This window comes from Glycine max, chromosome 11, assembly GCF_000004515.6.
Source record: "Glycine max cultivar Williams 82 chromosome 11, Glycine_max_v4.0, whole genome shotgun sequence".
In the NCBI taxonomy this organism is placed as follows: domain Eukaryota; kingdom Viridiplantae; phylum Streptophyta; class Magnoliopsida; order Fabales; family Fabaceae; genus Glycine; species Glycine max.
In genome coordinates this window covers 31478665-31539612 of record NC_038247.2, presented here as the reverse complement: position 1 = coordinate 31539612, position 60948 = coordinate 31478665, and the positions used below count along the sequence as shown (strand labels likewise).

At 39.6% G+C, this 60948-nt stretch overlaps 1 non-coding gene across 1 annotated transcript; it reads right to left on the bottom strand.

Annotated features, from left to right (window-relative positions):
• Nucleotides 1–21971: 21971 nt before the first annotated feature.
• LOC113000939 (small nucleolar RNA R71) lies at nucleotides 21972–22078 on the bottom strand. The gene has a single exon (XR_003266236.1). It is a non-coding gene; the product is annotated as a small nucleolar RNA R71 (small nucleolar RNA).
• Nucleotides 22079–60948: the final 38870 nt, after the last annotated feature.

The window sequence follows — 60948 nt, the reverse complement described above, 5'->3', positions numbered from 1 at the left end:
GCTAGAGCTTAGCTACACACCCCCTATAATAGCTAAGCTCACCCCCATGACAAAAAACATGAAAATACAAAAAAAAGTCCTTACTACAAAGACTACTCAAAATGCCCTGAAATACAAGGCTAAAACCCTATACTACTAGAATGGCCAAAATACAAGGCCCAAACGAAGGAAAAACCTATTCTAATATTTACAAAGATAAGCGGGCTCATACTTAGCCCATGGGCTCGAAATCTACCTTAAGGCTCATGAGAACCCTAGGGCCTTCTGATGCAAGCTCCATTGGAGCTTGTAGGCCTAGGATCTTCTTCATCAATGGATTCCTTTGCTTCTTGGAAGATAAATGGCAGCGGAATGGAGAAGGAAGAGAGAGAGGAGACGCCACTTCAAGGAGAAGATGAGTCTAGAAGAAGCTCACCACCATAGGAGGCCATGGATAAGAGCTTGGAGGAAGAAGGAGATGAATGAAGGGAGAGGGAGAGAAGAGCACGAAATTTTGTGCTCAAAAGGAGCTCTGAAATCTGAAGTTAATATTCAAATGATCAAAGTTGAAAAAAATGCACACACATGACCTCTATTTATAGCCTAAGTGTCACACAAAATTGGAGGGAAATTCAAATTTCACTTGAATTTGAAATTGAATTTGTGGAGCCAAACTTTGGAGCCAAAATTTCACTAATTATGATTAGTGAATTTTAGTTATGGTTCAGCCCACTAATCCAAGATCAATTCCAAGATTCTCCACTAAGTGTGCTTAGGTGTCATGAGGCATGAAAAGCATGAAGGACATGCACAAAGTGTGACTATATGATGTGGCAATGGGGTGTAGTAAGCAAATGCTCACCTCCCCCTCTAAAATTTAATTGGATTGGGCTTCAACCAATTCAATTAAATTTATTTCCAACCACACACATCAAATATCCACTTAGTGCATGTGAAATTACAAAACTACCCCTAATACAAAAACTAGTCTAGGTGCCCTAAAATACAAGGGCTGAAAAATCCTATATTTCTAGGGTACCCTACCTACATTATGGAGCCCTAAATACAAGGCCCAAAAATAATGAAACCTTAATCTAATATTTACAAAGATAAGCGGGCTCGTACTTAGCCCATGGGCCCGAAATCTACCCTAAGGCTCATAAGAACCCTAGGGCCTTCTCTTGCATCTCTAGCCCAATCTACTTGGAGTTTTTCTATCCAATGCCCTTGCGGAGTAGGATTGCATCACCTTCCCTTGGATCTCTAGCCCAATCTACTTGGAGTCTTCTACCCAATGCCCTTGCGGGATAGGATTGCATCAAAAGTCTCCACCAAAAATGACTACTATACCCCCAAAAAGAGAATTTCCATTATTTGAATAACTCGTAATGTCTCTAAGACTCTTGTGTAATGTTTCAAAACAAAAATTTTGTGTGTCATTGGTGGTGTTTCATCCCATATTATTAGTTTTGCGAAAATTCTTTGAGCTTTGTTTCACTATCATTGTTTGGACCATTTTGTAGACACATATTTCTTGTGAGCCTTAACACATGACAATATTGCCCCAAAGGTATGATGAATTGACTTTTGCATTGATTATGTCTGAACGACATCCTCTTGGGATAACCAGAAGAATTTGTCTAAAGTCTCCACCAAAAATGACTACTATACCCCCAAAAAGAGAATTTCCATTATTTGAATAACTCGTAATGTCTCTAAGACTCTTGTGTAATGTTTCAAAACAACAATTTTGTGTGTCATTGGTGGTGTTTCATCCCATATTATTAGTTTTGCTACTTAACAACTCGGCAAGTTCACTACCTTGATGGATATTACAAGTTGAGTTCTCAAATGTAGGAACAGGGATAGCAAACTTTGAGTGTGTTGTTATCCCTCTGAGCAACAACAAAGATGCTAGTCACTTGATGTTGCGGTTAAGACAATATCACCATGTGAACACGATGCCGAAGCTAATGTCTTCTTCTATATAAAAGTCTTTCCAACACCAACATAACCATAGATGAAAAACATGCCATCGCAAGCATTATTCACTGCTGTCATAATTGTCTCAAAGATTTTTTTTGCTCATCTGTCACAATATAAAGTAACAAAAAGTTATGTTGATTGTCATCAAAACAAACTTGTAAATAAATAATACAATTTTAATTTTATTATAAGTAATTAATCAATTCACCTATAAGAGATTGAAATAAATTTTCAAATTCATCACACGAATTAGCTTTGTCATAATTGTGTTATGCATATATAAGCTTGTTTGTTATTATGCTTGTTAAGATCCCTTGTGGATATGGCATGGATGGATAAGCTCTAATACTTTTATTTTCAATTACTATAACTCCTTAATTTGCAACAGAGTTAAATTCTAAGAGAGAATAGATCCTAGACTCACCCAATTTATTTCTTTTCAATTTATGTAGCTCACTCACTTGCCTTGCATTTGGCCTTATTACAACAACACACACTCTCTTTATTTTCATTTTACTCTTTTTTTTAACACGTAACTTATTTGTTGTGTGTGTTGATGTGTCTTACTTTTTCACTTAACATCCCAACTAACTCCCCCAAATTTGGGGCAAATTGCCTTGAACCATATGCTCCCCTAGCACCTAAGCAAGGTAGATGGAGATATTCATTCAAGCTCAGGGTTCAATTTGAAAATTTAATTCAGCTCACAAAGGGTGCAAAGGATACAATTATAATTCAAGGTAAGCTTTCTGGTCAAGTAGTTTAAAAATAAAATAATGGCCTTCATTACTTTCAAACTTATGCTTTTCATTCTAGAATTCAGAGACTGATACAAAGACTATTGCTCAATGCTAGTCGTTCACTTACAATCTAAGATCACACTTTCACTGGGTTATGGTTCAAGCTTTTCAGTCTCAATCAATCTGTCTACTAACTAACATTTCTAATTGCAAGCTTACATTCTTGTTCTTTCTTTGTCTAGCATACACACTTGCTCAAACTCATGATAAAACACAAGCTTCATTTCAATCATGCATTCAATCCAAAATCACCATTTCAAAACTATATTAAAACTGCATTTTCAAGGAGTCAAGTTAAACTGTTCTATCTGCATAAGGACTTTCAAAATCTTTCCAAAACAAAAAGTATATTGTAAACCATATTAACATACCATAAAACCATAATAGTTCATATGTACTAAAAACCGTACAACCAATATACCACACAAACATAATAATTAAAATGTACTAAGAACAAGATAATTATAATAATAATAATAGGAGGATAGGTAATCAGATCCTGTCATTCATCCTGATCCTGCTCCTCATCATCCAAATGTAGCACTGGAGTCCCCGAAGGAGTAGTAGTCCGTCCCTCCTCCTCATCTAAAAAATGGAGAATGGGGGTAGCAAGAGGAGTAGTGGCTAATCTAGGTACTGGAACTGTGGGGTCTTCAGAGATAATAAGAGGTGTAAATGGGAGAGCTGCTTTTGGTGCGGGAGAAGATGGATCCACCACTGGAGATGGTGGATCAACTGGTACTAGAATTGGCTTAGGAGAAGCAGCCTCATCGGGTCTCATCTCTAATCCTCCACCTGAAAAATCAAAAGCTCCAGGGATGGTGGCTTCAGAAGATGCATCTTGTACCTGCTGAGGTACCTGAGCACTAGGATCCCCACCTTCTCTTACAATAGAAGGCAGGATTTTGGGCCAGGATACCTTCTCCCTGAACTGTTCCACTGACAGAATGGATCCTGAAGGAGCTACCACCTGCAAGATCTGCATTAACAAAATTTGTCCTTGATGAAGACTCTAAAGCATGGCTTCAAAGCGCTGAGAGTCCTGGGAAGATGGGCTTGGAGGAGATGGTGTAGGAGTAGCAGAAGTGGAAGGAGCTGGTGGAGTAGAAGAAGAGGGAACATCAGCTGGTCGAGCCCTTTCCTTCCTTGCCCCTCTGAAGTTAACTATCAGATCATCCACATTCCAACAATTTTTCTAAATGTAGGCCAAGTTAATGTCCGGGCTCAGGCTCTCATAGGTCAGACTGTTAGAGGTAAATCCTCTAGCTTTGCAAAGGGCAGTGATTAAGGCTGGAAATTCAAGCCTAGAGGAGTTACTCTAAGCAATGGAAGAAATCTGACCTGAGATAAGGGCTCCGATGTTCATGTCCATGTTAGACACCAAGCCATAGACCAACCTAGCTCTGTCCATGTTCAAATCTGAGGTGTTGGATGTGGGAGCTAGGTTGGAGTAAGAGAAGACATTCCATGTCTGGGCCAGTGTCTTCAGATCTTTTCTAAGAAGTTTCCATGGCTGGCCCTCAACATTCAAAACAAACCCCTTGTGGGGAATACAAAGCTTGGCTTCAATCTCCTAGTGGTTCATCCTCAACCTGCAAAACTTAGAGTAGGTGGGTAAAGATTCCCCCTCCTCTAACACCACTGGAATCTGAAGAAATTCATTTAGGTTGTCTGCATCGATCTTAATCAGATGTCCTCTTACTCTAGCTTGTTTAGGGGCTGGTTCCTCTGGGCTGTATAGATTAGCATAAAATTCCTTCACCACTGCCATGTCTATGCTTCCATCTTGGAGTTTGGTGAGGCGTTTGTGGAGATTACGCCTCTCCAACAACACTTTAAACTTGTCGAACTCAGTATGATAAATTTTAACATTTCTCTTCGGAATGATGTTCCGACCAAGAATGTTGTCCGTATATCTATTCCAAGCTTCCAGAGATTGGAAACACCTGGTATCATTGTGGCGTCCCTAAATAATGACTGGTTTAATAGTAATGATTTAAATAACAAAAACCATGGGAATTTTTTTTTTCTTTTTATTTTTATTTTTCATTTCTTTCTCTTTTTCGCAGTAATTAAGTTCAGAAGGAAAATCATCACTATAGAGTCCTGAATGGCCAGTTTACAACTCTATTCAGAGTCATTTCTTTCTGATCACACATAACCTTTAAAATATGTTGCTCTTTCAAAAATAAAAGTATGCCAGTCATTACTTTAGGTTGTCACATGAAAATAATAAAATAAAATACGGTCGATGAACTCTTTTTCAAATAAAGTTTGCTAATGCTTTCTTTTCAAATAAAGGATTAAACATAAATACATTCATCATCTAAAGCTGTCCAAAATATGGGAGTTTTGCAAAATACATAGTGTCATCCAGAGCAAAGGTGTCCAATGTGGTGGCTCCAACCACATGTATACATTCATCAAATTCTTATACAATAGGTCTACCCATACAAAAAAAAAGAGTAAACCTAACAGTCAGTACTAGATACACCCACCCTCAAAAAGTATATAAAACTAGTCTAAGGAGTTGTCTACTATGATGGAGAGCCTCCACTAGTCGTCATCTCTCCAGGGTCGCTCTCCTCCATAGAGTCTGCCTCAGATGCCGACATGACGTCCTTGGGAGAATCCACCTCAGGGAATGGGTCCTCATCACCCTCTAGAAAGTCAAGAGCATCCACAACAGGCTCAGGAGGTAGCTCCTCTGGATCCTCCTCAGGGTCTTCCTCAGATGACGTCACCTCGATCACTTGGATTAGCTCCACTAGACGATATGGAGTAGGCGTAGGTAATATCCATTCCACAGTGTGCTGAAGCGTGCGTGCTGGTTCCTCTGGATGTACCAACGAAGTAGCTGTGAGTCGGATCGGGCCACGAAATCGGCACCTCGCATTGCCTTCGAGGGTCTCCCAAACTCCCTCTAGGCACTCCATCTCCACTCGGTCATGGATGAACTGCGCTGCCATCACGATCTACAAGAAATAAAAGAAAGGGGTAGACTCTTTCACGAGAGATCTAACTACGATAGCAACACAAAGCGTCCCATAACCACTACATGCAATTAAAAGGTATGCCTCAAGGCTTTTCATCTCTGGTAATCGATTACACAGCCTTGGTAATCGATTACCAGAGGCCAAACTCGAATTACACAGCTTCAGAACATGAAAACCTACAAAATGCACTGTGTAATTGATTACATATAACTGGTAATCGATTACCAGTGGCCTGTTACTCTGTGTAATCGATTACACAACATTGGTAATCGATTACCAGAGGCCCCCTCAATATTCCAGTTCCAATTCTAAGCCTGGTAATCGATTACACCCCTTTGGTAATCGATTACCAGAAGCCATCTCAACTTCCTGGTCCCATTTTTAGGCCTGGTAATGGATTACACCTCCTTTGTAATCGATTACCAGAGACCATCTTAACTTCCTGTCTTCACTTTTAAGCCTTGTAATCGATTACCCACCCTTGGTAATCGATTACTAGAGGCCATATCCCAAATATCACTCAAGATCCATACCTGGCCAACCACCACACAAGCCTCCTTGCTTTGTAGTCTTTGTTCTTTTATCGGTTGACTGCCAGAAGCTCGCCTGTTTAGGTACATCACAGGTTCTCACTGACTGACTATGCCCGGGTTGGGTCGGGATTGGTCAAGCTTGGTTTTGGGCAATAGCACCCCACCTGACGCCCCCAAGGTCTCCTGACCCCCGCGACATATCTCCAGGTACCACTCTGTGGTCAACGAATAAAAGTAGGAAGTCTCACCCTTCCACACTTCCTCACTTCAAGCTTGTAGGATTATGGGGTACCCGTCACATGTGGTACTAGGTGGCGATCGGGCGATGGTGCAAAACAACTCTCCACATCCACAAATCACGCATAAACCCACCATCCCCAGTTGCCCACCTTCAACTGAGCTCACGTACTCCCATGTAGCCCTTATCCTCATTCCTCTCAACACCGGGTCCCCATCAATCTCTCCAAGCTTCCGCAACATCCAAGCAATACAACATCCAACCATCATGAACCATCAAAACCAAGAAAACAGCGCAAAGGAAGAAAACTCTGCCCAAAAAACACAAACCAATACCGCAACTTTCCTTACTCAAATACCCCAGTAACATTCTCTTCGTTCCAATTTGTTAACCGTTGGATCGACTCGAAAATTTTACTGGAGGTCCCTAGTACATAAATCTACATTTTGACCGTTGGGATCTGCTAGGAACCGTCCAGAACCCAATATGTACAACCCTTTCCACAACCAGCCATGCATAAGCATTTTCTGCACAAACACAAAATTCTGCTGCTCACCTTAACAGCAAAATTCTGCATATAAGTGCAGATTTTCGAAATCACCCTTGCCCTCATCCAAAATTGCCCAAATTGGATCCTACAAGTCCTAAATCAAGTATAAATCATATCTAAACCGAAGACAAGCTTCAGACCAAAGCAACTCAAAATCTAGGTATCTAAAACCCCTCAATTTAGTGGATTTTCAAGGTTTGAGGGTGAAAATGAGAATGGGGTAACTTTGGAGCAAACTCTCATCTCACACAAGTCTATAACATTAATCTAAACTCGCTCAAACTGGTTTTTACGATGAAAACTCTATCGAATCAAAATTTGACTCCTCAACACCCAATTTACCCTAGAAATGGCTCTTGCCCTCACTTTGGTCATTCATTTTCCTCCTTTGTACAGCCCAAGCTTTCCCACAATCCTAAATGACATTTCAAACTAGGATTAACTCACTCTAACCTCCAATTACCACTAAATCCAGATTTGGCTTTTCAAATCCTCAAAGCATCACACCTTTCCACTCATATCACTACATTCTCACTTTTTAACCCTAGGTTAACTCTACCCTTCATCTCTATCAGTTTTCCATCAGCCATTTCAGCACACAAGCATCACAAGCATCATCATAAAAACCCTAAAACAGAATGGGTAAGCTTGATTCATACCAAACGTGACAAGTTTAACATGCTTTTATCAAATTTCTTCACAAATAACTATCATGAGGCATAAACCTAGTAAAACTACCCATCATAACTCCCAAAACCCAATACCCACGAAAATTTATGTGAGAAGAAGTCTACCCAAACCTGAAATTTTGAAGTCCCACACGTAGAGGTGCGCTTCACGACTCCGAAAATGGCTTCCTTTCGCGATTTGGAGCAGAAAAGGTGTGTAAAGGTTGGAGCTTTGATGGAGCTTCAATGGTGGAGGAAGAAGAGAGAATAGTAACGAGAGAGAGAGGGAGAAAAGCTTCTAAATTTTCTGAGTGAGGAGAGAGAACATAACTTTTTATGAGAAAATGCTTTCCTTTTCCATTATTTTATTATTATTTTTAAAGCACTTGCCACTTGTCCCATTTTGAGTGGAACAAAAAGGGCCCACCTTTTTCTCTTGATGTGACTCCTGCACAGCCACAAGAAGAGAAAAATCTGACCTTTTGAAATGTTAAAATCCTGCCTCGGTTTGCGTGTTGTTTCTCTGGTTCCCGTCCCTCGCGTTTCTCTGCACCTGTCGGGACCAGTTTTCGAAAGTAAGCAATGTGTATATCAAAACGCTCAGAATGAAACCCCGAGCGTGGTTCAGAGGTTGGTTTTGTTAAATTTTAAGTTGCACGCAAAACGATAATTTTAGACTAATTAGTCGAGAATTAACCTATAACTATCCAGTTATGGATTTCTCTTCGTTAATCAGCCTAACCTGCGTATCTTTCCCCCAATGTACCTACTTCTACCAGGAGTATACATACATATACACTGAATAATACTTATATGTAATCATTCAAAACACATCGTTCACAAAATTCCGGGTAGAAATTTCCAGGATGTCACAATCATACTGAGCTGTGAGTTTAGAAGCCCTGCTCTTTCTCTTCCTGGATGTTATCTACAATAAAAAGGAACCCAAAAAGTTTATTAGACCACAAGTTATTCAAGTTAGAAAAATAGAAAAATAAAACTGAAATAAGCATTAGCCGCTAAGCGCAAACACTCTCGCTTAGCGCGCCTTATAAAAATAAACACATTGGCTAAGCGCAATAGGGTGCGCTTAGCTGATTATTGCAGAAAATTTTGTTTTGTAGAATTGACTTAGCGAGTGTCTTCTCGCTAAGCCTTATTGATGCCGCAACGAATTGTACTAAGCTCAGCAGGACTGGCTTAGCGCTTTTCAAAACTTCAAAATTTGTCTATGTGATATGGCTTAGCGAATCAGACTCGCTTAGCCAATCACTTGCCGCAAGGAATTGCGCTTAGCTCAAATCAGCTAGGTTTAGCACTACGCGATCTTCTCATATTTTTCTAAGTTTCTTGGGCTTAGCGGGATAACACTCGCTTAGCCCTAGTGTTGTCTCATTAAGGGCTTTGTGGCTTAGCGCACACAGCTATCGCTAAGCCATGTTCATATCAGCTGATGAACATTCATTTGAAAAGATGAACTCGCTTAGCATACGTAGCTTTCGCTTAGCGAGTGTGTCTGGAAATCCATAAATTTAAGCATTTTTTATGAACTCGCTTAGCGAGTTTATCGCGTTTTCTAGAAAAAAAAAACACAAAAGAAGTTTTTCAACTTCTTCTTAAGGCCTCTAATAGGCCTTCAAAGCCCTATAATTAAACATGCAAACTGATTTAAACTACCTACACTGCAAAAACCTTAACAAAGTTACAATTTTTACCTATTCTACTAACATTCTAACCCTAAAAATTCAAATTGCTAACCCAAGGTTTTCTATCCTAAAGTATCAACAAGAAAACACAAAGCTAAAGTCAGATAACTTACTTGACGTGAAGAGATTATGTGAATATAGTCCAAAGATGCAGATTTTGAGCTGAAAAACACGAAAGCAGGAAATATGATAAAAGAGAGAGAACACAAAATTTCGGAGAATAGATGCAGTATAATTGTTGTGAGCAGTTACACTGAACTTAAGAAAATTTTGACGCACTCGCTGAGCGAGAGAAAGACGTTGGTTTCTCTTGATGATCTCGCTTAGCGGCCGAATGGGCTCAGCCCAACTTAAAATTCAAAAATATTTTTTTTAGAGTTAGGCTTAGCGCAAAGTAGTGCGCTCAGCGAGTTCTGCAGATAAGAAATCCTGTAACTCTCGCTAAGCTGAGCTCAAGGCCGACTTAGTGAATATAATGCATCCTAGATACAGAAGGGGCACGCGCTTAGCGAGTGGTTGATGGCTTAGCACTATTCAGTCTGCAAGAAAATTGGGCTTAGCGCAGGTACACCCCGCTTAGCCAACAAACACAATGCGCTTAGCAAGCGAGCTTTTGCTTAGCCCAATTCAGATCGAATTGAATTAGGCTTAGCTCACCCATGGCTAGCTTAGTGAACCAAATAGCTTGAGATGCAGGGGTTTGAGCGCTTAGCACAGGCTATCGTCGCTTAGCGCAAGGAGAAGATGCGCTCAGCGAGGTGGCATGCGCTTAGCGAGTGGACTGTTTTCATGAAAATGTTTTTAAGTGATTTTCAGTCCATTTCCTCAAAACATTTAAAACAACCCCCGGTATCTATGACTCAGTATAAGTTGATATCCCTTTTTTTAATGATCATCAAGCAAATTCCAACTTATGCAATGCATGAAAAACAAAATGGAAGAATTCAGAACTGGGTTGCCTCCCAGGAAGTGCTCTTTTAACGTCATTAGCTTGATGCATATACCTCAATGGGTGATATCAAATTTAAGATGTTGTGTGCCTTTTCAAACTCTCCACCATGGTACAATTTCAACCTTTGGCCATTTACCACCCATGTTCGGTCAGGGTCCTGAGATTGTGGGTCATATAGCTCTATTGCACCATAAGGTCGAACTTTCTTGATGACAAAGGGTCCAAACCATTTTGGATTTCAGCTTACCAGGAAATAATTTCAATCTTGAATTAAAAAGTAGTACCTGTTGTCCTGGTTTGAAGTCTCTCTTCAACAACTTTTTATTGTGATAGGCCTTGACACTTTCTTTGTAGAGTTTTGAAGATTCATAAGTTGTCAGTCACAGTTCTTCTAACTCCAACTGTTGAATCTTCCTGTGCTCCCTGAATGCCTTCTCATCAAAATTCAGAAATTTCAGAGCCTAATATGGTTCGTGTTCCATTTCAACTGGTAAATGACATGATTTTCCATACACCAGTTGAAAAGGAGACAAGCCAATTGGGGTCTTGTATGCAGTTCTATAAGCCCACAGTGCATCTTCCAATTTGGTTGACCAATCTTTTTTGGTTGACACCACTGTTTTCTATAATATCTTCTTTAATTCTCTGTTGGATACTTCGGCTTGCCCATTAGTTTGAGGGTGATAGGGGGAGGCCACCTTATGATTCACATGATATTGACTCAACACCTTTTGAAGCTGAGCATTACAAAAATGCAAACCACCATCACTAATCAAGGTCCGAGGCACCCCAAATCGAGCAAAAATATTCTTCTTTATAAACTTTACCACAGTCTTAGCATCATTTCTTGGAGTGGCCACAGCTTCCACCCATTTAGACACGTAATCAACAGCCACCAAAATGTACTCATTACCTGCAGATGAAGGGAAGGGACCCATGAAGTCAATACCCCAGCAATCAAAAACTTCAACTTCCATAATGTTTTGAAGAGGCATCTCATTCCTTTGGGAAATTCCCCCCATTCTTTGACATTGATCACACTTCAAGGCATGGTGATGGGCATCTTAGAAATGTGTTGGCCAGAAAAATCCTGACTGTAAGACCTTAGCCGCTGTTTTATCTCCACCATAATGCCCTCCACATGGTGAATTATGATAGTGCCACAATATACCCTTGGCCTCCTCACTTGTCACACATCTTCTAAGGAGATTATCTACACCTACCTTGAACAAGTGTGGATCATCCCATATATAGAATCGAGCGTCATGGAAAAATTTCTTTTGCTGCTGCCAAGTGAGGTCTTTGGGAATGATACCAGCCGCCTTAAAATTGGCCATGTTAGCAAACCATGGTCTCTCTGCAATCAGAAACAAAGATTCATCAGGAAATTCATCTTTCATTTCAGCCTCCTTTAAAGTGACCTCTTCATTGACTAGTCTGGATAGGTGATCTGCTACCACATTTTCAGATCCCTTCTTGTCCTTGATGATTAAATCAAATTCTTAGAGTAACATTATCCATCTGATCAATCGTGGTTTGGAATCAGCTTTGTGCAACAAATATTTAATTGTTGCATGATCAGTGTAAATTACTATCTTTGACCCCACCAAATAAGATCGAAATTTCTCAAGTGCATAAACGATTGCCAACAATTCTTTCTTAGTGGTGGCATAATTGATCTGAGCATCATTCAACACTTTGCTGGCATAGTAGATGGTATGAAAAATTCTGCCCTTTTGTTGTCCCAGCACAGCACCTACTGCATAATAACTTGCATCACACATTAATTCAAACTCTTGTCCCTAGTCTGGTGCTATAATCATAGGAGTAGAGACCAACTTGGCTTTGAGTGTATTAAATGATTCTAAACATTCATCATTAAACACAAACACAACATCCTTGTTCATCAGATTACTCAGTGGTTTAGCAATTTTGGAAAAGTCTTTAATGAATCGTCGATAAAATCCAGCATGACCCAAAAAACTCTGTATACCTTTAACATTAACTGGAGGGGGAAGTTTATCAATAACATCAATCTTTTCTTTATCCACCTTAATTCCTCTTCTAGAAATCTTGTGTCCCAGCACGATGGCTTCTTGAACCATAAAGTGGCATTTTTCCCAGTTGAGCACCAAATTTGATTCTTCACACTATTGTAACACTTTCACTAGATTTGCTAGGCAATTTTCAAAAGATGCACCAAAGATAGAGAAATCATCCATAAAGACTTCAATACATTTCTCTACCATGTTAGCAAAACTTGCCATCATACATCTCTAGAAAGTAGTTGGGGCATTACATAAACCGAACAACATGCGGCGATAAGCAAATACACCAAAGGGGCATGTGAAAGTTGTCTTTTCTTGGTCCTGAGGATCCACTGCAATTTGATTGTAGCCTGAGTATCCATCTAAGAAATAGTAGAAAGATTGCCCTGCAAGTCTCTCAAGCATTTGGTTCATGAAGGGAAGCGAGTAATGGTCTTTCCTGGTGGCTTCATTTAGCTTCCTGTAATTAATACACATCCGCCACCCAATGACTATTCTTGTAGGAATTAGCTCATCTTTATCATTCTTTATCACTGTCATACTTCCCTTTTTCGGAACAACCTGAACAGGAGTAACCCATGAACTGTCTGAGATTAGGTAGATGAGCCCTGCCTCTAGCAACTTGAGCACTTCCTTCCATACTTCTTTCATTATTGGATTCAACCTTCTTTGAGGTTGTCTCACAGGCTTGTAATCAGCTTCCATATTAATTTTTTGCATACAATATGATGGCCTGATCCCTTTTAAATTAGAGATATGCCAACCAATAGTGGCTTTGTGACTTTTCAGAATCTGTACCGGTTGATCCTCTTCTTTCTTCTGCAAGGAGCTGCTAATTATTACAAGTTTAGTCTCATTGTCCTCCAAAAATACATACTTTAGATGCGCTGGAAGGGTCTTCAATTCTACTTTGGGCTTTTCTTTTGGTCTATTATTTTCAACTTCTTCAAACATCACATGATCAATAGACTCATCATCTGGATCATCCAGCTTTTTAATACAAGCCAGCATTTCTTGTCCATCTTTACTGACTAAGCATTTTGTCACATAGTCAAACTCTTTCTCCACATGAGTCTATAATACCATGGTTGAGGCTGTTAATTCTATCTCCTGCTCCAACATTTCTTCTTCAAAACAGGCCTCACTATCATCAGGGTGTTTCATTGCTTCAAACAAGTCAAAGGAGATCTTCTGATCCTCTACACTTAGTTCCAATTTACCTTTACCTATGTCTAATACACAACTAGCAATTGACAGATAAGGTTGTCCCAGAATGATTGGAACCTCATGGTCTTCATGCCTTTCTTCTTTGGTAATTGGTTGATGAGGAAATGTGTTAATTTGGAGATTATTTTCTTGTTGAGTGTGTACTTGTGAGCACTGCTCCCATTGTTGCGCTTTCTCCTCATCTTTTTCTTCTAAATCATGCTTATTTACAGGGCTTCCTTCTTAATCTTCAACCTCTACACATTCTTCTTCTCTTCTACCCATAACTTGAGTCACTTCTTTTACCAGCTTACCAACCTGAATTTCTGCACTTTTAAATGCTCGTTGAATAGATTCAATTGTATCCTTGAATTGCATTAACAAAGTATCCAGATTGGAACCTTTTTCTGCTTCATTTTGATAGTAGTGCTGTAACTCTGGTTCCCCTTGATAATTTTCTAAAGAATAGCTCTTGCCAAATTGAATCTCCTGATTTTGTATTGAATTATGATTAGCTTTAGAGCTAGCATGATATGCCATGAATTCTGCAAACACACTTTCAAGATCAGGGGCTCTTTCCTTTTCATATTGATTGTAAGGATTTAACTCCTGTCCCCACCCATAATTATTCATGGAATACATATAACAATTGTCCTTGTAATGCTCCCTTTGACAAAAGTCACAATTTATTTGTGGAATAAAAATAATAATCTCCATGATGTTGAATTAGAAGATCGAACTTCTTCGTCTAAAACGGAAGCTACTGTCCTGTCTTGCAACAATTTCCTTCTCCTTTCGGCTCAGTTCCTTCTTAAAGTGGCTTCAATTTCCAAGTCCAGAGGAACTAAATGACCTATAGGAGATCTATGCATACAAAACACTGACAGAAACATCGAATATCCAATTCAAGAAGAAAACAAATATAAACAAAACAAGTATTCACAAGTAATAAAAGAATAACAAATAGACAATTAATGAACTGAACTAAACTTTCCAAATAGAAAGAAGTTCCCCGGCAACGGCACCAAAAACTTGTTCGACGACCGGCAAGTGCATCGGATCGCGCAAGTAGTATAAAACGGTAAGTGAATACCGAGTATCAAACTCTTGGGGAACTTGTTTACATGGTAAAGTTGTGGTTTAGTAAATAAGTGTCTTGGAATGAAAGTTTGGTGTGTGGTATGGACAATTAAGTAAACTAAACTATTCAAAAGAAAATCACGTGAGTAGTGGTGTGTGAAGATAGATAGACAACGTGTTGGTCTTCCTACTGGGTGACTGATGTTATTAAGGATGTTCTCTACCTCACAATGTTCATGTGTTCTATGTTGTCTCCTAGACTGCTAAACCCCGATGTCTTATGCATGTTTAGCCTAATCGTAATCAAGTGTCGCCTTCAGATCCCTCTTGTTGGACTAAACTTAACCAAGACCGCATTAAGACATAACATATCAAACACTAGGTTATCGTACCCTGATGTCTCATGAAAATACGATAAGCTAGCTCTGTCCTATCAGGTTCTAAGGATCAAACCATTTCCCAATGTTGAGTGACCCTAACTACGGTTGCAGTTATGTGATCAAGGCAAAGGCACATTAGAATTAAGTACTGATAACACAGTGAACACATGAAACATCATTAAATAGATATGAAAGTATTTACATCAAGTACCCCATAGGAAGAACCAACTGAGGATTTAGCTCTCCATAGCTGGGAAGCTTCCTTTACAACAATGAAAAGAGAAGATGAAAGATAGAAGCAATATAAGTAATGGGGATGTCTACTCCACCTTTAGAAACCTCACGAACTCTGAAAATCTCATTCAAAGCTCTGCAGGATGGCTTCCTCTTCAAGCTCAGTTCTCCCTCAGTGGAAGATGAGCTCGCTTAACACGCGTTAGTGACTTCTGGCTTAGTGCCAGTTACACTCGCTCAGCTTGGAGGTGAAGATGGTGCACTTAGCGATTTGTGCTCGCTCAACGCCTCTATACAGCTCATCCTTCTTCCAGAATTGTCCTTGCGCTTAGCCATCAGATGGTGCGCTTAGCGAATGACATGCTTAGCCAGATGATGAGTGGCTTAGCGAGTTCATGAAATCTGCACTTCACCAATCTTGCCTATTTTACCTAAAATTAAAGTGGAATGATCATTAAATACACAAAATTGGGATACAAAGTACCTATTACCTAAATTATCAAAAAGTAATTACAATACTACCAAAAAAAACTATACATGGGAGGAGTTGTATACAATTTACAACAGTTTTTTTACACAAAAGTTAGTCGTATTGACCGACTAACAGGTACCTTGAGAAGTTTTGGATTGTAGGGAACAACATAACAATTATCAAGAATTATACCATTTTTCTCAGCAGTAATTTCTTCTTTTGTATATTTGATAACCACCTTGATCCATAATAGTTGAGCATTGAAAATTTTGGGAAAATACTTTAAACATTTTTCATCTTTCATGCATGATGCTGATTTGTTAGTTGAATCACAAGGGCCATACTTCATATGAGTTTTAACTAACTCATAAATCTTTTTGCTTGTGTGGGTTTGGTATTTCAGCAATAATTTTGTCAATATCTTTAGCAATTGAATACTTGTTGGATGGATGTAAGAAAAAAAGCATGTGTGGATGTGATAATCCTTTTTTTTTTTCTTCTGAAATTCAATTGTGTATATATCTGTACAAAAAAATAGTAAATACATAATGGTTAAGAATCATATGAAAGCATTAAGTATAAATAATTGATTAAAGAAAAAATAATGAAAATGGGGCACCAATTTTCCCAAAGATTTGATTATTCTTCAAATCTTTTATCAATTGATTAAACTTTATCTTGAATATTCTTGACACTATACCAGGATGATCTTGAGGCTTTAAATGTATTGGCTTAAGTAATCTTTGAATTTCTGGCCAATTTGGATTACATGTGAATGTTAAGAACATATTAGGGAATCTCACTGAACCACAAATTGCCATTACTTCATAATATAATTGATCCATGTATCTACGACCTCCTACAAATGTGGAAGGAAGTACTTTCCTCTATTTGATCCTCTTATTTGGCTTTGATCATAGGATTGATATAAATTGTTGTATTTCTTCACTCCTAATATAAAATAATCTTTCAAATTCCATTGTTGTAAATTGTTGTATTTCTTCACTCTTAATTGTTTATCCAGACAATTCTAATTAAACATCTAAGGTTCTGTTAAAGGCATTTTCTCAAAAGGGGTATTTAGAACAATTTAGAAGACAATGAACAAAAAAATAGTAAATAAAAAGAAATTGTAAGAAAAATAGTAATGTGAAATGAAATAGCAGAATTGATCACAATGCTGTGAGAATTGAGAGGTTTAAACAATTAGGGTTGAACTTGTTTTCCCTTATTCCAATGTAATAACCACAATTAATCTAATCATTCATGCGACTTATCCCCAATTCACAAATATATTCTAAACCTAATGTCTTAGGTGAAAGAGCCTAAATTATTTAGATTAATTCCCAATGTCTTGGCAAATTAATCTAAATAATCAACATTATCGATTAAGAATTATCAGAGTCTAATTGGTATTGACCTGTCTAGCGACAATCTCAATTAAGTACTCTTCTTAGTTTCAGGAATCAAAAGAGTGTTTGTCAACTAAACTAACAGTTCCTATGATCAAGCAATAGGTGATCAATCAAGAATAGACATTGAGAATAGAAGAAGAATAATAAATGCATAAAAAATTGTATTAAAATGGAGAATTACATGAAATTAGGTCAGTTGTTCCAATCCCAACAAATGAGGAGATTAGCTTCTCATAACTTGATTATAGTCCTTGAAAGAATTCATACAAACTGTAATGAATATCAAGCTAAAAGGCTAGAAATGATCTATCTCTCTCACAAAATAGCTGCTTCAATTCGTACCGAGATCCTTCTTCATTCGCGCACCATGTTTAGAAATTACTATAGGCTTAGGTCTGATTTGACTTCCTCGCTTAAGCTAGACCCTCTGAATTGGAATAACACAACTACTATATCTCCTCACTTAAGCATGAATAATTCCATGATTAAGTGAGACCTTCTAATTCCTTTCAAGACATCTTCTAACTCTCATCGCTTAAGCATGAATAGTGTCTAACTTAAGCATGAACAATGCCTTGCTTAAGCTAGGCCTTAAAAAATTTCAGCTTCTGTCTTTACTCACTTAAGCACACAACAAGCAACACTTAAGTGAGCAGATCTCTATTTGTGATTTCTTACTTAATTTCCTACAAAAACTCCACAAAAACATCAAGAAATCCTATAAACTAACAAAACAATGATCCTAGATGATAAAAACATGTGTTTGGGTAGGAGTGGGTAGCAAAGGATAAGTTATTGTTTGGGATGAAGATACACGACCAAGTGTCATCTCAAGTCTTGATTGGAGACTTATAGTTTGGATTTCGGGATAGAACCCCTGATAAACACCCTCCTGATTGTTTTCTTTTATTCCTTCTTTCTTTACTTTTTCTTATTCTTTTTCTATATATCGACCCTAACTTTTGCCTAGGCTTCCCTTTCGGATTTTCAACCTACTGAGTGAGAATTTCTTATTTTCCCTTAGGTTCGCTTGAAGCTCTTACATGGTGTCTATCATTGCCCTAGTGTAGGGTTTGGTGGTATCCACTGCCATTGTCTGTCACATCTTTGTAGCAAGAAGAAGTACTAAAAAAGAAGAAATGAAAGAAACTGTGTAGGTTCTCAAAAGAGAATTCTCAAGGACCAGAAAATATCTAAAAATTTTCAATTGACTGATTAAACCAAATGACTTACTTCTTGATCGAGGCCATACCCAAATCAAATAAACATTAAAATACAGTAACTAGGAAGTGATCCTAGGTCGTTTTCCAACGAGCAATGATAAACTAAATGTTCATAATATACTTGCAGTAATAGTAACGATTGGGGGGGGGGTTGTTTGTTTTGTGAAATAAAGAACAAGCGAACTAGAATGCAAAATTAATAGTATTAAAAATGGGTTGTTTCCTCTGATTCAGAAGCCACTCTCTTGTCCTAGGTTATGGAGAATTCATCCCTAACAATTAACCACTTAATCCAACCCTATTTTAATTTACTAAGTGAAAACCAACTTAGGGTTATCAATACGTGATTAGGCAACACATACACCAATTAACCCTTCATCCATTAAGCATGAACTCAAGTTAGTCTCAGAGGCAATTAATCGAACATGAAGCATGCACAGATTAATATTAACGAATGTGGGTTAATTGGTGAAGGGAAAACTGCCAGGAAGCTACATTATAAACAGAACCTCGAAGAGAGTTAAGCTTCATTCTCAGAAGGAAACAACACCAGAAAATTAGCCTTCCATAATTTCAACGAAAACAGAGAACATAAGTGAAACTAGGAGTAGAAACGTAAATAAAGATAAGAGCATAAAACGTAAATGAAACTAAGAACAGAAAACATAAATGAAACTAAAGGCAGAAGAAGAAACAAGAACGAAATTGTAATTAGAAGCAGAAAATGGAAAATTGCATTACGTGATCAGTAGCATTAGAACAGAAAAACGTAAAACCTCCAACCCTATGCTCTGAATAATGGTCTAACAGAATAGCCTTGCATGAATCCCAAGGATACTATTTAAAAGAGTCACTCAAAGTCACTGGGCCCTATTACATTATTCTGGCCCAAAACGAAATAAACACTGAGCCACATAAAATAAAATTGCAATCTCCTAATTAGAAATTAACTAAGGTAAGTGCTGCTTTATTTGCCCTCTTCAAGTCCACAACCAAAATCCGGATTAAGCCCAATGTTTCATTAATTCCTGAAATTAGATTAAAAACATCAAATTATCTAAATGAGCCCAAATAATAAAACTGCCTAATTAATTTGACAATTAAGACTAACCAGTAATTAAAATGGTGCAAAAAGGGTTTAAGAAATAGAAGAAAATGATGGCACATCACTTCTCACAAAACTTTTTAAGATATGATGAGTTGCATGCATGTTTTTATTTAGTATTTATTAATTTGAAGCACAGTCAATTAGATCTTTATTCAATTTTATGCATCACTTACTGATGTGTCATTATTTTCTCCTATTTCTTAACCCTTTTTATCATCATTTTAATTACTGATTAGCCTTAATTGTCAAATTAATTATGCAGTTTTATCATTTGGGCCTACTTGACTAATTTTGTGTTTATAATTTAATTTCAGGAGAATTATAAGCAATTGGGCTTGAATCCGGAATTGGGCTTGGACTGAAAATATATTTGTAAGCTTTGGGGCTGAGAACCTATATAACAACACTAGGGTTTTAGTTTTGGAGTTTTTTTGGAGAGAAGAATAATTTTAGGGTTTGCAATTCCAGTTTTCACTGTTCATGCGCACTGTTCACGTAGCAATAAAATTTGTTTTCTGCAATTTCGTTTTCTGCTTCAATCTGCAATTTCGTTTTCTGCTTCCAATTGCAATTTGGTTTTCTGCTAATTAATGGAAGGCTAAGTCTCCAGCGTTGTTTTCTCTTGAGGATCAAGCACAACTCTCTTTGAGGTTTTGTTATTACTATTGAATTCTGATCAGATTTCCTCTTCACCAATTGCTCTGTATTTGTTGCTACTAATCCATGCATGCTTAGTGCTTGATTAATTGTCTCTGCGCTTAATTTACGTTCATGCTTAATGATCAGTTTCATTCATGATTAATTGGTGTATGTGTTGCTTAATCACATAATGACAACCTTATGCTAAATTTCGCTTAGTAATTTAATTTAGGGTTGGATTAAGTGGTTGAACTGATTAGGGATAAATCCTTGTAACCTAGGATAAGAGACTTGCTTGTGAATCAAGAGGGAACAACATGTTTTAATTATGTTATTTTCTAATTAAAATTTGCTTGCTGTTTAATTTTCAAAAACAAACAACCCGCCCCCCAATTCGTTACTGTTTTGTCACTATCTGTTATGAACATTTGGTTGACCACTGCTCATTGGGAGACGACCTAGGATCACTTCCTAGATACTGTATTTTTAATGTTTATTTGATTCGGGTATGACCTCGATCAAATTTGGCGCCGTTGCCGGGGAGTAGTGGGCCAAATTTTCATAATAGTGTTTAGTTATTTTGTTTTGTGTAGCGTTCTGTTTTGCATTTCAGTCGCGTCCCCTATTTAGCGACTGTTTCTAGCGACTGTTTAGCGACTGATTCAGTTGGTTTTTTTGCTGTGAACAGTGATTAGCGACTGGGAATTAGCGACTGATTTTGCAATTTAATTAACGATTTTTGTTATGATAGTTAGAGTTGTTATTTTCGGCTGATTTTTTTTGTGGTAGTTTCTTTTAATCCATATTTTGTGCGAAAAATACCAGGAGCACTTTTGCTTCGGGTATCAGAATGACTATTATTATATATGCATTTGGGGTGGAAAAAAATTTCCTATACTGTGGCAACCCGCTTTAGCCGGTTGGGGTCTCCCAAACTCAAAAAATCAGCTGTTTACTAAGTTTTTTTTTCAAGTATTATTGTCCTATTTTTCTAAACTTTGCTTAAGTAGTTTTCATAGTTAGAATTTTAATTTTTGTTTGAAATTTTTTGTGTTATCTTTTCATGATTTTAGGGTGTTGCTCACAAAATTTCAGCTTATTTGGATATCATTTGACTATAGTTGTAGTTTTAACCCTCCCTTGGTGCTTGTTTGAGAACACATTATTTGCTGCATATAGTGCATGACTAGGGGCAATCCAGGTGATTTACAACCCTTTGATCTTGAAATAGATAAAACCTTTCATAGATTAGTTAGGCATAGTGTGTATCCTGATCATTCTGGGCATTTCGAGCATTTTGAGCATTCTGAGTATTCTGTTGCTGGTGATTCTGAATATTCTGATTTTGAGCATTCAACTACTAATTTTCATACTGAGAACATGACTCAACCTCCACCTCGCGAGAGGACTCTTAGGGAGATGCCTGCACCTGATTTCACTTATGAAAGCTTGCGCATTCAATATCCTGATGAGGGTGTTCCATATGTTCTCAAGACTGGACTAATACATTTGCTGCCAAAGTTTCATGGTTTTGCAGGTGAAGATCCTCATAAGCATCTTAAGGAGTTCCATATTGTTTTTTCCACCATGAAGCCCCCTGATGTCCATGAAGATCATATCTTTCTAAAGGCTTTTCCTCATTCTCTGGAGGGAGTGGCAAAAGATTGGCTATACTACCTTGCTCTCAGGTCCATTTTCAGCTGGGATGACCTTAAGAGGGTGTTCTTGGAGAAATTCTTCCCTGCATCTAGGACCACTGCCATCAGAAAAGACATTTCAGGCATCAGGCAACTTAGTGGAGAGAGCTTGTATGAGTATTGGGAAAGATTCAAGAAATTGTGTGCAAGCTGCCCTCACCACCAGATTTATGAGCAACTCCTTCTTCAATATTTCTATGAGGGACTTAGCAACATGGCGAGGAGTATGATTGATGCTGCCAATGGTGGAGCTCTTGGTGATATGACCCCTGCTGAGGCTAGGAATTTGATTGAGAAGATGGCTTCCAACTCCCAACAATTCAGTGCAAGAAATGATGCTATTGTCCTTAGAGGAGTCCATGAGGTGGCCACGGATTCATGTTCATCTACTAAAAATAAAATGCTTGAGGGAAAACTTGATGCCTTGGTCAACCTAGTAACTCAGCTTGCCATGAATCAGAAATCTACACATGTTGTAAGAGTCTGTGGTCTATGTTCTTCTGCAAATAACCATACAAATCTTTGTCCTTCTTTGCAACAATATGGAGTTAATGAGCAACCTGAAGCTTATGCTGCAAACATTTATAATAGACCCCCTCAGCAACAAAACCAACAACAACAGAATAATTATGATCTTTCAAGCAACAGATACAATCTAGGTTGGAGAACTCATCCAAATCTGAGATGGGCAAGTCCTCCACAACAACAACAGCTTGTCCCTCCTTTCCAGAATGTTGCTGGTCCAAGCAAGCCGTATGTTCCTCCTCCAATGCAGCAACAACAGCAACTGTCACAACAAAGACAACAAGTAACTGAGGCTCCTCCTCAACCTTCCTTAGAAGAGTTAGTGAGGCAAATGACCATCCAGAATATGCAATTTCAGCACGAGATAAATGCCTTCATTCAGAGTCTAACAAATCAGATGGGGCAAATGGCTACTCAGTTGAACCAAGCTCAGTCCCAAAATTCCGACAAATTGCCTTCACAAACTGTGCAGAATTCGAAAAATGTGAGTGCCATCACCCTGAGGTCTGGCAACCAAATTCAAGTGCCTCCACCAGTAGCAGCACCTGCACCTAAACCTGTCAAGCTTCAATCTACACATGAAAAAAAGGATGAAATAGTTGCACAAAAGAGAAAGTTTCCTAACAAAAATTTTCATGCAGGTGGACCTTCTTCTAGTAATTCTGACTTACCGCAGCCTCTTATCCCTTTTCCATTCCCACCTAGAGCAATTCCAAACAAAAAAATGGAAGAAGCAGAAAAGGAGATCTTGGAGTCCTTCAGGAAAGTAGAGGTGAACATACCTCTGCTAGATGCCATCAAGCAGATTCCAAGATATGCCAAGTTTCTAAAGGAGTTGTGCACCCACAAAAGGAAGCTCAAAGGCAGTGAAAGGATTAGCATGAGCAGAAATGTGTCAGCATTAATAGGTAAATCTGTTCATCACATTCCTGAGAAATGTAAGGACCCAGGTACTTTCTATATACCTTGCATTATTGGGAACAGTAAATTTGAAAAGGCCATGCTAGATCTAGGAGCATCAGTTAGCGTCATGCCTCTATCCATTTTCAATTCTTTATCTCTTGGACCTTTGCAATCTACAGATGTGGTGATTCATTTGGCAAATAAAAGTGTTGCTTACCCCACAGGTTTCATAGAGGATGTGCTGGTTCGGGTTGGTGAACTTATTTTTCCTGTTGATTTTTATGTTCTTAATATGGAAGAGGGATTTTCCCATGGTTCAGTTCCAATTATTTTAGGCAGGCCATTTATGAAAATAGCCCGAACCAAGATAGATGTTTATGTTGCACATTGTCTATGGAATTTGGTGATATTGTTGTTCATTTTAACATTCTTGATGCCATGAAACATCCATCTAAGGATCATTCTGTTTTTCGTGCTGAGATAATTGATCAGATTGTTGATGATTATATATTTGATTTTGATTTTGTTCTTTATGGTAGGAAACATCCATTTTTATCTGATCTGCATACTTGTCATTCCTTATGCATTGAATCTGAATTTGAGTTTGAATTTGATCCTGTATTTGATTTTTATGCTGAGAATGAATCTGAATTTGAGTCTGGTTCTGATTTCTGGGTGTTGTACCTCTTGATGTTGATTTTTTAGAGTCAAAATGCACTAACCATGTTGCAGGAAGTATATACACTTCTGACTTGCTTTATGAGGTACAGGATGAGGAACCTCCCTCTTTTCCTACCCTGGTTCCTCCCACTATTCAGCCACCACCCACACCAGAGTTGAAGCCCTTACCAGCAAACCTCAAATATGCTTACTTGGAGGACAAGGAAAAATTTCCTGTGATCATCTCTGCCTCCCTTGCTGCTGAGCAAGAGGAGAAGTTGTTACTAGTTCTCAAGAAGCACAAGAAGGCCATTAGATGGACTTTAGCAGACATTCCTGGTATTAGCCCATCTACCTGCATGCATAGGATACTTTTAGAGGATGGAGTTAAGCCAGTGAGGCAACCACAGCGGTGACTCAACCCCGTCACTCTAGATGTGGTGAAAAAGGAAGTGACCAAGCTCTTACAAGCTGGAATCATCTACCCCATTTCTTATAGCCAGTGGGTGAGTCCATTCCAAGTGGTTTCTAAGAAGACAAGCCTCACAGTGATTAAGAATGAAAGGGATGAGCTTATCCCCACAAGAGTGCAGAACAGCTGGCGAGTCTGCATTGATTATAGGAGGCTAAACCAGGTAACCAGAAAAGATCATTTTCCCCTGCCTTTCATTGATCAAATGCTTGAGCACTTGGCAGGTAAGTCCCATTACTGTTTTCTTGATGGCTTTTCTGGTTATTTACAAATTCATATTGCTCCTGAGGATCAAGAAAAGAACACATTCACATGTCCCTTTGGCACTTTTTAGAGAGTTGCATAGAGGTGTTTATGGATGATTTTACTGTTTATGGATCCTCTTTTGATGCATGTTTGGATAGTCTGGATAGAGTTTTCAATAGATGCATTGAAACTAACCTTGTACTGAATTTTGAAAAATGTCACTTCATGGTAGAACAAGGTATAGTTTTAAGGCATATCATTTCCAGTAGGGGCATAGAGGTAGACCTTGCAAAAATAGATGTTATTTCACAATTGCCTTACCCCTCTTGCATGCGAGAGGTTCGTTCTTTTCTTGGTCATGCAGGGTTTTATAGGCGCTTTATCAAGGATTTTAGCAAAGTGGCCCTTCGACTATCCAATCTAATGCAAAAGAAAGTGGAGTTTGATTTTGATGACCGATGCAAAGAGGCTTTTGATTGCCTCAAGCGTGCGGTGACTGCCACCCCTATCATTTAGGCACCTGATTGGACAACCCCATTTGAGCTAATGTGCGATGCATCCAATTACGCATTGGGGGCTGTCCTTGCTCAAAAGATTGATAAGCTGCCTCGAGTGATCTACTACTCTTCCAGAACTTCGGATGCTGGTCAAGAAAATTACACTACTACAGAGAAGGAGCTATTAGCGATAGTTTTTGCTCTTGAGAAATTTCGTTCATATTTACTTGGTACTCATGTTATTGTTTATACTGATTATGCAGCTCTAAAGTACCTGTTGAAGAAGGCTAAATCAAAGCCTAGATTGATCAGGTGGATGCTTTGGCTCCAAGAGTTTGATTTGGAAATCCGTGATCGGAGTGGTGCACAGAACCTCATGGCTAACCATCTGAGTAGGATTGAGCGCATGTCTGAGGACTCACCCATTCGGGATGATTTTCTGGATGACCATTTGTACATTCTGTATAGTATTTCTAATTCCTTTCCCACTCCCTGGTTTGCTAATATTGTGAATTATTTGGTTGCTTCTATTTTTCCTCCCTTAGCATCTAAAGCTCAAAATGATAATATTAAGAGCGATGCTAAGCATTATATTTAGGATGACCCCTATTTGTGGAAGTTGTGCAGTGACCAGGTTATTAGGAGATGCATTCCAGACCATGAGATTGACTCAGTCCTGCAATTCTGTCATTCTTCCACACCAGGTGGCCATCTTGGCATACAGAGGACAGCTCGCAAGGTGCTTGACTGCGGTTTCTATTGGCCCACCATCTTCAAGGATGCGTGGAGAATCTATAGCACTTGTGAGCCTTGTCCGAGAGCAGGCAGCTCACTTTCATGGAGACAGCTTATGCCTCAACAACCCATGTTATTATGTGAGGTGTTTGATGTCTGGGGTATAGATTTTATGGGGCATTTCCCTGTCTCTTTTGGTTTTGTTTATATTCTCCTTGCTGTTGATTATGTTTCAAAATGGGTGGAAGCCAAACCCACCAGAACTAACGATGATAAAGTTGTTGAGGATTTTGTTAGATCTAATCTGTTTTGCAGGTTTGGAGTCCTTGTAGAAGCAAGCTTCATGATGATGAATCAAGTATGAATCAAGTAGTTTTGATGATGACAAAAAGCCCAAAAGAATGATTTCAAGATTGACTCAACAAGTTCAAGATCAAGATTAATTTCAAGATTCAAGAAAAGACATCAAGAAGAATCAAGATTCAAGAGAAGAAATCAAGAAGCAACAAGTCAAGACTTCACAAGGGAAGTATTGAAAAGGATTTTTCAAAAACCAAACATAGCACAGTTTTGTTTTACAAATGAGTTTTCTCAAATTTTTCTAAGTTACGAGAGTATTTACTCTATGGTAATCGATTACTAGTTTCATGTAATCAATTACCAGTGATAAAATTTGATTTAAAAAAGTTTTAACAGAATTTGCAACATTCCAAATGATTTTTAAATGGTGTAATCAATTACCAGTGTATCTGAATGTTGAAATTCAAATTCAATTGTGAAGAGTCACATCTTTTCATAAAATGCATTGTGTAATCGATTACATGATTATGGTAATCGATTACATGATTATGGTAATCGATTACCAGTGACAAATTTTGAATAAAAGGTCAAGATATGTAACTCTTGACATGATTTTCTCAAGGTTATAACTCTTCCAATGGTTTTCTTGACTAGACATGAAGAGCTATAAAAGCAAGACCTTGACTTGCATTAAAAAAAAAGAACTTCTTGAACAACATTTGAGAAACCTTTAAACCTTTACAACCTTTACGATTCTTTAAGAATTCTTTCCTACTCATCTTTCTTATTCTTCCTTTGCTAAAAAGCATTCTAAGTTTTCTGTTTTCCAAACCTTGTTCTTCTGCAAGTGAAATCTCTACAGAAAACAAAAGTGTGCTATAACTTTTTCATTCTCTTCTCCCTTTGCCAAAAAGAATTCAACAAGGACTAATCACTTGAATTCTTTTTGTGTCTCTCTTCTCCCTTTTCCAAAAGAATGAAGGACTAACCGCCTGAGAATTCTTTTGATTCTTCCCTTTCCCATAAACAAAAGATTTCAAAGGACTAACCGCCTGAGATATCTTTTGTTTCCCCTTACAAAGATTCAAAGGACTAACCGCCTGAGAATCCTTTGTCTTAACACATTGGAGGGTACATCCTTTGTGGTACAAGTAGAGGGTACATCTACTTGGGTTGTTGTAACTGAGAACAAGAGATGGTACATCTCTTGTGGATCAGTTCAAGTGGAGGGTACATCCACTTGGTTGTTCAAAGAGAACAAGGAAGGGTACATCCCTTGTGAATCTTTGCTTGTAAAGGATATTACAAGGTTGAAAGAAATCTCAAGAACCGGTGGTTGCTTGGGGACTGGATGTAGACACAGGTTGTTGCCGAACCAATATAAAATTCTTGTGTTTGTCTTCTTCTTCCCTATACTTTTTAATTTCCGCTGTGTACTTTACTTTTACGCTTTACTTTTGTTTAAGTTACATAACTTAGTAGTAAAGCCTAATTGAATCTAGTAACATTAAGAAGGATAGATTTTTAATTATTCAAGATACATTAATAATTAATTCAACCCCCCCTTCTTAATTATTCCAAGGCCACTTGATCCAACAAGTGGTATCAGAGCAGGTATCTTGAGAAAAGTTTCACAACTTCAAGATTCATGGCCTCCTCAAATTTTATGTTTCCGGAAGGAAACTCCATCCATAGGCCACCTATCTTTAATGGTGAGGGTTACCACTATTGGAAAACCCGAATGCAAATTTTTATTGAAGCCATAGATTTAAACATTTGGGAAGCAATAGAAATAGGACCTTACATACCCACCGTAGTAGATGTAAGCACTAGCACCACAACACAAAAACCTAGAGATAAGTGGACTGAAGAGGATAGAAGAAAAGTCCAATATAATCTTAAAGCCAAAAACATTATCACTTCAACCCTAGGAATAGATGAGTATTTTAGAGTGTCAAACTGCACAAAAGCAAAGGAGATGTGGGATACTCTCCAACTTACACATGAAGGCACCACTAATGTGAAAAGATCTAGAGTCAAAACCCTTACACATGAATATGAATTGTTTAGGATGAACCCTAATGAGAACATCCAAAGTATGCAAAAAAGATTCACACATATAGTCAATCATCTTGCCTCCTTAGGAAAAGCCTTTCCTATTGAAGATTTAATTAATAAAGTTTTGAGATGCTTAAGTAGGGAATGACAGCCCAAGGTAACTGCCATTTCTGAAAGTAAAGATCTTTCTTCTATGTCTCTTGCCACTTTGTTTGGCAAATTGCAGGAACATGAAATGGAACTTCAATGACTTAATCAAAATGAAGAAACCAACAAAAAGAAAAGAGGCATAGTACTTGAAGCCTCCTCATCAATGCAAGAGGAAAATGAAGATGAAGAATCAGAAAATGAAAAAGACTTCTCACTCTTTGTGAAGAAGTTTCAAAATTTGTCAAGAAGAGAAGAATCGAGAGGCGTCAAAACTTCCACAATGGAAAAAGATCTCAAGAAGACTCTCAAACTCTTAGATGCTACAAATGCAACCAACTTGGTCACATCAAAGCAAATTGTCCCTCAAATGAGGAATGGCCTGAGAAGAGTGATAAGAAAAGGTATGAAGAAAGAAGGACCAAGAAGGCTTACATTGCATGGGATGACAATGACTCATCCGATGGTTCAGAGAAGGAGATCAACCTTCTAACCAAGGACTATGTGAGCGATGAGAACATCTCTCAAGAAGATTAAGGAAAAACCAAAAGTATGACTTCCATCTATGAAGATCTAGGCACTTAAATCATGAAAAAGGTAACATCAAAACCATTCTTTTTTAAAATTAATTTGGTTGAAACTTTCCTTTCAATTAACTTGTTATATGATGACTAAAAAAATTGTATTTGTTTGTCTTGATTGATTGAAATTGTGAGTATATGTTTATATGTCTTGATTGAGTTAATTTTCTTTCTCAAAGCATGAAGTTTCTTTTTAAATACTTGATAAAGTCTGATGCAATCCTACCCCGCAAGGGCATTGGATAGAAGACTCCAAGTAGATTAGGCCAGAGATCCAAGGGAAGGCCCTAGGGTTCTCATGAGCCTTATGGTAGATTTTGAGCCCATGGACTAAGTATGAGCCCGCTTATCTTTGTAAATATTAGAATAGGTTTTTCCTTCATTAGGGCCTTGTATTTTGGCCATTCTAGTAGTATAGGGTTTTAGCCTTGAATTTCGAGGCATTTTGAGTAGTCTTTGTAGTAGGGACTTTTTTGTATTTTCATGTATTTTGTCATGGGGTGAGCTTAGATATTATAGGGGGTGTGTAGCTAAGCTCTAGCTTCTCATCTCAAGGAGGTGAGCTTAGCTATTAGAGAGGTGTGTGTAGCTAAGCTCTAGCTTCTTTAAGAATCTTCTGAAGGAAGCTTCTCAAGGAGGTGAGCTTAGTTATTAGAGGGGTGTGTGTAGCTAAGCTCTAGCTTCTCAAGGAAGTTTTCTCAAAGAAGCTTCTCAAGGAAGTTTTCTCAAGAAAGCTTCTCAAGGAAGCTACCTAGTCTATAAATAGAAACATGTGTAACACTTGTTGTAACTTTGATGGATGAGAGTCTTGTGAAACACAACTCAAAGTTCAACTTCTCTCCCTTTTTCTTCCTTCAATTTCGTGCTCCTCACTCTCTCTTTCTCTCCCTCTTTCTTTTCCTCCATTGAAGCATCATCTCCAAGCTTCTTATCCAATGCTCATCTTGGTGGCGAAGCTCCTTCTTCCTTGGCTTATTCCCTTGTGGATGGTGCCTCCTCTCTCCTCTTCTCCTTTGCCTTCTGCTACATCTCCATGGTCGAAAATCACCATTGAAGGACCTCATTGAAGCTCAAAGATCCAGCCTCCATAGAAGCCCCACAAGCAAGCTTCCATCAAAGTCTATGATCTTTATTCTTCAATACTTGTGTTGATTATTTTGATATAATTGAATATATACATGACTATTTTTTTTAAAAAAAAGGATTATGCATGATTTTGAATGTGATATGTGAATTACTTGCTTAAGGTTCTTTCATAAAGTGTTTTCAAAAATTTAACGTTATATATATTTTTTTGAAAAGTATTTTGATTTTCATTCAAATCCAATTTTCCCTTAAGAGTCATTCAACATTTAGTTTGGCTAAAATGCTCTCTGGTAATCGATTATTACAATAGTGTAATCGATTACAGGCAGTTAGGAAGAGTGTAATCGATTACCAAATGCTGTAATCGATTACAACGCATCCCTGCCCCTATAAATTCAGATTTCAAAATAAGAAATCTACAACTCTTCATTCTTCTCGTGAACCCTCGTTCCCAATTCATATTTTTGCCATATCTTGCTCATTTCTTGTCCAAATCAAGTCCCACAAAGCCCAAAATTATTATTTTTTCATTCTCTTTCACTTCAACCGATTGAAATTTCAAATAACTCCCTCAAATGGCGGAACCATAAAAAAGTGCAAGGGTTCTTCGAGTCGAAGCCAACAACATTTCGAGGCTCAAGAAACACAGATTTCCTCCTCCATTTCCTATTCCTTGCTATTCTCAACAAAAGAACAACGAATACGGTACACAAACCTTTTCTCCTCTCGTTCCATTATCGATCCTAAATTCATAGACATGGATTTTATTTCCAATGAGAGTTTTGAATGCATTCAGGCATTTCAGAACTCAAATCTCATTCCTTTTATGTCTTTGAAATTGCCTGTGTATTCTGAATTAGTTAAAGCTTTTTATTCTAACCTCAAAATTCAATAAAGCACTTTGATTTCTGAGGTTTTTGGGATAAAAATGGTCATTGACCAATCCCTATTCTATGACTTGACCCAATTATCTAGTGAAGGTGTACCATTTGAAGGTACACTGAATGATGATTGGAAATTTGATTTCTCTGTGCATGATGCCCACCAGTTGGTTTGCACCAACCAAGCGGATATGACCGGAAGACTGCTTGTTGGTTCATTGGCTTTTGAAAGCCACATCCTTCACTATCTTATTGTTTGTATTTTACTTCCAAGATCTTCAAACCTAGCACAGGTTTCTGAAGAAGATCTTATAGTTATGTGGGCTATTCATACTGGTCGACAAAACGATTGGGCACACCTAGTCCGGTATCGGATGCATAAGGCATTGCGATTAAATGCTCATTTTTCCCTATTCTCATCTAGTCACTCTTTTCCTTCAACACTTTAACATCCCTCTTGATTCTGAACCTTATGTTCCAATCAAGAGATCCTTCTTGATCGGGGCTGCTGTGATTGCATCTTTTGGTTACCGCAAAGAGCGTGATGGCTCTTGGGTAAAAAAGGGTGCTCAACCCAATGATGATGAAGGACACTTACTAGTAAGAGAGGATTCCTCTCTCCTTCAAAGTATTTTGGAAAGTTTGATGGACTTCAAACCTATGTTGGTGAAAGGTTTGATGCTTTGGAACAACAAGTGGACATGCGATTCGATGAGATGGGCTCAAGAATCACCAAGGTGGAAGGAGATGTGACTTTCATCCGCACATGCTTTGATCTACCACCACCACCATCATCTTAGATTTTATTATTTTTTAGTATTATTAGTATTTTGATTTCAAGCCGTGTATTTGGCTATGTCTTAAAAACACTTACTAGTATTTTTCTTCCAGCATTAGTAGTTTTATTTGGTTATTATGAATGACTTTCTGGATTATATGACTTTCTATGAAGTATTATCTGTCTAGTTTGATGAATGGTTAAGTTATCTTTTTTGATTGTTGTCATACCCTAATTTCATCCGGGGACCATTTTTTGTCGGCATGAAACCTTCGTTTGACCACCTCAAAATGCTTAACACCCATCGTTGTGGAATTCGTAAAGTTTCGAGATGTTTCGGGAAGAAACCGGCCAAGAACATGAAAATGGGAGTGTATTTAGCAAAGTGGGGTGTGTGTAAATAAACTGTTACACTCTAATTTCATCCGAGGACCATTGATGATCGCTTCGGAAGGCTTAAAACTCATCACGGTGGAATCCGTAAAGTTTCGTGAGATTTCAGAAAGAAAATGGCCAAAAACACAAAAATGAGTGGGTGAACTTATCAAGATAGGGGTGTAAATAGCAATTCGAATGTAGGCCTTTCTGGAACATTTTGGAAGTTGGGTTGCTTATGGAGGAAGCAACTGGGTGGCAAGCTCCTCCGCATTGTTGAAAAATGATTTCCGGGGCTTCCGAAATGCTTCCGTAAAATTTCTGAAAACCTTGGGAAAACATATTTCACTTAACATTGGTGAAAGGGAAGAGAAAAAAAAGATGAAAATCAAATGCAAAACACTTTCGTAAGGCTTCCGTAACTTTTCCGTAAAATACAAAAAGGGGGGTGAACTTAGTAATTCGGGTGCGCTTAGAAATCTTCTTCATTAAGTCTCTGGGCGGCAAGCACCTCCCTTTTTCCTATAAATAGGGGAGGGGGGGCTATTTCAAAATATTCATGACCCCTAAGCTATGCATTTTGGCTATTTTGGGCAAAAAACACGTTTTCGTGAAGAAAATCCAAGCCGAGGTGCTTCTGTAACGCTTCCGTAAGCGATTCTGTGGAAATTCTTCATTGTTCTTCACCGTTCTTCAGTCTTCAACCGATAAGTTCCCGAAATCGAATCTTTCAATTCATTCTGTGCACCCTTAGTGGTCCCTACTTGTTTTGTGTACTTTCACTTTAATTTTGTTTACTTTAAGTTTTCTTTTCTTCCATTTTTAACGTGCTCTAACCGTTTATTTAAGCCGTTATCTCGCCTAATAAATGATAAAATGAATTTCAACCGATTATTTGTGTTGTAATCTCGTTTAATCACTGTTAAAACAAAATCTAACCGATCGTTCACGCTATAACCTCGGTTAAACAAAAAAAAGCAAAATAATAATAAAATAATCAAAATATCTTGAAAAAATAATAATAAAATAATCAAAATATCTTTGAATAAAATAAATCAATCGAACGTTTTTCTTTGGAAGTTTTCTTGAATGAATTGACTAATAACCAAAGTGAAACTAAGGCTAAAATCAACTCACAAATCAAGCTTTGTCCGCAAAAATCATTAAAAACCGTTTTAAGGTCCAACGCATTAAACAGTCCTCTTTGCTTTTATCGGTTAACATGGACCATTCAAAAGCATAAAATCAACACATAACTTTACCGCTTTTGCAAGAACTATGTAGGTCTGATTTCCTCATTGCAATTGAGGATACGAAGGAGCAAAAGCCCCGTTTTTGTCGACCACCCCAAGAGATCGTTAATGGTCCAATGCCTTAACGTTTCTCTTCTTTCATAAACAAAGAGATCGTTAATGGTCCAACGCCTTAACGTTTCTATCCTTTCAAAATCAAAAGATCGTTTAAATGGTCCAACGCCCTAAACGACTTTTGTTCAGTTAAAATATATCTTGCGAAAAAAGATAAAAACAACTTAACCAACGTTTAGTTCTTAAAGAACTACGTAGGTCTGATTTCCTCATCGCAATTGACGATACGTAGGAGCGAGGGAAACACCCTTGTCGACCACAAAAAGATAAAAAATACAAAAAAATAAAAAGCATAAAAACACAAAAAGACATAAAAAAGGGAAAATAAAACATTTTGGAGTCATATTTGCACACTTGATTAAAGGTTGTTGTCCCTTGTGACGGACTCGTGGGGTGCTATTACTTTCCCCGTGCGTAAAAACAACTCCCGAATCTTTCACACTTAAAGTTCATAGACCACACCTTTCCGATTTTTCCGACGTTTCCCTCAAATAAACGTTGGTGGCGACTCTGCACATTTTCCTCCCTTGGAAGACGCACCGGTGAGCCCTCGCATCGCCCTCCCGCCGAAGGATAGGTTACGACAGTTGGGGACTCCACTGGGGACTGTTTTTAGAGAGTTAGGCCTTCTAATCTCGTGCAATATCATGACTTCCTCTTTTGTCGGTTTCCTTTTATTTCTCTTATGTTCTTGTATATAACTCTTTCATGCTTTTAGTGTGTTTTTGAAATGTATGCATGAGATAGATATTTATTCATTTGATACATACAAACACCAACACTATTTGTACACACGGTGAGTTGAAAAGGGGCCCTATACCCGGGTCCATGGGAACATAAGGAGTGGAGGTGATAACAGTGAACCCTCATCTAGAGTTTTTCTCTTTGACAATATATTGTTGCTGGTAGTCCCTACCGTCGCAATATGTTTTTTTGAAGGGGATGATACCTCTAGAAACCATCAAGAGAGATATGACCACCTTGGGAATTATCACTTAAAGCCTTTTAGTTCCTCCCGTTTAGGTCCCTAAAATAGGAGTACGAAGTGAACACGCTGCGTGCCTTTTAAACACTGCCATGCATATAACCTAAATGTCATGTACACCTTTGTTGTATGATTATTTGAAGATATTTCCATGCTATGTACATCCCTCTGTTGCGCTTTTTCGCATTTGCATCATGTCGTCACGCATGCATTGTATGTTGGTCTCGTCTTTTGTCACGGGAAGTCGGAAGGTCCATATCACCTTCTTAACTGCACACATGGGGCACTACGCCCCCGAATGCGCAAGTAAGAAGAGATGATTTTCCGGGCTCTCGTGTCTGTAAATGCATTCATATCATGCATCGCATAAGCATCTCTTCATGGCATCGTAATGGACGTATCGTTCCTACATTTGTCACTTATCATTTCATGCATTGCATTTTGCATAAGTCATTTTCATCACCATGCATCTGCATCTAATATGCTTTTTGCATACCTTTTATTTTCATGTTTACTCATGCATGATCCTTGTGTTTTCCTCTGCAAAACAAAAACAAAAAAGGAAGCGTGAAAATTCACACTGCATTCTTAGTTGCATGTGTTAGGTACCATGAGCCAACCATGTTGCGATCATAAACCCATTTCTAAAAAAAAAACAACAAAACAAAATGATTGAGCATGGTACCTAATGCGTGATTAACTAGGAAATGATGTTTCTTCGGGCATCTCAATCTCATCATTACATTTTCCATGCATAGCATACGTATTCCCGAGTCTTTCATCTCTATGAAATGTTGTCGAAGTATTGGCGATCAAAATTGCCATTCCTTGGGTTATGGGGTTGAACCAAGCTCATGCTTTTACAAAAAGGTTCATCAAGTCAAGTTGAAGTATGGAAGTAACCACCATGCAAAAATTGGGGCAAAAGATGGATCGAGTTACATCGCTGCTTCGTCTACTGCCAAACACATTTAGGACTGTTGATGTCCTTTTTACTTTTAGTTTCACCTTGACAAAGATGTCATGGACCATGTTGAAAATCTAAATTGATTCAACCCCATGTCCTGCGTAAAAATTCGCAATACTTCAACTGTGCATCATTCGCATACATCCATGCTTTTCATTGGTTGCATTGCTCATTGCATTTCTTTCCTTGAAAAAAAAAAAGAACTTAATCATTGTTATTAAAAGGAGAGTAATGGGTGAAGTAGAGGAGGTGCAAGAGTAGATGAAGGCCGACATGGAGGCCAAGAAAGAGCAAATGGCCACAATGATGGAGGCCATGATGAGCATGAAGAAGATAATGGAAGCCAATGCGGTTGCAGTTGCCGCTACCAGCGTTGTTGCTAAGGTGAACCCGATGCCCCCATCTGGCCTGAACCAAATGAATCATCCAACCTCATATATGGTAGGAAATGATTTGGGGAGTACAGGCGGCCCCTTATGATGTGCAAATTCAAAACGAGCACGCCTTCCTGCCATATGGCTTGCCTCCCAACTATACACCACCCAATGTGGCGTACACTCCCGATGAGGATGTCAATAACTCCGCTCCCATACTCATTGAGAGCCAACAACCTCATCATGCACATGTCTCTCAACCCATGGGGGAGACACATGAAATTTCCCACCACAATCTAGCCGACTTCGAGCCTTGCCTCGGATATGCCACTGAAGGGCATGTAGTTGGTGGTATATCCCTGCAAAACACTTTGGAGGGCACTCAATTTCACCCCCAACGACAACCCTTGCATTCCACAGTAGGTAAAATCCCTCCTATTGTGGAAGGAATGGGAAAAGTTGGATCATCCAGAGGAAAGACTCGTTGAAGGAGGCAGAGATTATGCCTTTACTGACGTAGAAGGGTTGTTCCTAGTACCCAAACATGGTCATTCCCATGTTCAAGGTGCCGGACTTTGACAAGTACAAGGGGACTAGTTCCCCCAAGAACCGTCTAAAGATGTATTGTCGGAAGATGGGGGCATACGCAAAAGATGAGAAACTGCTGATACATTTCTTCCAAGAAAGTCTTATTGGGGTAGCTGTTATCTGATACACTAACTTGGAACCTTCCCGAGTCCATTCTTGGAAAGACCTAATGGTTGCCTTCGTTGGGCAGTATCAGTACAATTCTGATATGGCTCCGGATAGAATGCAACTACAGAACATGTGCTAAAAGGGGCACGAATCTTTGAAAGAATATGCCCAAAGGTGGAGAGACCTGGCAGCTCAAGTGGCTCCTCCAATGACGGAGAAAGATATGATCACAATAATAGTACACACATTACCAGTGTTGTACTATGAAAAATGGTGGGGTACGCACCTTCAAGCTTTGCGGATTTGGTCTTTGCCGAGGAAAGGATCAAAGCGGGTCTGAAAAATGGCAAATTTGATCATCCTGCTTTGATGAATGAGAAAACTAGGGCAAATGAAGAGGATGAGAATGAGGAAGGAACCCATGTTGTGGCTACCATTCCTACATGGCCAAACTTCCCACCAGCCCAACAATGTCATCGCTCAGCCAATAACTGCCCTTCTCATTACCCATCACCCAATCATCCAAAAAAGCCATCCCCAAATCAGCCATAAGGCATGCCTGCTTACCACATTCCCAATGCCCAAACACTACCTATAGCACAAACCAAAAAGGAATTTTGCAGCAAAAAGCCTGTTGGATTCACCCCAAATTCTGGTGCCATATGCTAACTTGCTCCCATATCTACTTGATAATGCAATGGTAGCCATAACCCCTGCCAGGGTTCCTCAACCTCCATTTTTCCGAGGATACGACTCAAATGCAACATGTGCATATCATGGAGGAGTTCCTGGACATTCCATTGAGCACTGTATGACCTTGAAGCGTAAGGTGGAAAGTCTAATTGATGCGGGCTGGCTGAAAATTGAGGAGAACTGCTTGTGAATCCTAACATTGACAAGAGACACCACACATGGGGCAATTTTGGAAGCTGTTGTTAGATGTCTCTAATGACTCATTAGGATTTTCAAGTTTATGACATTATTGTAAACCACAGTTACAATACTAAATAAAATGGATAAATTTGACATCTTTGTCCCTCATCCTCTCGTAATTACATCTTTGCTTCCACTGGAATGTGGGTGCAAGCCATTGGTTTGTTTGCTCAAGCGACTTGTGCTCCTAAGTTTTTGGACTTCCAAGACCGTTCAATCAGAAATCACTTGTCCTGCACGTTGGTGGGGGTGGCGTAAAACGACGAGTAAAGTTCAAAACAATAAGTTTCAAAATAAAAGAAAAAAAACATTTGATTGACTGTGTCTCAAATAAAGTACAAACATTCATGTGACCTCATTTTATCATTCCTGAAAGTTTGTCTTTTTTGAGAGAGAATTATCATGAATAGGAATTGAAATTCTGATACTGGGGACAGATGTCGTACAGGATGTCACGACATCACGCTTCTGAACATGCAGATTATATTTGACAGTGTGCACAGTTTAAGCAAGTAAATAACACAAGAGAATTGTTAACCCAGTTCGGTGCAACCTCACCTACATCTGGGGGCTACCAAGCCAGGGAGGAAATCCACTAAAATAGTGTTAGTTCAAGGTCTAACAGCCACTGTTTACAACCTTCTCACCTAACCACTACCCGTGCGATCTCTACCTAAGAGCCACTCTTAGATATGAGAAACCCCGCTCACTCCCTCTCAAACACTCTCCCGTGTTTACAAATAAATCAAAGACACACCAGAGATCAACTCTGAACAAAAGGGATCAACCCTACACACTAGAGATCAACTCTACACACTAGAGATCAACTCTACACACTCAGGTCCAACACTTGATGTTAGGGTATCATCAAGGTGGCTCACAAAACACTCAAGTCCCAAAACTCACAAAATAACTCTTCAATCCCGGACTTTGTGCAGAACTCGTGCAGCCTCCATGTTTATATAGCAATGTGCGTTTCTGGGCTGCAACGGCTTGTGCTGGAGGAGATCTATCATTCTTCCTGAAAATCTGCACTTAAAGATCTAAAAGATGCAGTTTGATCTTTTAGTTTTTATCTTTAATCTTTAATCCCTGAACGAACTCTTCTACTTTGAAATTCGAACTTTAATTATCTTTTAATTCGTTCCTAAAGATAGATCTTCTTATCTCTTGCTAACTGCACAATAATCTGTTAAAGATATAACAGAATTATATGTCCAGTATTATCGGGCCGGATGTCAGGACATCGTATCCGACATCGTGGATCCTGCAGCTTCACTACTTGACTTTTATCTTGCATTGTACAGCAACTCCAGTATTCTCGGGCAGGATGTCCTGGACATTGTATCCGACATCGTGGATCCTGCAGCTTCAATGCTTTTAGCAATTCCAGTATTTTCGAGCAGGATGTCCTGGACATTGTATCCGACATCGTGAATCCTGCAGCTTCAATTCTTCATTTGACATTTCATCTTGCCTTGTGCATTGTGCAGCCCGATCTTATTCTTTGACATAACGTTGGACATCATGTGCAGCAACTCCAGCTTCCTTCATTGTCTAAGTGCTTATGTTTTAACAAAATCTTAGCCAATCTTTTAAAGCTTAGTAAAGCTAAGCACTAACAATCTCCCCCTTTGGCAAATTTTGTCTAAAACATACTTAGACACTTCCTGAGCAGGTACGAGCAGTTATGCAAGTGGGATCAGCAACTTCCATTATCAGAGTAATCAAGCACAGCGGAATCTGTAGTCTAGACAAGTTGCAAGTCGTTTCCAGGATGTCAAGACATCTCACATGACATCTGCTTTCTGCTTCTGCTCCCCCTGTCTCCATGCTTACTGCAGCATCTTCTATCAGCTACTAGTCTTTCCAGGATGTCAAGACATCTCTTGTGACATCAGCTTTCTGCTCCCCCTGTCTTCATGCTCTTACTGCAGCATCTTCTATCAGCTTCTAGTAGCTTACATCAGTCATCCTCAGCAGCAGCAGTCTCCCCCTCAAGATCATATTCATACAACTCCCCCTCAAAATCATGAATCATGCATACATCGTTTCCTACTGCCATACATCATACATAGTATCCTACTACTCAAAATCATGCATAATAGCAAGCATAATACTATTACTCCCCCTTTTTAGACAGAATTTGACTAAAGTAGAATGCATGCAAGCATTAATGTGCAAATATTACAGACCCATAGTAAACAATTGTTCAAAGGGACATGCCCCTATAGCTAGTAAAAAGCAAAAAAAAATATAAAGGTCTGATGATCATGGGGTGGCTTCAGAATCATCATCTGATTCAGTATCCTCTGCTGCATCTTCCTCTTCCTCAGCAGCTTCTTCTTCTTCCTCGGCTGCTTCTACTTCTTCCTCAGCTGCTTCATCTTCTTGCTCAGCTGCTTCTCCATCATTAATGCCACTTTCTGAGAGCCTATTGATCAGCCGTTCCAGCTCCATCTTCTTCTCTGTGGTGGCTTTGATGGTTGCTTCCAGCACCTTGCATGTGTCCTTGAGTTCAGCAATCAGAGTATCCTTGGACACAGCACCTGAGGCAGCAGCTTTCCCTGATGTCGAGACAATGTCTGGGACATGTGTCCCCTCAAACAGTTTGTAATGCAGGGATAGAGGAGATTCTCTCTTCATCATAGAGTCAGTGTAGTTTAAAATATTGGGATGTTGACTCAACATAATGCCACACAATACAGTTGGGAAGGCAATGGGTAATTTGACAGCAAAGGATTCTGAATGCTTAACAGTTTGATCAAATATATAGTTTCCAAAATTAAATTTGGACTTGGTTCCAACAGCATACAGAAATTTACCCAAACCTGTGGCAACAGTGGAAGTATGATTGGTGGGTACCCAGTTTGCAGCGCCAATCCTATGCAGGATTGCATATTTCACACTTAGCTTCCCTGCAGACAGCTTCCCTTTCTTTGGCCAATGCTGGACTTGTTTGGCAGTGATTTCCTTGGCAATTTGATGCTCAGAAACAGCAATATCCACCACTCCATCTGTTGGTCTGCCCAGGTATTTGTTGATTACAGCAGGGGAGAATCTAACACACTTTCCTCTGACAAATACCTTCTGATAATCATCACTTTTTCTGTTTGTTATGTCAGAGGGAATGTTGACAATGAATTCCCTGACTAGGCCTTCATAACAGTCTCCCAACTTGGTGACTGTCTTCAGTAGTCCAGCAGCCTTGATGAGGTCCATGGTCTCCTTGCAATCCAAGGCATCTCTTCCCAGTTCTCTTTCAACCGCAAGTCTGCGTTGATACACATATTTCCACTTTTCAACATTGCCAATGGAGTGGAAAGAGATGTTGTCCAATGGTGCATCAGGAACATTTCCAGGCACCTTTCTCCCAGATTTCTTGGCCCTCTTTGATGTCGAGACATCTAGTTCGACATCATCATCAGAATCGGATGAGGAAATTTCTTTCCTCTTCTTGGAAGGGATTGCAACTTTGCTCCATCTGGATGTGGTAGGAGTGATTGGTGTGCTTTTCTTCTGTGCCATAGTCTTGATTCGTCCAGACCTCTTAATGGGGGTTTTTCCTTTTCTGCTTTGTAGTCTTTCCGCAATGCCAGGTGCCAACTTGTTGGCAATGGGTTCCTCATCAGATTCTACCTCTTCAAGGTCAATGAGATCACCTGGAGCAGGTTCTGGTGCCCTTGGTGCAGGGGTCTCCTCTGTGGCTTGATCCTCTTCCTCTGATGATTCCTCTTCACTGGGTGAAGGGAGGACTTCAGCATTTGGAGTGGAAGATGTTGGAACATCTTTCTCAGCATCAGGAATAGCAACATCCGGGGTGGAGGATGTTGGAACATCTTTCTCAGCATCAGGAACAGAGGCGTCTTTCAAAATGCTACTCACAATACTGCGGATTTTCTTGTCCATCTCCGTGTCTACTTCCCTAGGACTTGTTGCAAGGCTAGGGTTTTCAGCAATCTTCACTCCCTGTTGTCTTCTGGGAACCAGTTTCTCAGGGACAGAAGCTTGACCAGGAATTATTTGTATGGGTTGGATGTTGAATTCTGGTTGTTCCTGGTGCGGAGATGATGGTACAGAGGGTGAACCAGGAGCTGAAGTTTCTTTTGGTGAGGTAGCCATGGAAAAGCAGAGCGTTTGGAATGATTTCGTAAATTTCTGAGAGCTATTGGGAAATGCTGATGAAAACACGAATGCCACGAAAATATAAATTTGAATGAAGAATGTAGAGGGGCGTGTGAAGCAACGGTCAAATCTGTTTTGGCCCAGTAATGAACGTGCTATTAATTTTAAGTGATTCGTTTGGGCACGTTCAGATATCAGTAGCTGCTATAATTCCTCTAGCAGACAAATGCCCAGCTTGCCCCTCAGTTTTTCAAACTGATTTGCATCCAATGCCTTTGTGAAAATATCTGCTATTTGTTCCTCAGTGTCAACATGCTCCAGTGTGATAACTTTATCATCAACAAGCTCTCTAATATAGTGATGTCTAATGTCAATGTGCTTGGTTCTGCTGTGTTGAACAGGATTTTTAGAAATATTAATAGCACTCAAGTTGTCACAGTATAATGTCATGACATCTTGTTCGACATTGTACTCCTTCAGCATCTGCTTCATCCAAACTAGTTGTGAACAGCTGCTTCCTGCTGCAATATATTCTGCTTCTACAGTAGATAGGGACACACAGTTCTGCTTCTTGCTGAACCAAGAAATAAGATTGTTGCCCAGATAGAAGCATCCACCAGAAGTGCTTTTTCTGTCATCTGCACTTCCAGCCCAATCAGCATCACAATACCCAACCAGCATTGAATTTGAACAATGACAGTACATAATCCCATAGTCACTGGTGCCATTTACATATTTCAGGATTCTCTTTACTTGAGTCAAGTGACTTATCTTAGGATTGGCTTGATATCTTGCACAAACACCTACTGCATAGGTGATGTCGGGTCTGCTAGCTGTTAAATATAGTAAGCTCCCAATCATGCTTCTGTACAGACTTTGATCAACACTGGTCCCTGCTTCATCTTTTGATAGCTTCAAGTGAGTAGGTGCAGGTGTTCTTTTATGACTGGCATTCTCCATCCCAAACTTCTTGACAATGTTCTTTGCATACTTGCTTTGTGAGAGGAATATGGAGTCTTCCATCTGCTTCACTTGGAGTCCCAGAAAATAAGTCAGCTCTCCAACAAGACTCATCTCAAATTCAGATTGCATCTGTTGGACAAAATGTCGAAGCATCTCATTCGACATCCCTCCAAACACAATGTCATCAACATATATCTGTGCAATCATCAAGTTTTCAGCATCTTGCTTGACAAAGAGAGTCTTGTCAATTCCTCCCTTCCTATACCCTTGCTGAGTAAGGAACTCTGTTAGCCTTTCATACCAAGCTCTTGGAGCTTGCTTCAATCCATAGAGAGCCTTCTTGAGCCTGTATACATGATCTGGATGAGTTGGATCTACAAATCCCTTTGGCTGCTCCACATAGGCTTCTTCATTCAGGTATCCATTCAGAAACGCGCTCTTCACATCCATCTGGTACAGCTTGAATTTGAGGATGCAAGCTACACCAAGTAACAATCTGATGGATTCAAGTCTAGCAACAGGAGCGAAAGTTTCATCAAAGTCTACACCTTCAATCTGAGTGTAGCCTTGAGCAACAAGTCTGGCCTTGTTTCTGGTTATAACACCTTCTTCATTGGTTTTGTTCTTGAAGATCCACTTGGTGCCAATCACATTAGTTCCCTCGGGTCTCGGAACTAGCTCCCAGACTTCATTCCTTTTGAATTGCTCCAATTCTTCTTGCATAGCATTGATCCAGAACTCATCAGTCAGTGCCTCTTTCACATTTTTGGGCTCAATTTTGGAGACAAAACATGAATTGGAGACAATCTCAATCTCCCTTGATCTTGTAGTGACTCCTCTGTTTGGATCTCCTATAATCAGCTCCTTAGGGTGCATCTTCTGGATTCTAATGGAGGGTCTCTTGTCAGGTTGGTTGATGTTTGATTCATCTGTAGCAGAATCAAAGTTTTCTGCATTTTCTCCACTTTTAGGTGCATCTGCTACATTGTCTCCCGATGTTCTGACATCTTCTTCGACATCCTTCTTTCTTGCTGGAGTTAGATCATCAACAACCACATTGATGGATTCCATCACAGTTCTGGTTCTGGAGTTGAATACTCTATATGCTCTGCTGTTTGTAGAGTATCCCAGGAATATCCCTGCATCACTCTTGGGATCCATCTTTCTCCTTTGCTCTCTATCTGTCAAAATGTAACATGGACTTCCAAAGATGTGGAAGTGCTTGACAGTTGGCTTCCTCCCTTTCCAGATTTCATACAGTGTGGTTGGAGTCCCTCTTCTCAGTGTGACTCTGTTGTGGATGTAGCATGCTGTGTTCATGGCTTCAGCCCAGAGATTATAGGGAAGTTCTTTGGCATGAAGCATGACCCTAGCAGCCTCTTGCAAAGTCCTGTTTTTCCTCTCAACTATGCCATTCTGTTGTGGTGTAATGGCTGCAGAGAACTCATGAGTGATGCCTTCAGATGTGCAGAATTCAATAAACCTGCTATTTTCAAATTCTCTGCCATGGTCACTCCTGATTCTCTTGATCACACAGTCTTTTTCTCTTTGAAGTCTTAGACTCAACTCCTTGAATACTTCAAAGGTGTCTGATTTTTCTCTGATAAAGTTGACCCAGGTAAATCTAGAGAAATCATCCACAACAACATAGGCATACCTTTTTCCTCAAAGGCTTTCAACTTGCATAGGCCCCATCAAGTCCATGTGAAGTAGTTCCAGCACCCTGGAAGTGGTCTGATGTTGAAGCTTCTGGTGGGACATCTTGACTTGCTTTCCAATCTGACATTCACCACAAATTCTGCCTTCTTCTATTTTCAGATTGGGAATGCCTATAACAGCACCTTTGTCAATGATTTTCTTCATGCCTCTTAAGTGCAGATGTCCAAATCTTTGATGCCATATTCTGACTTCATCTTCTTTGGAGGATAGACATGTGGAGGAGTAACTGGTTTCTTGAGGTGTCCATAGGTAACAGTTGTCCTTTGATCTGCTGCCCTTCATTAGAACTTCACTCTTCTCATTTGTCACCAAGCATTCTGACTTTGTGAAGTTTACATTGAATCCTTCATCACACAGCTGACTGATGCTGATCAAGTTTGCAGTCAGTCCCTTCACCAGCAGTACTTTGTTCAGACTAGGAAGTCCATCATGAACTAGCTTTCCCATTCCAATGATCTTTCCTTTAGAGCCATCTCCAAATGTCACATAGCTAGTGGAGCAGGGCTCAATGTTCACCAGGAATTCTTTAACTCCTGTCATGTGTCTGGAACAGCCGCTATCTAGGTACCAATCTTCCTTAGCTGAAGCTCTAAGTGAAGTATGAACAACAAGACTGACAATCTTGTGTTTTGGAACCCACATCATCTTCTTTCTGCTGTTGCTACTTTGAGTTCCATGATGTGGATGGCCATGTAGATGATAGCAAAAGGGCTTTATGTGACCATACTTGCCACAGTAGTGACACCTCCACTTCTTTCTTTTGCTCCTTTTCTGCTGCGTTCCATGATGTCGAGACCGATGTTGTGACATCGTGGCTCCAGTGCTGTTTTTGGCAGGAACAAATTCTGTTATGGTTGTTCTGCCAGCAGACTTAGGATTAAATCCAAGTCCTCTCTGGTTTCCAACATTCTTTCCAAGCTGCAGCACCTCATCAAGCGTATCTGAGCCTTTATTCAGCATCTTTATTGATTTTGTCATGTTTTCCAGTTTAGAGTTCAGAAAACCAACTTCTCCTTTAAGCTCAGAGATCTCCTCTTCATGTGCCTCCTTTTCAGCCTCCAGATCTGCAATGACCTTCTTCAGTTGTGCTTCTTGCTGAAGGATCTTCTCACTTTTGATGCATAGTTTTCTATAGGATATAGCAAGCTCATCAAAAGTGATTTCACTATCTATATCACTTGAGTCTTCAGCAGATTCAAATCTCCCAGTGAGTGCATTTACATCTCTGTCAGAATCACTTTCTTGTTCACTCTCTGTATTATCAGACCGACATACAGAAAGTCCTTTCCTCTGCTTCTTGAGATGAGTGGGACATTCAGCTATGATGTGTCCATAGCCTTCACACCCATGGCATTGAATTCCTTTGCTGTGACTGGGCTTTTCATCTGACCTTTTCTGGTATTTACTACCTTTCCTGATGTCGAAAGGGATGTTCTGGACATGTGGTTTCTGCCTCCTGTCCATTCTGTTCAGCACTTTGTTGAACTGCTTTCCAAGGAGCACAACTGCATTAGTCAGCCCTTCATCAGTATCCAGGTCATACTCATCTTCTTCTCCTTCATCATTGGACACGAACGCCAGATTCTTGCTCTTCTTTTCAGCCCTATCCGAGAGTCCTAGCTCAAAGGTTTGAAGGGAGCCAATGAGTTCATCCACTCTCATATTGCAAATGTCTTGGGCCTCCTCTATTGCAGTGACTTTCATGTCAAATCTCTTAGGCAAAGATCTGAGGATCTTTCTCACCAGCTTTTCGTCTGTCATTCTTTCTCCCAAGGCAGTGCAAGCATTGGCAATTTCAAGAATGTTCATGTGGAAGTCATGAATACACTCTTCCTCCTTCATCTTCAGATTTTCGAATTTTGTAGCCAATAGTTGCAATCTGGACATCTTCACTTTGGAGGTTCCTTCATGAGTGGTTTTCAGGATCTCCCATGCATCCTTGGCCACTGTGCATGTGTTGATAAGTCTGAAGATATTCTTGTCAACTCCATTGAATAGAGCATTCAAAGCTTTGGAGTTTCCAAGTGCCAATTCGTCTTCTTCTTTTGTCCAGTCTTCTTCTGACTTCAATTCATCAGTGGGCTTTCCTTCTGTGTCCAGCATCTTGGGATGTTCCCAGCCTTTGATGACAGCTTTCCAGGTTCTGCTATCCAGTGATTTGAGGAAGGCCACCATCCTTGCTTTCCAGTATTCATAGTTGGTTCCATCCAGAATTGGTGGTCTGTTCACTGGTCCTCCTTCTTTCTCCATGTTCATCAGAATTTATCTCCCTAGATATCACTCAGTGACTTCGAGTGCCTGCTCTGATACCAATTGAAATTCTGATACTGGGGACAGATGTCGTACAGGATGTCACGACATCACGCTTCTGAACATGCAGATTATATTTGACAGTGTGCACAGTTTAAGCAAGTAAATAACACAAGAGAATTGTTAACCCAGTTCGGTGCAACCTCACCTACATCTGGGGGCTACCAAGCCAGGGAGGAAATCCACTAAAATAGTGTTAGTTCAAGGTCTAACAGCCACTGTTTACAACCTTCTCACCTAACCACTACCCGTGCGATCTCTACCTAAGAGCCACTCTTAGATATGAGAAACCCCGCTCACTCCCTCTCAAACACTCTCCCGTGTTTACAAATAAATCAAAGACACACCAGAGATCAACTCTGAACAAAAGGGATCAACCCTACACACTAGAGATCAACTCTACACACTAGAGATCAACTCTACACACTCAGGTCCAACACTTGATGTTAGGGTATCATCAAGGTGGCTCACAAAACACTCAAGTCCCAAAACTCACAAAATAAATCTTCAATCCCGGACTTTGTGCAGAACTCGTGCAGCCTCCATGTTTATATAGCAATGTGCGTTTCTGGGCTGCAACGGCTTGTGCTGGAGGAGATCTATCATTCTTCCTGAAAATCTGCACTTAAAGATCTAAAAGATGCAGTTTGATCTTTTAGTTTTTATCTTTAATCTTTAATCCCTGAACGAACTCTTCTACTTTGAAATTCGAACTTTAATTATCTTTTAATTCGTTCCTAAAGATAGATCTTCTTATCTCTTGCTAACTGCACAATAATCTGTTAAAGATATAACAGAATTATATGTCCAGTATTATCGGGCCGGATGTCAGGACATCGTATCCGACATCGTGGATCCTGCAGCTTCACTACTTGACTTTTATCTTGCATTGTACAGCAACTCCAGTATTCTCGGGCAGGATGTCCTGGACATTGTATCCGACATCGTGGATCCTGCAGCTTCAATGCTTTTAGCAATTCCAGTATTTTCGAGCAGGATGTCCTGGACATTGTATCCGACATCGTGAATCCTGCAGCTTCAATTCTTCATTTGACATTTCATCTTGCCTTGTGCATTGTGCAGCCCGATCTTATTCTTTGACATAACGTTGGACATCATGTGCAGCAACTCCAGCTTTCCTTCATTGTCTAAGTGCTTATGTTTTAACAAAATCTTAGCCAATCTTTTAAAGCTTAGTAAAGCTAAGCACTAACAGGAATCATTTTACTTAATCTGTCAATTGAAAAAAAAAAATCTTCAAATGTTTCTTGTCCTTGAAAATTCATTTTTGAGAACCTGCACAGTTTCTTCCTTGCTACAAGGTTGTGAAAACAAAACAACGATGGATACCTCAGAGCCCTACAATGGGGCAATGAAAGGTACCATGCATAAACCTCAAGCAAACCTAGGGGCATATTAGAAGTTCTCACCCAATAGGTTCCCAGCTACAAGGTCATGACGAAAGATAACAATTGGTACCTCAAAGTCTTACACTGGGGCAATGAGGGGCACCGTGCATGAGCCTCAAGCGAATCTAGGGGCAAATCAAAATTTCTCACCCATCGATGTTTTTAAACAAAAAAGGGGGAGTGAAAAACCCTGGGATTTCAATGGATTGATTAAACGACTCCATTGTCGTCACCCCAAAATTATCAGGTGACTAAACCAAACAGAACATACACTTTGAGGGACTTCCCGAAGAGATTTGCAAAAGATAGGATGAGGTTGCATGAATTATCACCTCTTTCAAAAGGACAGTCAATCTGTGTTTTCCAAAAAAATCAAATCAAAATCAAAATCACAAAATAGAGAAAGAATGTCATAAAAATTGTACAACTTTCCATTACATTGCATTGTTGCATACGAAGTCTGCATCTACCGCATTTCAAGACAAAGGTTTCATGCATCTGCATCCCTAAAAATCACGTTAAGTGCATAGATTTACTACATCTAATGTCCAATCTTTATGAATGACCAACCCTCTCAAAGAGGCAATCTCTTGCTTTCTCATAAGGGTGGACCCTTAGGTACTAGTACCCTCACCTTCAGAGGGCTACACGCCCTAACCTTCAGAGGACTACACGTCCTCGCCATCAGAGGACTACACGTCCTCGCCTTCAGAGGACTACACATCCTCACCTTCAGAGGGCTACACACCCTCTCCTTCAAAGGACTACACGTCCTCGTCTTCAGAGGGCTGCACACCCTAGCCTTCAGAGGACTACACATCCTCGCCTTTAGAGGGCTGCATGCCCTCGCCTTTAGAGGACTACACGTCCTCCCTTTCATAGGGCTACACGCCCTCACCTTCAGAGGACTACACGTCCTCACCTTCATAGGGCTACAAAACCTCACCTTCATAGGGCTACACGCCGTCACCTTCAGAGGACTACACGTCCTCGCCTTCAGAGGGCTACACGCCCTCGCCTTCAATGGACTACACGTCGTCCCCTTCATAAAGCTACACACCTTCACATTCAGAGGACTACACATCCTCGCCTTCAGAGGGCTACATGCTCTCACCATCAGAGGACTACACGTCCTCCCCTTCAGAGGACTAGACATCCTCACCATCAGAGGACTACACGTCCTCGCCTTCATAGGGCTACACAACCTCACCATCATAGGACTACACAACCTCCCCTTCATAGGGCTACACGCCCTCGCCTTCAGAGGACTACCCATCCTCGCCTTCAGAGGGCTACACGCTATCGCCTTTAGAGGACTACACGTCCTCACCTTCATAAAGCTACACGCCCTCACCTTCAGAGGGCTACACGCCCTCGACTTCAGAGGGCTACACGCTCTCGCCATCAGAGGACTACACATCCTCCCCTTCAGAGGACTAGACGTCCTCGCTACGCGCCCTGGCCTTCAGAGGGCTGCACGCCGTCTCCTTTAGAGGACTATATGTCCTCACTATCTGTGGACTACACGTCCTCGCCTTTAGAGGACTACATGACCTCACCTTTAGAGGGCTACACGCCCTCACCTTCAGAGGGCTACATGTCGTCGCCATCAGAGGACTACACGTCCTCGCCTTTAGAGGACTACACGTCCTCACCTTCAGAGGACTACACGTCCTCGCCTTCAGAGGCCTACAGGCCTTCGCCTTCAGGGGACTATGCGTCCTCACATTCAGAGGGCTGCACGCCCTCGCCTTTAGAGGAAAACACGTCCTCGCCTTTAGAGGGCTGGACACCCTCGCCTTTAGAGGACTACACGTCCTCCCCTTCATAGGGCTACACGCCCTCACCTTCAGAGGACTACACGTCCTCACCTTCATAGGGCTACACGCCCTCACCTTCATAGGGCTACACGCCCTCACCTTCATTGGGCTACATGCCCTCACTTTCAGAGGACTACACGCCCTCGCCTTTAGAGGGCTACATGCTCTCGCCTTCAGAGGGCTACACGCCCTCGCCTTAAGAGGACTACACGTCCTCCCCTTCAGAGGGCTACATGTCATCACCTCGCCTTCGAAGGGCTACACGCCCTGCCTCTCAAAGGACTACACGTCGTCACCTTTAGAGGGCTTCAAGCCCACGCGTTCAGAGGGCTACACGCCCTCACCTTCAAAGGGCTGCACGCCCTCGCCTTCAGAGGGCAACACGCCCTCACCTTCAAAGGGCTGCACATCCTCGCCTTTAGAGGACTACACGTCCTCACCTTCAAAGGGCTACATGCCCTGACCATCAGAGGATTGCACGTCCTCGCCATCAGAAGACTACATGTCCTTGCCTTCAGAGGACTACACGTCCTCACCTTTAGAGGGCTACACTCCCTTGCCTTCAGAGGACTAGACGTCCTCACCTTCATAGGGCTACACGCCCTCACCTTCATAGGTCTACACAACCTTACCTTCATAGGGCTACACGCCGTCACCTTCAGAGGACTACACGTCCTCGCCTTTAGAGGGCTACACGCCCTCGCCTTCAATGGACTACACGTCCTCCCCTTCATAAAGCTACACGCCCTCACATTCAAAGGACTACACATCCTCACCTTCAGAGGGCTACATGCTCTCGCCATCAGAGGACTACACGTCCTCCCCTTCAGAGGACTAGACGTCCTCACCATCAGAGGACTACACGTCCTCGCCTTCATAGGGCTACACAACCTCACCATCATAGGACTACACAACCTCACCTTCATTGGGCTACACGCCCTCACCTTCAGAGGACTACATGTCATCGCCTTCAGAGGGCTACACGCCATCGCCTTCAGAGGACTACACGTCCTCACCTTCATAAAGCTACACACCCTCACCTTCAGAGCGCTACACCTTGAAGGAAGAAAAAGGGAGAGAAGTTGAACTTTGAGTTGTGTCTCACAAGACTCTCATTCATCAAAGTTATAACAAGTATTACACATGCTTCTATTTATAGACTAGGTAGCTTCCTTGAGAAGCTTTCTTAAGAAAACTTCCTTGAGAAGCTTCTTTGAGAAAAATTCCTTGAGAAGCTAGAGCTTAGCTACACATACCCCTCTCATAACTAAGCTCACCTCCTTGAGAAGCTTCCTTAAGAAGATTCCTAAAGAAGCTAGAGCTTAGCTGCACATACCTCTCTAATAGCTAAGCTCATCTCCTTGAGATGAGAAGCTAGAGCTTAGCTACACACTCCCTACAATAGCTAAGCTCACCCCTATGCCAAAAAACATGAAAATACAAAAAAAGTCCTTACTACAAAGACTACTCAAAATGCCTCGAAATACAAGGCTAAAACCCTATACTACTAGAATGGCCAAAATACAAGGCCCAAACGAAGGAAAAACCTATTCTAATATTTACAAAGATAAGTGGGCTCATACTTAGCCCATGGGCTCGAAATCTACCCTAAGGCTCATGAGAACCCTAGGGCCTTCCCGTGGATCTCTGGCCTAATCTACTTGGAGTCTTTTATCCAATGCCCTTGCGGGCTAGGATTGCATCATTCCCTCCACCTTGGAAAGGATTTGACCTCAAATCCTGAGGTTCTTCATACTCTGGGCTCCTTCCCTGAATACCTGTAAAAAGAAAAAAAAACATATGTAATAGTGGTGTTTGGTATGTTGAAGTAAGGTAAGGTCTGAAAATCCATTTCCTGGGCCTCTTCCTATGATGGAACATGGTTCCTCACCAACTCAATGAGTGGTGCTACAAGTATAGAAAAATATGGGACAAACCTTTTGTAAAAGTTTGTTAAGTCATGGAAGCCCCAAATTTTTCTTATACATGGTGGAGTGGGCCACTTAGGAATGACATTTATTCTTTTAGGGTTCATGGGAACCCCTTGATCACTATTTGAAAAATTAAGAATAGTAACACAATAAAACATACCTTTTTCTGTATTTTCATATTGATTATTCCTACCAAAAAGTATGACAAACCTAAAGTGTCCTATATGAGTACCTAAGTTTGTATTGAAACTAAAAATAAGAACAAACCTACCTAATGGGTCCCTATGTACACACACCATGAAGATGTTAGGTGCACGAGTGATTTTACAAAAGAGGGTTGCACCACTCAAAACATTCATCATACCACCTATTTTAGGGACTTGGTGCCTAATAATACCTATTTTGGGCACCAACAAAGCACAAGGATTTAAGCTCTTGCGAACCAAACCCTCATCCAACAACTTCTTTACTTGAGGAATAAACTCAAACCCAAGAGGTGTGGCAATGATAGCAAGAGTCTTTTTACAAAAGAGAAAATGTGGAGGTTGTCTAAGAGGGAAAGTTTCTTTAATGTTTGTCTTTATTGTAAAATGAGTTTCCTTCTTAGCTAACCTCTTGGAGGAAACACTTACCTCCTTACACTTCTCTTTAACCACTAATGGTTGTCCTTCTTCTTGGGGGTAGATTTCTTCACTAGATTCTTCCGCTTTTGCTTCTTCACTTTCACTAGAGGAAGGTGAAGTAGTAGCCTTATCTTGGCTACTATAAATGTCTTGGCCCCTCATAATCATGGTTTTTGTGGTGGGGCATTGAGAAGTAATGTGTCCTCTTCCAAGACATTTAAAACACTTTATAGAGCTAGTTTTCTCTTGCATACTAGCCTTAGGGGCTTGCTTTTCTATTGTCTTCTCCTTATCATCTTTGGGCTTAGAAGGTGTCACCCCTAAGATGCCTTGACCTTGGTCTTTCTTTGGATAAGAGTGAGAGCCATAAGATTTTGTCGTAGACTTCTTTTTAAGTTGTTGCTCTATCCTTATTTCTCAATCTAAGTTAGCCTCTACATTGTCCTTCCTATGGAAGTATGGGAGGTTAATGTTAGCCTCTTGAGGCTTTCTTTCCTTTTCTCTCCTATGGGAGTGAGGTCTAAGATGTGACCTATGCCTTCCTTCATAATAGTCACGAAGTTCTTCACTTAGGCTCTTGCAAGAGTTATGACTACTATAGGAGACATATTTTTCTCTTTTCATTTCTTTCATTATTTTTCTTCTTTCTTCCTCTCTTATTTTCTTTCTTTCATCTTGACTTATTTCTTCCACTCTTTTTTTTTCCTTTTTCTTTTCTCTCTTGTTTTTCTTTCCATAACTTGAGGGAACTCAAATCATCTAAGATTCTAGATAAAGGGTCTTTATGACTAGTACCCTTGCCATTAACACTAGATGAATGATGACTCATATGGTTCCTAAGTTGTGGTTCTTTCTTGTTGAAGGTTTGAAAACAAAAGGTAAAAGAAACTATGGTTGAAACTACCCAAAATAAACACTAAAAGAGGTGTGAAAGATAAGGTAAAAAAACTAATTGGTAAAAGGAAAGCTATATAGGCGGTTTGACAATGGAAGCTAAAGGAAATAAGCTATGAAAGTAAGCAAGAAATGTAAACTAGGTGAATCCTAAGAGTGTTTGGATGACCACATTCAAGGTTCCCAACAAAACACTCACTATCCTAAGGAAAAATTGCCTAAAATTATTACACACAAATGGAAGTTTGGTAACCTATTGGAGGCTCCCAACATACTTCCAATGAAAGACCTTTTTGTTACAAAACTTGAAAGCAATGAAGGTAAGTAAATTGCAAATTACAAAATTAAAAAATGGTCCTCAATTTTGGTGGTTGTTCTCTCTTTGGTGATTCACTCAATTTGGAATGCTTCTTAGTCCAATAGCTCTTAAGGTGGTTGGCCCCTTTCTTCTTGACTCAAATTCTTCAAGGGATGGCACCAATCCTCCTTCCAATTCCCTATATGGCAACCCACAAACAAGGAAACAAAGAGACAATCAATAACCAAAGACCAAAAAAAATGAAATGAAAGCTAAACCAATGGATTTTTAACAAGACAATTTTTCAAGGATTATTCAACAATTAAAGCAATGAAAATGGCATAGAAGCAAGCTAGGACTCAAAGAGAAACTTAGAATGGCTCTGGAGTAGAGTAAAAAAACTAAAAAAAAAAGACTCAACAAACCTATAGCTTTGGCACTTGTTTTCACAGTAATTTTCAATTGAAATTTAGGAACTAAGATTGGTATAAGATAGGAACCAATTATAGAATAAATTTTGAGCCAAAACAACAAGCACACTTCCCTTTCACTTTTTTTTTTGGATACTGATTTTTCTGCCAACTTGTGTGATTTTTTCGTATTTTTTCCTTTTATTCAAACCACATGGTTCTATTTTTATAACTTTTTTTCAGATGTCTAGAAAATTCAGTAAAAATATCAGCTCAAAATTCAAAGTAACCAATTCTCAGTAATTTTTACAAGTTTCTATGTCCAAGCTGCCAGCACCAGCGATTTTTTTTAAGCATGGTATATTGATTGCCTTGGGCCTGCTTTCAACCTTCCTATGTATGTTGAACTCACTAGGATTGTTTACCACAGTTTTAGGAGTTCAATATTCACTTAGGATCAACATTTCAGCCAGCAATTCAATCACCAAAACTCAAATTCACAATAGACACAATCATAAGGAAACCTAAAAGTTCAAGAAAAGGTTCACAATCAAAGACTCTCTAAGAATTTTGCATGAACATGTTAAGGACTAATTAACATGAAAGATTTGAATCAAATCAAATAATAGGCTAAAAGAATTTTATACACTCATGAACAAATGAGTTAGACAAAGAAACAAGAAAATAAAATTCAGCACAACATAAGAAATCTTATGTGACAAGTTTCATGACTAGGCATGACTTCTATGACAAAACTACAATAGGTGAACAAGTCACTCTAGATTTTTGAGGTTTTCTTCTACTTTAATATTTTTGAAATAATTTTATGGTTTAGGTTTAAGCCACAAAAAATAACAAGACAAAACTCAAAGGAACCTAAACTCAACACAATTCATGGTTCAAGAACAAGAACAAGAAATTTGAACCATAGAAAATCAAATCTAGCTTATATAGCAAGTTTAATTGGTGGAAACTCTAAAGAATCATGTAAAAAACATTTAGCACAAGACATGTGAGGAGATACATGGAGAAAAAATGAAGAAACAACAATGGAAGAGAAGGTAAAGAAAAAAAAATTAATGGAGGTTTAAGGAGCACCTACTTGAAGCTCTTGTGCTCTGATTACCACTTGATGGAAGCTTACTTGTGGGGCTTCTATGGAGGCTAGATCTTTGAGCTTCAATGAGGTCCTTTAATGGTAATTTTCCACCATGGAGATGCAGCGGAAGACAAAGCAGAAGAGGTGAGAGGAGGCGCCATCCACTAGGGAATAAGCCATGGAAGAAGGAGCTTCACCACCAAGATGAGCCTTGGATAAGAAGCTTGAAGAGGATGCTTCAATGGAGGAAAAGAAAGAGGGAGAGAAAGAGAGAGGGGGGAGCACGAAATTGAAGGAAGAAAAAGGGAGAGAAGTTGAACTTTGAGTTGTGTCTCACAAGACTCTCATTCATCAAAGTTACAACAAGTGTTACACATGCTTCTATTTATAGACTAGGTAGCTTCCTTGAGAAGCTTTCTTAAGAAAACTTCCTTGAGAAGCTTCTTTGAGAAAACTTCCTTGAGAAGCTAGAGCTTAGCTACACATACCCCTCTCATAACTAAGCTCACCTCCTTGAGAAGCTTCCTTAAGAAGATTCCTAAAGAAGCTAGAGCTTAGCTACACATACCTCTCTAATGGCTAAGCTCACCTCCTTGAGATGAAAAGCTAGAGCTTAGCTACACACTCCCTATAATAGCTAAGCTCACCCCTATGTGAAAAAACATGAAAATAAAAAAAAGTCCTTACTACAAAGACTACTCAAAATGCCTCGAAATACAAGGCTAAAACCCTATACTACTAGAATGACCAAAATACAAGGCCCAAACGAAGGAAAAACCTATTCTAATATTTACAAAGATAAATGGGCTCATACTTAGCCCATGGTCTCGAAATCTACCCTAAGGCTCATGAGAACCCTAGGGCCTTCCCGTGGATCTCTGGCCCAATTTACTTGGAGTCTTTTATCCAATGCCCTTGCGGGGTAGGATTGCATCAGTACATCTCTTGTGGATCAGTTCAAGTGGAGGGTACATCCACTTGGTTGTTCAAAGAGAACAAGGGAGGGTACATCCCTTGTGGATCTTTGCATGTAAAGGATTTTACAAGGTTGAAAGAAATCTCAAGAACCGCTGTGTGCTTTACTTTTGTTTAAGTTACATAACTTAGTAGTAAAGCCTAATTGAATCTAGTAACATTAAGAATGATAGATTTTTAATTAGTCAAGATACATTAATAATTAATTTAACCCCCCCTTTCTTAATTATTCTAAGGCCACTTGATCCAATAGTCCCTAGAGCCATCGTTAGTGATCAAGGCAATCATTTTTGTAACAGATCCATGTATACCTTGCTCAAAAAGTATGGGGTCGTGCATAAAATTTGCACACCTTACCACCCCCAAACTAATGGGCAGGCTGAGATTTCAAACAAGGAGATAAAAAGGATCTTAGAGAAGATTGTGCAGCTGAACAGAAAGGATTGGAGCACCAGGCTGGATGATGCTCTTTGGGCGCATAGGACTGCCTATAAAGCACCCATAGGAATGTCGCCTTATCGGGTTGTCTTTGACAAGGCATGCCATCTTCCTGTAGAGATAGAGCACAAAGCCTACTGGGCTGTAAAGACCTACAACTTCTCTATTGATCAGGCTGGAGAGGAAAAGAAGTTGCAACTAAGTGAGCTAGATGAGATCCGTTTAGAAGCCTATGAGAATTCCAAATTCTACAAGGAGAAGACCAAGAAGTTCCATGACAGCTTGATAGCTAAGAAGGACTTCGTGGTTGGACAGAAAGTTTTATTGTATAACTCGAGGCTCGAACTTATGAGTGGTAAGTTGAGGTCAAAGTGGATTGGTCCTTTTGTGGTGACTAATGTTTTTCCTTATGGTACAGTTGAGATCAAAAGTGAATCCACAGATAAGAGCTTCAAGGTCAATAGACACTGGTGAAACCATTCCTCACAAATCCCTCCTTAGTGGATGTAGTGGTGGAGGAGACCTCCTTACTTCACCCCACTTCTCATTTCAAGCCTTAAGTGAAAAACCATGATCTCACCCTACCCTTAAGGAATTTTGGAGCTTTGGAAATGTTTTGGGAATAAGTTTGGGGGGGTATGTTTCATTGGATGATATGTTTTTGTTGTCCATGCTTGATGATGTATTTTGGCCATGCTTGATGTATATTTTTCAAATGCTTTCAATTTTTGCTTTATTTTTCAAATGCTTTCAATCGCTACTGCTCACGTTAAAAAAAAAAATAGAAAAAGAATGAAGTTGAATAAATGAGGTCTTGGTTTGAAGACTTGGATTGGTTTAAGGACTTGGTTGATTTTGTTTTGGGTTTACTTTTTATGCTTAATTTTTAATTTTGGTTTTGGGGTTTACTACTTTTTCTTAGTTCTCACTTATTCCCCATTGCTCCTTTATTCCTTTTGGTTTTAGCTACTTATCCCATACTTTCCTCTACCTTGTCCTTGGCCTCATTACAACCTTAAAAGATCTTTTGATCCTCATGTGCATGTGTTTGTGGTGTGGTTGTCAATTTTAGAGTCTTGCCAAGTCTATGTGGTGTTTGTTTTCATGGGTGCTCTGAGAGTAAACAGTAGCCTAGACACTTGAGAGATAGAGTGGATATCATATGAGGCTTTATCACTTTTCATTCTTGAGCTGATTGACTATCTTGCCATGTTTGAGATGCTTGGATGATTTTCATGACTATCTTGATTCTTTAACTCTCTACGTGTTGGATGTTGCCCATTCCTTTCATTCCTTGAGATTCATTGAGAAATATGTAATTGTTTTTATGTTTGTTTGTTTCTCTTTAATGTCTCTGGATTTGTTCATTGCTTTGCCTTTTGATTTTGCCCAGGAGTGCAAAAGGCTAAGTGTGGGGGGATTTGATGTGTCATTATTTTCTCCTATTTCTTAACCCTTTTTGTCACCATTTTAATTACTGATTAGCCTTAATTGTCAAATTAATTATGCAGCTTTATTATTTGGGCCTACTTGACTAATTTGGTGTTTTTAATTTAATTTCAGGAGAATTATAAGCAATTGGGCTTGAATCCAGAATTGGGCTTGGACTTGAAGAGAGCACACAATTTTATTTTATCAAATCTTATTTTATCCAGATTTTATTTCATCTAGATTTTATTTCGTCCAGATTTTATTTCATCCAATCTTATCTTATCTTGTCCAGATTTTATTTTATTTTGTTTATAGGCTTGGACTGAGAATAGATTTGTAAGCTTTGGGGCTGAGAACCTATATAACAGCACCAGGGTTTTAGTTTAGGAGTTTTTTTGGAGAGAAGAATAATTTTAGGGTTTGCAATTCCAGTTTTTATTGTTCATGCGCACTGTTCACGTAGCAATAAAATTCGTTTTTTGCTTCAATCTGCAATTTCGTTTTCTGCTTCCAATTGCAATTTCGTTTTCTGCTGATTAATGGAAGGCTAAGTCTCTAGCGTTGTTTTCTCTTGAGGATCAAGCACTGCTCTCTTTGAGGTTTTGTTATTACTATTGAATTCTGATCAGTTTTTCCTCTTCACCAATTGCTCTGTATTTGTTGCTATTAATCCATGCATGCTTAGTGCTTGATTAATTGTCTTTGCGCTTAATTTACGTTCATGCTTAATGATCAGTTTCGTTCATGATTAATTGGTGTATGTGTTGCTTAATCACATAATGACAGCCTTATGTTAAATTTCACTTAGTAATTTAATTTAGGGTTGGATTAAGTGGTTGTGAATCAAGAGGGAACAACATAATTTAATTTAGGGATAAATCCATGTAACCTAGGATAAGAGACTTGCTTGTGAATCAAGAGGGAACAACATGTTTTAATTATGTTATTTTCTAATTAAAATTTGCTTGCTGTTTAATTTACAAAAACAAACAACCCCCCCCCCCCAATTCGTTACTGTTTTATCACTATCTGTTATGAATGTTTGGTTGACCATTGCTCGTTGGGAGACGACATAGGATCACTTCCTAGATACTGCATTTTTAATGTTTATTTGATTCGGGTACGGCCTCGATCACTTACGACACCCCCACCAAACGTGTAGAACGTGCTAATTTTGATTAGGTAGATTTGGAAATCAACTCTAGAGCGTAGGTCACATGAGCAAATAAACCAGTGGTGTACATTCATATTCCAGTGAAAGTCAAATAAATATGCAAAGATATAATCGTGAGAGAATGAGAGACGATGGCATCAAATTCATCCATATTATTAACATTGTGATTGTTGTTTACAATAATGGCATAAACATGAAAATCCTAATGAGTCCTTCGAAACGTCCAACAACAAACCTTCAAATTGCCCCCAGCATCACGCATAGTATCGCTTGGTGACATCATAATTCACAGGCAATTGTCCTCATGAAATTTCAGCCAACCTGCATCAATCAAACTTTGCACCTTATGTTTTGGGGCCATACAATGTTCAATGGAATGCCCTGGGACTCCACCTTGATAAGTTCATGTCACATTTGGGTTGTATCCTCGGGGGAATGGAGGTTGAGGAATCTTTGTTGGGCTTATTGCTACCATTGCATTGTTGAGCAAATATGGGAGTAAGTCAACATATGATATCGGTATTGGGGTGAATTCTACAGGCTTCTTTTCTAGGAAATTCCTTCCTTGATTGGTGTTTTGGTTGGTATTAGGGGTGGTGTTTGGTCTTGGTTGTGCAGTGGGTGGATTTTGTGGTCGATTTAGGGGTGGCCTTTGTGGTTGATTGGGTGCTCTTGGTTGGAAGGGCGGTGGGTAGTAGGTAGGACTGATATTGGCTGAGTAGTGACATTGTTGGGGAGGATATTGGTACATGGGATTATAAGGGGCTTGTGGAAAGTTTGGTCATGTGGAAACAACAACCACAAAATGAGCTTCTCCTTCCATTTTCTCTCTCTTTTTTTATTTACAAACAAGGGCGCCTATTCTTTGTTTCTTTTTTAACTACTTGAGATACCTGACTTGATTTCCACACTCCAAACTTAGAATCCTTCAGTATTCTAAGGCATTGTCTCAACTTTTCCCTAAAGTCAAGGGTAACAACACCTTTTCTTTTAGGCTCGGTATTCATCATAAACAAAAAATTATAATGTTGTTTAGGCTCAAAGTGGGTGTCGCAACTGTCATACCCTAATTTCGTCCGGGGATGATCATTTGCAAACATTTGGATTCTTGCCAGCTGAATTGAGCTACTTAACACCAGTTGTCATGCATTCCACAAGGTTTTTCGACGTTTCGGAAGGAAATGTGCAAAATACCCAAAATGGGGAGGGGGGGGGGGGAAAGGGTCACTTTTGGGGAATTTTTTAGCCCCTAAGCCACCTAGATAACTTCATGATGAAGTAACCAACTCGCCTGGGCGAGCTACCTTCATCCCAAATGGCTTGTTTTGCTATAAATAGGCATGGGAAAGCTGAAGGAAAGGGTTCCTGAAGTTCCCTAAAGTCCAGAGGTCCAGAAAGAAGAAGAAAGAAGAGAAAACAAGGCCAAAATGCTTCCGAATCGCATCCATGATCGATTCCTACACCGTTCGTTGTTCGTTCTTTGGCCGTTCTTCATCATTTTTCATCGTTCTTCGTTCTTCATCTGGTTAGTGCTTGCTTTTAAGGATATGAATTTGATTTATGGACCCTTAGGGGTCCCCTTTATTGATTGTGCATCTTCGTCTCCTTCTTCGATCATCAGTGATCTTTTTCTTCATTTAAATCGAGTTTCGACCAGTCGTTCATACCATAATCTCATTTAATCACCGATAAAATAATATTCAACCGATCGTTTGAGTTGTAATCTCACTTAATAACTGTTTAAATAAATTTCAACCGATCGTTTGTGTCATAAACTCTTTTCATCAATGTAAAATAAGTTTTAACCGGTCATTAGCGCCGCAAGTTATCTCTAAAAAAGGATTGAAGATTAA